Here is a 72,089-nt window from a genome sequence, read left to right as displayed (position 1 = left end):
AACATCCACAAATTTACTCTAACTTCAGTTCATTGCCTCCACCACTTCTTAAAGGCCCATTGCAGTCAAAAACATGATATTTATGTGTTTTTTATATATTTCCACACTATGCATTTGGAATAATACTGTGACATTTTGAAACTAATTAGAATGCCCTTTTAGTGTAAGAGCTGTTTGAGAAGACATCCTGACATTTCAGCCTGTTTTGGTGGGGTGGAGTTTTGGCCTTCCATGGTGACATCGCCAAGCGGTAAATTAGTTAATAGACCAATAAGAAAGAGAGTTCCAAACCTCTATGCCAATAACAGCTCATTTTCTGTTTTCCCCTCCTCACTCAGAACACTCCCAGACAGTCCTAGCTAAATTCTTTCTTGAGAAATGACTCTTTGCTAAGAAGCAATTTTTGTTTCTTTTTGAGCGCTTTAATTGAAAACATTCACAGTAAAGTACTTAATTGTTACCCAGAAATGATTTGATATTTAGATACAAATGGCTGCATTGGACCTTTAAACTTCTTTCTTCCCCACAATGAAAACAAAGTTAGTGCCAAGGTAGCCTCTGTTTATTGTTTTATACAGAGCAGAATGCAATAACTTTCAGTTGCAATATGACATGAGATTTTATCATGATGGTGACTGTATCACTGGTGCTCCCTGAACAACAGTCAGAGAACTGTACTGATAGTGTCTGATGTGTTGCATATGAATGACAGAACACTCTTGGTTGTTTTTTCTCGTTCAACCTTTTGACAAGGACAGATCATCTTAGGGAAAGGTCTGCTGTCCTCTCTGTTGCACGCTCACAGCCTGTAATAGATGTCATAGACAACAACAACAACTGAAATGATCTGAATTGTGCTATTCAAACTAACCATGGCTAACATGTCAGCACTGGCTTACTAGCAAATGCTAAATTCCTACTTATATGTTATGATTTTGATAATATGTCTTGCTATTAGTGTCAGTGTAAGAATTAAACCTTCAGTCCCAAAACCGGGGACTTTCTCGGCCGGGTATCAGCAGAACAAATAATAATATAGATACATTTCAGTGAAAACACAAACACTCTCTCAATGTCCTTTCTCTACAACAGTCCTCCACTTCCTGTTGAAGTATGGGACATGGACACAGAGGGTTATGCTATTAAAACCAAAGGGCAACATATTCCCAGGAAGAGGAATCTGATAAACTATGTTGCCAGTTTCTCAAGGGGAGAGGGGGATGGAGGAAGAGGTCCGTTGAAAGGGAATGGGGCCAGATCCCCGGAGGAGATTCCGACACAAAACTAGGAATGTAATTTGTGCATCAGCGTGTTGAACCATTACAACAATTCTCAAGCAACAAGTCAATATAGACAAATTAGACTTTTAGCAAACATTTGTGAACTGTTGACATTGTTGAACGCATGTCTGGTTGAATCTCTACTTTATATGTATAGCAAGACAAGCGTTGAAACATATGAAATGAGTTAAAGGACATTGGTGTTGATACCCCTCACCCCAGTCTGCAAATTAAATGATTTTACTGACATCTCTGCAGTGACTCGGTGAGAAAACATCAATGAACTCAGTGTATTAATTTGGATTTGCCTCTGTCTCCTTTTGGGACCCCCTAATCACTGTCCAATGTGCTGTGATGTCCGCGTGTTTATGTGCAGTTGTAATGTCTGAGGCTACTGAAGGAAGTGGGCATGGTCCCATGTAAGCAGCCCTGGAATTTCAAAGACAGGAAGGCCTGTTGATAAGAATCACACCAGGCAGTCTGTGCTCTAAACACCCTGAGACTAGAACATTATACAATGGTTTCTAATGGGCAGAATGACCTGTTAGGTAAACATAGGGCTACTTTAAGATGTTTTTCCTTGTCAACATATTTGGTTATATGTATGTGGATAATTATCAGTGTAACCACAACAACTACAGTACAAATACATTTAGTAAATTTCAACGACAAAAACATGAACGTTTCTCGGGTAGTTTTTCATTCACAATGGAGTCCCTGTTTATCCCTTCTAAAACCCAGACTTCGAATGATATGAATAAAGTAAAAGATGAGATTATGATTATCGTTTAACTCTATAACCAACTATAGACTGGGACTGGACTTTATGATACACTTTCTAGTGACTTAAATGTCTCGAACTAAGGGGGCTACTGTGTTTTGGTGGTAACCATGGCTACCTCCACTTATTATATAAACTGTGTTTGTCATATCTCCACAGTGTCTTATAGTCATTTTGAGGTAAGTGATCTTATCAATTACATTTTATGATGCCATCAGAGAGAAAGACTTGGTTTGCAGACCATGTATGGGTAAATGTGTGTTGTGTTGTCATATAGCCATGGGACGGAACTATTTCACATTTCCCAAGCTAATTTTAGAAACTCAAGTTCAACTACTCCTCTATAGGCTTGTCTGTCTTTTGGCTAGATCAACATCTGACTGCCTGTTTCCTCTGTAACACAACCTTCTAACTAGGCCTATTAAAGGAGCATTCCATAATATTGCCACACACAAATAGATTGTAATGTCTATGATATATAGTAGTAAAGGAATAGTATTCCTTGAAATATTTTTTTGTTGTATTTTAATAATTTGAAAAGCTACAAGGAGTGTCTGGTCCACCCATCTTCAACAGCAGTGCCTTCCTGATTCGCAATAGGTTCTCCTTCTTGCAGGTTGCAAATGTAAACAACATAGGCCTGACCATATTTCATGTCCCACAAGGAATGTGTTTTTGGTTTATGATCAGGTAAAAAAAAACTGTAGTAAGCTATGTTCCATACTGCCTCTTTAAAGGGCTGAGGAATCCTGAAATGTACACTATTCTACATCTCTACCAGTATCTACTGTGCACTGTTTCTAATAAAGAATGTTAACCTCAGAGATAAGATGAACACACTGACCAATATAGAAAGACATGTCTGTTCTCTCTCTTAGTTCAACCACAGATACCATAACACCCTGACATGTCTGTTCCCTCTCTTAGTTCAACCACAGATACCATAACACCCTGACATGTCTGTACCCTCTCTTAGTTCAACCACAGATACCATGACACCCTGACATGTCTGTTCCCTCTCTTAGTTCAACCACAGATACCATAACACCCTGACATGTCTGTACCCTCTCTTAGTTCAACCACAGATACCATAACACCCTGACATGTCTGTTCCCTCTCTTAGTTCAACCACAGATACCATAACACCCTGACATGTCTGTTCCCTCTCTTAGTTCAACCACAGATACCATAACACCCTGACATGTCTGTTCCCTCTCTTAGTTCAACCACAGATACCATAACACCCTGACATGTCTGTTCTCTCTCTTAGTTCAACCACAGATGCCATAACACCCTGACATGTCTGTACCCTCTCTTAGTTCAACCAAAGATACCATAACACCCTGACATGTCTGTACCCTCTCTTAGTTCAACCACAGATACCATAACACCCTGACATGTCTGTTCCCTCTCTTAGTTCAACCACAGATACCATAACACCCTGACATGTCTGTACCCTCTCTTAGTTCAACCACAGATACCATAACACCCTGACATGTCTGTTCCCTCTCTTAGTTCAACCACAGATACCATAACACCCTGACATGTCTGTTCCCTCTCTTAGTTCAACCACAGATACCATAACACCCTGACATGTCTGTTCCCTCTCTTAGTTCAACCACAGATACCATAACACCCTGACATGTCTGTTCTCTCTCTTAGTTCAACCACAGATGCCATAACACCCTGACATGTCTGTACCCTCTCTTAGTTCAACCACAGATACCATAACACCCTGACATGTCTGTACCCTCTCTTAGTTCAACCACAGATACCATAACACCCTGACATGTCTGTTCCCTCTCTTAGTTCAACCACAGATACCATAACACCCTGACATGTCTGTTCCCTCTCTTAGTTCAACCACAGATACCATAACACCCTGACATGTCTGTTCCCTCTCTTAGTTCAACCACAGATACCATAACACCCTGACATGTCTGTTCTCTCTCTTAGTTCAACCACAGATGCCATAACACCCTGACATGTCTGTTCTCTCTCTTAGTTCAACCACAGATACCACAACACCCTGACATGTCTGTACCCTCTCTTAGTTCAACCACAGATACCATAACACCCTGACATGTCTGTTCACTCTTACATCTGTTTGTTTACGTTGTAGTTTGACGAGGATTTTACTTTGTTTAGAGTTTTACTGGCCCCACTTTGCATTTAAAAGCCCTGTTGTGCTGCTCTTTTACAAGTACGGAGTACTTAGAGAGAGTGTTGTCTGTTGCTGTCTAAATTAACATCAATCAAAGAACCTAAATCCAAACATATAATTAACTCTCCACCTCCCCTCCTGCTCTCTCTACCTCTCAGAACATCTATTGACTAACAGACTTAGAGGGACTAAATCAATCTAATCCAAATAAACACTTTTCTTACAATATATAATCTTGAAATCTGTTCTGTAGGTGGGATGCAGATTGTCTTCAGGTGCAATTCAACACTTTATTTTTTTTTTGAATTTTACCCCTTTTTCTCCCCAATTTCGTAGTATCCAATTGTTGTAGTAGCTACTATCTTGTCTCATCGCTACAACTCCCGTACGGGCTCGGGAGAGACGAAGGTTGAAAGTCATGCGTCCTCCGATACACAACCAACCAAGCCGCTGCTTCTTTAACACAGCGCACATCCAACCCGGAAGCCAGCCGCACCAATGCGCCGGAGGAAACACCGTGCACCTGGCCACCTTGGCTAGCGTACACTGCGCCCAGCCCGCCACAGGAGTCGCTGGTGCGCGATGAGACAAGGACACCCCTACCGACCAAGCCCTCCCTAACCCGGGCGACGCTAGGCCAATTGTGCGTCGCCCCACGGACATCCCGGTCGCGGCCGGTTACGACAGAGCCTGGGCGCGGACTCTGATGGCACAGCTGGCGCTGCAGTACAGCGCCCTTAACCACTGCGCCACCCGGGAGGCCTCAATTCAACACTTCTACAAAGCAGGAATCGCATGTTATTAAGTAAGTCTTAATGGGAAATCTGCCATATGGTCACCTTTTTTTAATGACAAGAACCAGTTGTGTTTTTGACATTAGTCCTGTCTGTTGTTGGGAAATACAACATGGCCAGTGCTACATCCTGTTCAATCTTCTTTCTTTTCTCAGGGATCAGTGGAATCACATTCAAATGTATCTTGCCTCTGAAAATCTGGAAATCAAATGACAATGGTCATCATTACAGATGGAAACACTGGGACTACACATTTTTACAGCTAAAATCTGTTTTCTCTCTGATTGGTGCCCTATTTAGAATGTGCATACCAGCAGAGGGTTATCTGGACAGAAGAAAGCTGGATTCTTGAGTCACCTGCTCAATTTAGACTCTAAGGCAGTCAGCAGAACTAACCGTGTAGAACCAGTGAGCGGAACTAATCTCATCAAATATTAAACCTGGTTTGGAGACGGGTTCAGTGGTGCAGGATTCCCCTGGGATCCAACATAGACAAAGCTTCAGGATTATAGAACACAGTTTACAGGAAGTGAAACCTGGAGCGGCCATTTTGAAAGAGTAGACTATGCCAAGAAGAAAAAGACAGAAAATAAGGTCAATGCTGTTTTGTGCCACCACTTCCACTTCAGATTTATAGACGAAATGCTGACAATGTAGCTGATGCAGGCAAGGAGAGAGGTGACTTCAACACACGTTGTAGATCTTGTCAACAAGAAGCGTTTTGTAAACCACAAGAAACGAGGCCAACACTTCCAGTGTTAACACAGCTCTTTGCAATGAAACTTCCTATCTCTAATTGCATATATATATATATATATATACAGTACCAATCAAAAGTTTTAGAACACCTACTCATTCAAGGGGTTTTCTTTATTTTGACTATTTTCTATATTGTAGAATAATAATGAAGATGTCAAAACTATAAAATAACATATATGGAATCCTGTAGTAACCAAAAAAGTGTTACACAAATCAAAATATATTTTATATTTGAGATTCTTCAAATAGCCACCCTTTGCCTTGATGACAGCTTTGCACACTCTTGGCATTCTCTCAACCAGCTTCACCTGGAATGCTTTTCCAACAGTCTTGAAGGAGTTCCCACATATGCTGAGCACTTGTTGGCTGATTTTCCTTCACTCTGTGGTCCGACTCATCCCAAACCATCTCAATTTGTTTGAGGTCGGGGGATTGTGGAGGCCAGGTCATCTGATGCAGCACTCCATCAATCTCCTTCTTGGTAAAATAGCCCTTACACAGCCTGGAGGTGTGTTTGGTCATTGTCCTGTTGAAAAACGAATAATAGTCCCACTAAGTGCAAACCAGATGGGATGGCGTATTGCTGCAGAATGCTGTGGTAGCCATGCTGGTTAAGTGTGCCTTGAATTCTAAACAAATCACAGTGTCACCAGCAAAGCAGCCACACACCATAACACCTCCTCCTCCATGCTTTATGGTGGGAAGTACACATGCAGGGATAATCCGTTCACCCACACCGCGTCTCACAACGACACTGCGGTTGGAACAAAAAATCCAATCCAGTCCAATTTGGACTCCAGACCAAAAGACAATTTTCCACCGGTCTAAGGTCCATTGCTCATGTTTCTTGGCCCGAGCAAGTCTCTTCTTCTTATTGGTGTCCTTTAGTAGTGGTTTCTTTGCAGCAATTCGACCATGAAGGCCTGATTCACACAGTCTCTGAACAGTTGATGTTGAGATGTGTCTGTTACTTGAACTCTGTGAAGCATTTATTTGGGCTGCAATTTCTGAAGCTGGTAACTCTAATGAACTTATCCTCTGCAGCAGAGCAGCAGAGCAGAGGTCCTCATGAGAGCCAGTTTCATCATGGCGCTTGATAGTTTTGCGACTGCACTTGAAGAAACTTTCAAAGTTCTTGAAGTTTTCTGTATTGACTGACCTTCATGTCTTAAAGTAATGATGTACTGTTGTTTCTCTTTGCTTATTTGAGCTGTTCTTGCCATAATATGGTCTTGGTCTTTTACCAAATAGGGCTATCTTCTGTATACCTCCCTTACCTTGTCAAAACATAACTGATTGGCTCAAACACATTAAGAAGGAAAGACATTCCACAACTTAACTTTTAAGAAGGCACAGCTGTTAATTGAAATTCATTCCAGGTGACTACCTCATGAAGCTGGTTGAGAGAATGCCAAGAGTGTGCAAAGCTGTCAACAAGGCAAAGGGTGGCTATTTGAAGAATCTCAAATATAAAATATATTTTGATTTGTTTAACACTTTTTTGGTTACAACATGATTCCATATGTGTTATTTCATAATTTTTATGTCTTCACTATTATTCTACAATGTAGAAAATAGTAAAAATAAAGAAAAAACCTTGAATGAGTAGTTGTTCTAAAACTTTTGAACGATAGTATATATAGTAGGAATCCTTGCTTTATGAGCCACATTACAATTCCCACCAAGTGGGTTAACCCTATTTGAGCGACGCGTAGGGTTGTGTTGCGTTTCATGCCAGCAACCCGAGTTTGCTTTCCTGCCCCACCATTCGCTACAATACAGTTGAAGTCAGAAGTTTACATACACTTAGGTTGGAGTCATTAAAACTTGTTTCTCAACCACTCCACAAATATCTTGTTAACAAACTATAAGTTTGGCAAGTCGGTTAGGACATCTACTTTGTGCATGACACATGTCATTTTTCAACAATTGTTTACAGACAGATTATTTAACTTATAATTCACTGTATCACAATTCCAGCGGGTCAGAAGTTTACATACACTAAGTTGACTGTGCCTTTAAACAGCTTGGAAATTTCCAGAAAATGATGTCATGGCTTTAGAAGCTTCTGATAGGCTAATTTACATCATTTGAGTCAATTGGAGGTTTACCTGTGGATGTATTTCAAGGCCTACCTTCAAACTCAGTGCCTCTTTGCTTGACATCATGGGAAAATCAAAAGAAATCAGCCAAGACCCCAGAAAATACATTTTAGACCTCCACAAGTCTGGTTCATCCTTAGGAGCAATTTTCAAACGCCTGAAGGTACCACGTTCATCTGTACAAACAATAGTATGCAAGTATAAACACCATGGGACCATGCAGTCATCATACCGCTCAGGAAGGAGATGCGTTCTGTCTCCTAGAGAGGAACGTACTTTGGTGCAAATCAATCCAAGAACAACAGCAAAGGAACTTAAGAAGATGCTGTAGGAAACAGGTGCAAAATAATCAATATCCACAGTAAAATGAGTCCTATATCGACATAACCTGAAAGGTCATTCAGCAAGGAAGAAGCCACTGCTACAAAACCGCCATAAAAAAGCCAGACTACGGTTTGCAACTGCACATGGGGATAAAGATCGTAAAGATAATTTTTTGAGAAATGTCCTCTGGTCTGATGAAACAAAAATAGAACTGTTTAGCCATAATGACCATCGCTATGTTTGGAGAAAAATAGGGTGTTGCAAGCCGAAGAACACCATCCCAACCGTGAAGCACAGGGGTGGCAGCATCATGTTGTGGGGGTACTTTGCTGCAGGAGGGCCTGGTGCACTTCACAAAATAGATAGCATCATGAGGAAGAAAAATTGTGTAGATATATTGAAGCAACACCTCAAGACATCAGTCAGGAAGTTAAAGCTTGGTATTTAATGGGTCTTCCAAATGGACAATGACCTCAAACACACTTCCAAAGTTGTGGCAAAATGGCTTAAGGACAACAAAGTTAAGGCATTGGAGTGGCCATCACAAAGCCCTGATCTCAATCCTATTGAACATTTGGGCAGAACTGAAAAAGCGTGTGCGAGCAAGGAGGCCTACAAACCTGACTCAGTTACACCAGCTCTGTCAGGAGGAATGGGCCAAAATTCACCCAACTTATTGTGGGAAGCTTGTAGAAGGCTACCCGAAACGTTTGACCCAAGTTAAACAATTTAAAGGCAATGCTACCAAATACTAATTGTGTGTATGTAAACTTCTGACCCACTTGGAATGTGATGAAAGAAATAAAAGCTGAAATAAATAACTCTCTCTACTATTATTCTGACATTTCACATTCTTAAAATAAAGTGGTGATCCTAACTGACCTAATACAAGGAATTGTTACTAGGATTAAATGTCAGGAATTGTGAAAAACTGAGTTTAAATGTATTTGGCTAAGGTGTATGTAAACTTCCGACAACTGTATATACAGTATACACAATATAATGCCATTTAGCAGAACCTTTACCCTATACCCTATACCCTATGCCCTTTACCCTTTTATCCCAAAATACCTACAGAGAGTGCATAATACATTTGAGCATTATAGCCCCAGCGGGATTGAACCCACAACCCTGGCATTGATAGAGCCACACTCTTACCCTGGTGTTGTATCGCTCTGCTGGTCTTTCCCACAAGTTCATCTAAAGTTTTGGAGGTGGGTAGAGGAGGTTGAATTTTGGAGTGGGTAGAGGAGGTTGAGTTTTGGAGTGGGTAGAGGAGGTTGAGTTTTGGAGTGGGTAGAGGAGGTGGAGTTTTGGAGTGGGTAGAGGAGGTTGAGTGTTGGAGTGGGTAGAGGAGGTTGAGTGTTGGAGTGGATAGAGAAGGTTGAGTTTTGGAGTGGGTAGAGGAGGTTGAGTGTTGGAGTGGGTAGAGGAGGTTGAGTGTTGGAGTGGGTAGAGGAGGTTGAGTTTTGAGCAGGTGGAGTTTTTAAAGGGAAGCAGTAATGGGGAGGGAGAAATGGGAACAGAAAAAGGAACATTCCAGACTTAGTCAAAGTGAAGTGCATTACTCGGGGGCGCCCGATGGGGTTGGCAGGCTCATCACACGTTACACAACGCCTCCAGTCAACTCCACCAGCGCCAGCTGAGGCTTTACTTAGCGGGATAAATATTTCATACACCACCTTCCCCATCGCATGGGCCTGTCATAATGCGTTCCCTCTGACAACTAAGCACAACTCCACTTCTGGCCATAAGAGGATGCTGGAGTTTGCATAATTTAGACGGCCCATGCTGTGAAATGTGCCCCGTACCCTTATCAAATATGTATCAGATTTGAAGTTTAGGGAGGTTGTATTTGGCATGGGGGTGGGTTGGGGTTGAAGAGCTAGTCCAGACAATAGATGTGTGTGAAGTCCAAAGTAGTAGTGTGACTCTGTCAAGAACTTTTCCTGTCCAGACCACTGGGAAGCTAACGTATGTGGATGCTGTACATGCTAACATGCGTGGATACTTTACATGCTAATGTGCGTGGATGCTGTACATGCTAACGTATGTGGATGCTGTACATGCTAACGTGCGTGGATACTGTACATGCTAACGTGCGCGGATGCTGTACATGCTAACGTGCGTGGATGCTGTACATGCTAACGTGCATGGATGCTGTACATGCTAACGTATGTGGATGCTGTACATGCTAACGTGCGTGGATACTGTACATGCTAACGTGCGTGGATGCTGTACATGCTAATGTGCGTGGATGCTGTACATGCTAACGTGCGTGGATGCTGTACATGCTAACGTGCGTGGATGCTGTACATGCTAACGTGCGTGGATGCTGTACATGCTAACGTGCGTAGATGCTGTACATGCTAACGTGCGTGGATGCTGTACATGCTAACGTGCGTGGATGCTGTACATGCTAACGTATGTGGATGCTGTACATGCTAACGTGCGTGGATACTGTACATGCTAACGTGCGTGGATGCTGTACATGCTAATGTGCGTGGATGCTGTACATGCTAACGTGCGTGGATGCTGTACATGCTAACGTGCGTGGATGCTGTACATGCTAACGTGCGTGGATGCTGTACATGCTAACGTATGTGGATGCTGTACATGCTAACGTGCGTGGATACTGTACATGCTAACGTGCGTGGATGCTGTACATGCTAACGTGCGTGGATGCTGTACATGCTAACGTGCGTAGATGCTGTACATGCTAACGTGCGTGGATACTGTACATGCTAACGTACGTGGATACTGTACATGCTAACGTGCGTGGATACTGTACATGCTAACGTGCGTAGATGCTGTACATGCTAACGTGCGTGGATGCTGTACATGCTAACTTGCGTGGATGCTGTACATGCTAACGTGCGTGGATGCTGTACATGCTAACGTGCGTGGATGCTGTACATGGTAACGTGCGTAGATGCTGTACATGCTAACGTGCGTGGACGCTGTACATGCTAACGTGCGTGGATGCTGTACATGCTAACGTGCGTGGAGGCTGTACATGCTAACGTGCGTGGATGCTGTACATGCTAACGTGCGTGGATGCTGTACATGCTAACGTGCGTGCCTGCACACATACAGTGCATGAGTGCAGGAGAGCAGAAACCTATGCATATTCAAAGACATCAGCCAATAGTTTGGTTAACTGGAGCAAGATAATCCATCCACTTGCAGTACTGTGTACAGTATGAATGTAACTCTAGAGATCCTAGCCTTGAAGTGGTTGGATGCTTAACTGTTTCATATTGCTAACACCAACAGTTCAACATTCCAATTGGAAATGGAAGTAAAAAAAGTACTCCTTTTCAATAAAGCCTCAGCAACATGAAGGGAACTAACAAAATGGGAAAGCCTACCTCTCCTGACAGAAACGCAGTCTGCACTACCAATTTTATCAGCACTAATAAAAACAAACATTATCTTATAATTATTACTATTAAAACAATTTAATGTATAGCTTTTTACATTGTATGGGGGAACAAATGTTTAGCACCCACCTTGGCCAAGCCATGGCAGCCATTTTGCACCAGAAACTTCACCACTCACCCCTTATCACAGTGGAGCAGTGAGGTAGAGCAAGGTAGTCACCATAACTAATGGGCCTATGAAAGCAAATGGAGAAGCATGTGAAAATGGTGGTAGCACAGTAGTTGAGCTGTGTGTTTATTAAACAGAAATGATGATCATCATGGAACAAAAGGCCCAATGGGAAGGGAGCCAACGAGGACAGCTGCAGTTACACGGGTCAAGGTGAAACAGGCCAAGACGAGTGGAGAGGAAGAGTAGTGGGGAGGATGACTAGTGGGGAGGAAGACTAGTGGAGAGGAAGGGTAGTGGAGAGGAAGACTAGTGGAGAGGATGACTGGTGGAGAGGAAGAGTAGTGGAGAGGAAGACTAGTGGAGAGGAAGACTAGTGGAGAGGAAGACTGGTGGAGAGGAAGACTAGTGGAGAGGAAGACTAGTGGGGAGGAAGACTAGTGGAGAGGAAGACTAGTGGGGAGGAAGACTAGTGGTGAGGAAGAGTAGTGGAGAGGATGACTGGTGGAGAGGAAGAGTAGTGGAGAGGAAGACTAGTGGAGAGGAAGACTAGTGGAGAGGAAGACTGGTGGAGAGGATGACTAGTGGAGAGGAAGAGTAGTGGAGAGGAAGACTAGTGGAGAGGAAGACTAGTGGAGAGGAAGACTGGTGGAGAGGAAGACTAGTGGAGAGGAAGACTAGTGGGGAGGAAGACTAGTGGAGAGGAAGACTAGTGGGGAGGAAGACTAGTGGTGAGGAAGAGTAGTGGAGAGGAAGACTAGTGGAGAGGAAGACTAGTGGAGAGGAAGACTAGTGGAGAGGAAGACTAGTGGGGAGGAAGACTAGTGGGGAGGAAGACTAGTGGTGAGGAAGAGTAGTGGAGAGGAAGACTAGTGGGGAGGAAGACTAGTGGAGAGGAAGACTAGTGGTGAGGAAGACTAGTGGTGAGGAAGAGTAGTGGAGAGGAAGACTAGTGGAGAGGAAGACTAGTGGAGAGGAAGACTAGTGGTGAGGAAGACTAGTGGAGAGGAAGAGTAGTGGAGAGGAAGACTAGTGGAGAGGAAGACTAGTGGTGAGGAAGAGTAGTGGAGAGGAAGACTAGTGGAGAGGAAGACTAGTGGTGAGGAAGACTAGTGGTGAGGAAGAGTAGTGGAGAGGAAGACTAGTGGAGAGGAAGACTAGTGGAGAGGAAGACTAGTGGTGAGGAAGAGTAGTGGAGAGGAAGAGTAGTGGAGAGGAAGACTAGTGGAGAGGAAGACTAGTGGTGAGGAAGACTAGTGGAGAGGAAGAGTAGTGGAGAGGAAGACTAGTGGGGAGGAAGACTAGTGGAGAGGAAGACTAGTGGGGAGGAAGACTAGTGGAGAGGATGACTAGTGGAGAGGAAGAGTAGTGGAGAGGAAGACTAGTGGAGAGGAAGACTAGTGGGGAGGAAGACTAGTGGTGAGGAAGAGTAGTGGAGAGGAAGACTAGTGGAGAGGAAGAGTAGTGGAGAGGAAGACTAGTGGAGAGGAAGACTAGTGGGGAGGAAGACTAGTGGTGAGGAAGACTAGTGGAGAGGAAGAGTAGTGGAGAGGAAGGGTAGTGGAGAGGAAGACTAGTGGAGAGGAAGACTAGTGGAGAGGAAGACTAGTGGAGAGGAAGACTAGTGGAGAGGAAGGGTAGTGGAGAGGAAGAGTAGTGGAGAGGAAGACTAGTGGGGAGGAAGACTAGTGGAGAGGAAGACTAGTGGAGAGGAAGACTAGTGGAGAGGAAGAGTAGTGGAGAGGAAGACTAGTGGGGAGGAAGACTAGTGGGGAGGAAGACTAGTGGAGAGGAAGACTAGTGGAGAGGAAGAGTAGTGGAGAGGAAGACTAGTGGGGAGGAAGACTAGTGGAGAGGAAGACTAGTGGAGAGGAAGGGTAGTGGAGAGGAAGACTAGTGGGGAGGAAGACTAGTGGGGAGGAAGACTAGTGGAGAGGAAGAGTAGTGGAGAGGAAGACTAGTGGAGAGGAAGAGTAGTGGAGAGGAAGACTAGTGGAGAGGAAGACTAGTGGGGAGGAAGACTAGTGGTGAGGAAGACTAGTGGAGAGGAAGACTAGTGGAGAGGAAGACTAGTGGAGAGGAAGACTAGTGGAGAGGAAGGGTAGTGGAGAGGAAGACTAGTGGAGAGGAAGGGTAGTGGAGAGGAAGACTAGTGGAGAGGAAGGGTAGTGGAGAGGAAGACTAGTGGAGAGTTGCAAGGAACACTTGCTGTATGGGTAAGTCTTTGGGAAATTGTCTTAACCTCATTTCTCAATAATAGTGTAGCTATTTCTGGGGGTAGCCCAAATGGTAAACCTACGACACTGTATGCTGTCAGTTTAACACCTTAGCCATTACATGAAGAGATCCAAACCTTTTGATGAAGTCGTTGGTGTTTTACTTGGGATTGGTCAACTCCAGTCCTCAGGGGCCCACCCCTAGAAAACACAGCGGATTATACTAATTGCATTCTAAACTGATGATTGTGATACATTTATTATTGGACTGAGGTTGGGGCAAAAGTGTGACACCAATCAGGGCCCCGAGGACTGGAGCTGCCCATCCCTGTGCAAAAATATTATATCTGTGCTCATGCTTCTAGTACAGGGCTCTCCAACCCTGTTCCTGGAGAGGACCCTCCTGCTGGTTTTCACTCTTACCCTAATCTAGCACACCTGATTCTAATAATTAGCTGGTTGATAATCTGATTGGGTTAGTTATAACTGGGTTTGGAGTAAAAACCTACAGGAAGGTGGCTCTAAAGGAACAGGGTTGGAGTTAAAACCTACAGGAGGGTAGCTCTCCAGGAACAGGGTTGGAGTTAAAACCTACAGGAGGGTAGCTCTCCAGGAACAGGGTTGGAGTTAAAACATACAGGAGGGTAGCTCTCCAGGAACAGGTTTGGAGTTAAAACCTACAGGAGGGTGGCTCTCCAGGAACAGGGTTGGAGAGACTTGCTCTAGTGTTTTCAGTCATATGAATGTGAGAGGACACTGCGTGGGAGTTCAGGCATGGTTGTGAATCTACTAAAGAGTCAAGGGGTCAAGTCTGGGATTATTTGCTTGCCAGTGAGTTGTGGAGTAGGAGTGTTATTTCTCTGTTATCTAGCTGGCCTAAGCATAAAGGAGATGTGCTGCATCTAGCAGGCAGGTATATAATTAAATAGCATAAGACATACTAACATTATAAGTTGTAATAAATGTAGTAGGTCTAAAACGGGAAGCATAAATTGCTAGAGCAGAAAAAATCTGGTTCCAAAGCAAAACCATCTTTTCATTATGGTAGATAGTTTGAAATGGCCTCCCATACCGAGTTCATTTAGAGAACTAAATAATAATTTTAAATAGTACCAAAACTTTCTCCTAAGACATGATGTCAAAATAAGACAACAGCTGCTACAGATGTATTTAATATATATTTTTTCTAAATCTTGTACATTTAAGAAGCTAAATGTTAAATAAATAAATAAATGTGTTTATTGTCTACCCCAACAAGACAAGAACAAAGCAGGTCTGTCTTCTTCAAGCTCGGAGAGGGATACCATACAATCCAACCATGTGATCGTGTGCCAATAGACACAGAGGTAGAAAGTGAATATATCTCCATAGAAGGTCATGTTTGCCAGTTCCTAATTATTGTTGACATCCATGAAAACGAACCCTTAATCATCCTCCATGTAAGGTGAACCTACGCACCAGAAGGCCTGTCTGTTATTTTAGTGATATTGTAAGGGCATTACTAAACCCTACTCTCTAATTCTGCTCGAATGCTGGTCATGAATGACCAGTTATGGTCAAATTATGGTAATTACTCAAAGTAAGGTTTTGGATCATTGCCCAGCCACTGCAAGTTCAGAAGAGACACCATCAATATCCAAGTTATAGAGAAGTAAGTTGACTGTTTTAGGACTCTATTGAGAATGGGGGTTTTCTGTTTAGTCTCGTGCCCAAATAAATGAAACAGATACATTAGATGCTGTGGTGAATTTATAATGGCCATAATGTTTAAAGACTAACTTCCATAATGTTTACAGGGCAGACACCACTGTGGTGAATTTATAATGGCCATAATGTTTAAAGACTAACTAACATTATGTTTACAGGGCAGACACCACTGTGGTGAATTTATAATGGCCATTATGTTTACACGGCAGACACCACTGTGGTGAATTTATAATGGCCATTATGTTTACACGGCAGACACCACTGTGGTGAATTTATAATGGCCATAATGTTTAAAGACTAACTTCCATTATGTTTACAGGGCAGACACCACTGTGGTGAATTTATAATGGCCATAATGTTTAAAGACTAACTTCCATTATGTTTACAGGGCAGACACCACTGTGGTGAATTTATAATGGCCATAATGTTTAAAGACTAACTAACATTATGTTTACAGGGCAGACACCACTGTGGTGAATTTATAATGGCCATTATGTTTACAGGGCAGACACCACTGTGGTGAATTTATAATGGCCATTATGTTTACAGGGCAGACACCACTGTGGTGAATTTATAATGGCCATAATGTTTAAAGACTAACTTCCATTATGTTTACAGGGCAGACACCACTGTGGTGAATTTATAATGGCCATAATGTTTAAAGACTAACTTCCATTATGTTTACAGGGCAGACACCACTGTGGTGAATTTATAATGGCCATAATGTTTAAAGACTAACTTCCATTATGTTTACACGGCAGACACCACTGTGGTGAATTTATAATGACCATAATGTTTACAGGGCAGACACCACTGTGGTGAATTTATAATGGCCATAATGTTTAAAGAGTAACTTCCATTATGTTTACACGGCAGACACCACTGTGGTGAATTTATAATGACCATAATGTTTACAGGGCAGACACCACTGTGGTGAATTTATAATGGCCATAATGTTTAAAGAGTAACTTCCATTATGTTTACACGGCAGACACCACTGTGGTGAATTTATAATGGCCATAATGTTTAAAGACTAACTAACATTATGTTTACAGGGCAGACACCACTGTGGTGAATTTATAATGACCATAATGTTTAAAGACTAACTAACATTATGTTTACAGGGCAGACACCACTGTGGTGAATTTATAATGGCCATAATGTTTACAGGGCAGACACCACTGTGGTGAATTTATAATGACCATAATGTTTAAAGACTAACTAACATTATGTTTACAGGGCAGACACCACTGTGGTGAATTTATAATGGCCATAATGTTTAAAGACTAACTAACATTATGTTTACAGGGCAGACACCACTGTGGTGAATTTATAATGGCCATAATGTTTAAAGACTAACTAACATTATGTTTACAGGGCAGACACCACTGTGGTGAATTTATAATGGCCATAATGTTTAAAGACTAACTAACATTATGTTTACAGGGCAGACACCACTGTGGTGAATTTATAATGACCATAATGTTTAAAGACTAACTAACATTATGTTTACAGGGCAGACACCACTGTGGTGAATTTATAATGGCCATAATGTTTACAGGGCAGACACCACTGTGGTGAATTTATAATGGCCATAATGTTTAAAGACTAACTAACATTATGTTTACAGGGCAGACACCACTGTGGTGAATTTATAATGGCCATAATGTTTAAAGACTAACTAACATTATGTTTACAGGGCAGACACCACTGTGGTGAATTTATAATGGCCATAATGTTTAAAGACTAACTAACATTATGTTTACAGGGCAGACACCACTGTGGTGAATTTATAATGGCCATAATGTTTAAAGACTAACTAACATTATGTTTACAGGGCAGACACCACTGTGGTGAATTTATAATGGCCATAATGTTTAAAGACTAACTAACATTATGTTTACAGGGCAGACACCACTGTGGTGAATTTATAATGGCCATAATGTTTAAAGACTAACTAACATTATGTTTACAGGGCAGACACCACTGTGGTGAATTTATAATGGCCATAATGTTTAAAGAGTAACTTCCATTATGTTTACACGGCAGACACCACTGGACACACCACATCATTTCAGCGTGGAAAATTAGCTCATATTTAGTATGTAGATATTGATCAATAAGATTCCAACCTATTTTCACCCACTCAAAAAGACAGCCAAAAGTTGGCTGAATTCACAATGTGTTATCAATACGATTTCAACCATTTAAAGGGACATTCAAATTCCAATGGAAAAGCAATGTCTGATTTTTGGTTTAGTTGCACCTAAATGTGTTATAGCTCCACTTTCAACCATTTGAAAGCACACCAAAGTTAGAATGGGAATACAATGTCAGATATTATGTTTATGTATACAACTTAATGCGTTATCACTGTGCTTCATCTCATAGCAGAACCAAATGACCTGGATTGCAGTTAGATGAGGTTACATTAAAGTACATGGCGCAAGTGATCAATGCCGTTGGAGATTCTGTGCAGATCATTTTGCAAAAGTAATATTGAATTGTGTTTGGTTATCAACGCAACCATATATCAACATTTGAAGGAGATGTTTCTTCTGCTTGGATAGTTCCATCTGTGCCATTGAGTCTGGCTTTAATTGCAGTTTGTCTACAAATTAATAATTGATGTTTGATTCACGTTTCCATTTCAACCAAAAATCTAAGATAAAGAATAAGACTTTGTTTTTGGTTGAGATAGAGATGTGAATTCAACATATTTCTTATTAACTTGTAGATTCCATTTTAACCAACCAAAGCTTGAAACTCTAGGCCTATGTATTGTCTATTTTAGTTGAATCCTGGGCTGAATTTAAGCTATAGCTGTTGATAACTTGCCAAATGCTATGTATAGGCCAAAATAGCATCATTGATGATACATGATTGATTTCATTTGCTCTATTGAACCTACCCTTTTGAATGACTTCGATAGCAACAGTGAATCTATTAAGTGCCGATCTCTCAACAGTCATTCTAATAATAGCACATTGGTAATAGTCAGTGACATCATAGCTAAGCAGGGCTGGGCTTGGTTAAAACCCTGGATTGGAGACCAAAGGGTTGGCTGTAGATAGATCAACTCTCCAGTAGGAGGTGCTGCCCAGCCTATAGTTTTATTGATCTGACCTTGTTTCAAAGGTACAAATTCAACATATTTTATACAAGGTTTGTCTATGTTGAAAATTGGTTACCATGACAACATACTGTACATAATCCTGTGATTGAATTTTTACCCTCAAAACAACAGTTGATTACTTTTTAAAAAAAATCTAATGAATTTCCTACGTAGATTTGTTGACAAATTACGTTGAAACAATGTCAATTTAACCAGTTTGTGCCCAGTGGGACATTAATATTGGTCAGACTCTAAAGGCAAAAGGAGACACAGACATCAGCAGACATCCCACTGGGCAAACATTTGTTGAATCAACATTGTTTCCACAAAATTTCAACCCCAAAATTCAGTGTGATGACGTTGAATCAACACAGACAACTGATTGGATTAGCAAAAAGTCATCAACATCAGGACATTTTGGAAATCCAATGACAGGGTGATATTTGTGGCTGATTTCACATTGAATTCAAGTTAGTTGACAACTCAACCAAGTGTAAATGAAAACTAGATGTTGAACTGACGTCTGTGCCCAGTGGGGGATGGCACGTTCTTCTCCCTCGGTCTTCAGTGTTCTCCTGCAATGTAAACCAGCTCTGATCTGCCCGTCAGTGATTTGTTGCGTGAGTTCTCAAGATCAGTGGAGGACTGGAGGCCTCGGGATCAAGGGCTATAGAAATGGCAACAGTCCCGTCTCATGCACTAACGCTTGTTTTTTCCCTCTGGGAGAGAGGACAGACCAGAGCAAAGCAGAGCTGAGCCAGGAAGAAGAATGACTCCCCCTGATACTGGCCCTTGTCTATCTTTCCCCCGCTCCTCCTCTTTCCCTTCCCCAGCATCGCTAGCGCCTGTCTCTTGTTTGGATAAGTTAGTAGGGAGACGTCAGCTCGTTGCTGATGTATACCACCTGCCTTGGCCTCTCCATGAACCTTCCTCCAGCTCCCACCACTGAGACATTCCACTGCCTTTTCTGGGCCTGTGTTTACACGGCAACAGATTACCCAGCACTCCTCTCTATCTCTTTCTACTGGTTAAGGACAGGAGGCCAAGGGGCTACTCCACCACCACCGCTTCGCTGCCAAGAACCTCCCACTCATAATCACAGTCATGGTCATTAAGCTGAAAATGGAATGAAACAAGGAGATACTACCAGGACTCTTCCAATAAAGAACTTTCATTTTTGTTTTTTATTGCAAAATGTTTTTAAACCTTTTCCATTGCATGCCCTCATGAACAAAACCCAGAGCCAAGGACGGGTCAAAACAATTAGGGCTCACTAGCGAACATGCATGACCTCATCGTTACTGCCCTTTGAGAAGTTTAATGACTGTTGATTTACACTTTATGTTCATTGAAAGCAATGGAAAAACGAGTAGTTTGGATGTGTGCGCACCTAACCATGACTCATGGAGAATGAAAAGGATCCGTGGAGGAAAGAGAAGTCCTTCACACGGTCCTGCAGACTCTGTACTCCATGCAACAGCTTCATTTCAGTTGATCCCAAGCTCATTGACGTCTGTCATCAGGATCTGACACTGTAACATTGGCTCTGTGTTGAGTCGAGTTTAGTGGAGAAACCACAGTTCCAGTGGGCAGTTCCTTTTTAGGAATACAAGTATGTGTGCCTAGCTAAATGAGTTTCTGTTTAGTATGTTAGACCCACTGTCCTCTCAGGGTAGCCATGTGTACACTGAGTGGTTAATATAACCATGTTGATAGAGGTTTTCCTGTGATGATTCTAAATAATAGGCACACATAAAACACAATCCCAAATCAATCCCTGGGTATAGGGTATATAGGGGAAAGGGGGAAACCTAGTCAGTTGTCCAACAATGTATTCAACTGAAATGTGTCTTCTGCATTTAAGTATAGGGTATAGAAGTATATAGTGGCTGTTCAGACAGGGTTTCTGTGTGGCACAGCCACAGCAGCAGCTGTTATCAATCGTGACCACCACCAGAGTGTAACGGTCATTCAGTCTCTCCATTACTGACCACACACACACACTGATACACCACACATCAAATACTTGGTCTTTACCAGAGAAACACCGCCTGGTGTTTGACCTCTCATCTATAGCCAAGGTTCTACTGCTCTTCTCCCCAGAAACATAAAACATTCAGAGTTAGATCTGGATAGGTTCTGGAACTGTCCCCAAAATGTGATGCTTTTCTATGATCATTCAGAGAGCCTTCTCCCACTTTAAGGTCTCCCACTAAATCACCGTTACTCAGAGTATATCACTTCATGTCTTCCTTAACAGTATATAATTTAATATCTTCATTAACAGTATATCTTTGAATGTCTTCATTAACAGTATATAATTTAATATCTTCATTAACAGTATATCACTTCATGTCTTCCTTATCAGTATATCATCGAATGTCTTCCTTAACAGTATATCACTTCATGTCTTCCTTAACAGTATATCACTTCATGTCTTCATTAACAGTATATCATTTAATATCTTCATTAACAGTATATCTTTGAATGTCTTCATTAACAGTATATAATTTAATATCTTCATTAACAGTATATCACTTCATGTCTTCCTTATCAGTATATCATCGAATGTCTTCCTTAACAGTATATCACTTCATGTCTTCCTTAACAGTATATCACTTCATGTCTTCATTAACAGTATATCATTTAATATCTTCATTAACAGTATATCACTTCATGTCTTCCTTAACAGTATATCATTTAATGTCTTCATTAACAGTATATCATTTAATATCTTCATTAACAGTATATCATTTAATATCTTCATTAACAGTATATCATTTAATGTCTTCATTAACAGTATATGATTTGTCTTCATTAACAGTATATCATTGAATATCTTCATCCAGTAGAGCTTTCATCATTGTGAATTCTAAATGAACCCATCCTGGTGTGAACTGTTTTTCAACACCTCATAAAATTGTTGTGAGAGCATGTGCACTGGCCTCAACACTTGTCTAAGATTAGGAACACACACACAAATGTAAAACTGACTGTGACAATGAAAGGCTAGGCCTATATACATTTTAAGACACTGAAGATAAGAACTTGCAATTTCTATAATGATCTCTTCAGTTGTATTATAGTTTTTCTCCACAACAAAGAGTGATTGATTGTTCCACGTGTTAACAGGCAACTCAGATAAATGGCCATACATTGATAGTTGCTCCACAGCTCCACCAAGTGGCAGAACATAAAAACATTACACAAATAAAATAATAGAAAGCACTGCACTACTGAACTAACTGTGGCAACCGTAGGCATGGTGGATATCATACCCTTTATTAGAAAGTGTTAAGTTGAAAGAGTAAAGTACTCCATCTCCATCATTAATGTGGGCCTTTGACTCATAAACAACAACAAAACACCACATCAGTATTTATTATGGATCCCCATTAGTTCATACCAAGGCATCAGCTACTCTTCCTGGGGTTTATTATGGATCCCCATTAGTTCATAACAAGGCAGCAGCTACTCTTCCTGGGGTTTATTATCGATCCCCATTAGTTCATACCAAGGCAGCAGCTACTCTTCCTGGGGTTTATTATCGATCCCCATTAGTTCATACCAAGGCAGCAGCTACTCTTCCTGGGGTTTATTATCGATCCCCATTAGTTCATACCAAGGCAGCAGCTACTCTTCCTGGGGTTTATTATCGATCCCCATTAGTTCATAACAAGGCAGCAGCTACTCTTCCTGGGGTTTATTATCGATCCCCATTAGTTCCTGCCAAGGCAGCAGCTACTCTTCCTGGTGTTTATTAAGGATCCCCATTAGTTCTTGCCAAGGCAGCAGCTACTCTTCCTGGTGTTTATTAAGGATCCCCATTAGTTCTTGCCAAGGCAGCAGCTACTCTTCCTGGGGTTTATTATGGATCCCCATTAGTTCATACCAAGGCAGCAGCTACTCTTCCTGGTATTTATTAAGGATCCCCATTAGTTGATGCCAAGGCAGCAGCTACTCTTCCTGGTGTTTATTAAGGATCCCCATTAGTTCCTGCCAAGGTAGCAGCTACTCTTCCTGGGGTTTATTATGGATCCCCATTAGTTCCTGCCAAGGCAGCAGCTACTCTTCCTGGGGTTTATTATGGATCCCTATTAGTTCATACCAAGGCAGCAGCTACTCTTCCTGGTATTTATTAAGGATCCCCATTAGTTGATGCCAAGGCAGCAGCTACTCTTCCTGGTGTTTATTAAGGATCCCCATTAGTTCCTGCCAAGGTAGCAGCTACTCTTCCTGGTGTTTATTGAGGATCCCCATTAGTTGATGCCAAGGCAGCAGCTACTCTTCCTGGGGTTTATTATGGATCCCCATTAGTTCCTGCCAAGGCAGCAGCTACTCTTCCTGGTGTTTATTATGGATCCCCATTAGTCCCTGCCAAGGCAGCAGCTACTCTTCCTGGTGTTTATTATGGATCCCCATTAGTTCCTGCCAAGGCAGCAGCTACTCTTCTTGGGGTCCAAACACATTAAGGCACTTACATTACATATAATACAAAAGATAAAACAGTACATCATACAACATTATTACACCACTACATATCTACAATACAAAATGTATATACCACCATACAACAATATTACAACGTACGTGTGTGTAGAGTGCGGAATCTCCTAGTTTTCAAATTATGTAACTAGTATATTAATTGTATATTTTTGTATATTCATTATTGACTTGATGGATCGGTTACTCCCATTGATAGATTGGAAAACCAACCAGGTATGGTCACAGGCCACAGTGCCTTCTCCACCGAACACACTGTCTTCCCCTAACGCTAGCTGCAACGCAGTCATTCACGAGGGGTATCTGTCAAAAGCACCCATTGGGAAAAAGACGTTTAGAAACCTCTTGGGGCAGAATCCGATCCAAGGAGATATTACGATATCTCGACACATTCCATCAGCCAATCTGATTGACCATTATTGTCATGATTTCGAGCCAGCTGTCTCTGTGAATGAGCAACTTCCCTCCTCCTTGCAGTCGTGCAATACAGTAGTTGAGATGAACTTCTCTTGCCCTTCAGACACTTCCTCAAGCACTGCGGCCGTCTCAGCAAGAAAAACATTGATGCGCAGAGTATACTCTGCTTCCGATGACACACCTTACGCTTTGTGGGGGACTGTCACCCCTTACAATGACACTAATGGCGTCAGTCCAGCAACTGACCCTATGACTCCCACTGGTGAAACACTTTGCGATATCACAGACCGATATCCTCGTCTCAGTTTGCAGGTACTGAAGAGGTTGCCACACGCGGACGTGGTGGTGACTGACAGACCTCGACAGCCACTGAGGGTGTTGAAGCACAAACACCAGATTTGGTTGAAAGGTTACAGCCACTCTCATAATAACGCGGCCACTGACAACTCGTACATAGGGTCCGAAGTTTTCGTTTGCGCCTCGGATACCAACACCACCCGCTGGTGGGGGGGTCCCGAGACACAAAGGGGGGGAATAGTAGCCCAGACCCATGATGAGCCTTATCGAGGCCGGTGGGGGGGGGGGGTCGAGACTACGGACAACACCGTACGAGGCCACCAGAGCATAAATCAAATCTAGTTGTAAACTCCCCTATGAGAATAGTTAGGAGCAGACAGGCCCCTAGACTGGGATTATTTTAGAACACATCTAAGATAGTACTGAGGTGTACCACACTGGTCGTAAAGGACGTCCAGTGGACTTGTCCACCTCCAAAACAAATGGCAACAATAATCATTCCTTGCCATGTGTAGTAGTCACTACAAGACAACTAGTAAAATGCTCTAATCATGTCTCCTGTAGGATAACATTTCAGTACCAATACCACAGTCAGTCCAGCAACACTCAGTAAAAGGATTAGTAACCTCACGAGTTAAATTGCTATTGATAATAGCTACATAGGAGTCACTCAGAGTGCAGCACGGGGAAGGGAATCTCCATTGCACTCTTCCACATGCCACTAATAAATAGAACCCTCCGTTCAGGAGAAAAGTTATTAGAGTCATGAACCACGATCACACCACGTACGACTGGTCTAATACTTAGAGTACTTCCGTCATGGGGTTAGCTCATCCGTGTATAACATAGCTATGAAGTAGACTTCTTCATACCTACCTCCACTAAAATAGTGGAAGACAGTGACTGGTAATAAAACCACTACAGACTCCCTCGACACCAATTCTGACTGACCTCCAGGCATTGACCTGAAAATAACCTGACTACGTCAGACTCATTCTGAACAAGTTGTAATCTGCCAGGATACTTGGTTTTCTTCCCTTGACATGTGTGCTTGCGTAAGCATAAACGCACATGAACACGGAACATCCAATTAGGATTTATGCTAGGATCACTTAAGGGTCCAAGCAAAATACCAACCTTAGTAAAGTTGAACATTTAACTCTACAGCTACAGCACTCACCAGTTTTCTTCTCAGAAGTCCATGGGTCATCCCTGTAGACTGCCAAAACTAGTGCCTTACAGCTGTAGACTTATCATATAGTTATCAACTTAGGATAGTACCCTAAGCAACACCCCGCAAATTAGGAAAGCCCTAGATATGACATTAGACAATGCCATGATAGGGTTATTTTGCCAAGACCATGGACATAGATAGAATACAGTCCAATTAGATGATTAAGGTGGCATAACTATATTTTGTTTTGTTTATGCTTTCATTCATTTTGTTTCATTTTCTTCAGCACATAGAAAGTGATAGAGCCATAAACAACTTCCCCATACAACCATCAGTTAGTGCCACAACGCTGCTCATTTGGGAGGAAATGTAATGATATATTTCATGAGTGTGTGTGCGTGCGTTGTTAAAATCTGCCTAAGTTACTGCCCAAATCTTCCAGTCTGGACAACCAGACGACAGGTCCGGAACGGCGACCCCAATCCGGACATCCGCTGCCCAGCCATGGAGCGGACTTCTTCATTCGCAGAAACCCTACCCGGGTCGACCACCAGATGGGGACTACAACAATGGTTGGTTTGCAACATGCAGGTTAATCGCAAGATTGAACCCAACATGGGGGGACTGTCATGACGTTGGACTGGGGGTTATGTTAATGACAGTCATAAATACCTCTTCCCCCCTTTTTCCTCTCTCTACCCTGCTGATGTTACATTTGCAAAACCCTTGGTTAACATAGAGATTCGAGGAACATCAGAAGGTGGGGGGAAATGAACTATATTCTGGTAATGCGAACAATTGAACATATGCGTGGTATTTAATGAATATGATGTCAGTTCGGTTGTCATCTGAGACATTCTCATTAATGATAAGATGACATAAAATTTACAGTGGAAAGTCTACACATCAGAGTTATAGGATTCACATGGAATTGTTTTTCAATTTAAATGTTTGAAAATGAAATTATTCGTGATGGGATGAAATGTGATTTTAGCTTCTAAAAGGTGAGATTTGGGTTTTCATAAGACAGGGCTCTGCTCAATCAGTGGCCCGCCCCTGTGAAGGGACATGGGCTATAAAACTTTTCAAACACGCCCTCCTCTCCCTTCCTATATAAGCCCTTAACGATAATATAACCCCTGCTGTTCCGATGATGTGAGGACGACGGTCCTATGTCAGAATGGTTCAGATAATAACTACAGAATGAAGCCCACATCAACGTGAGCTTTGGTTGTGAATGGTATGAACTTTGAACTCCTAGCCGTTGAGTTAGCAACAGCAGATGCAAACGAGGGTTAGGAAGGAACAGACAGAGTATCCCGTCTATCACCCAACGACGTTAGTACAACGTATCCAATTGACAACCAGAGACATTCTTCAAAGGACTCGGTTGAGCAACACGGCCTTCCATCTACCACCAACCTACCGAAGCGCAGCTCAGAGTAAATATTTATTGCATTTTCCTTTTCCAAATGGGCGGTAATTTAGAATGCATAAGATACTGTATTTACGATAGCACAGCTTCTTTCCTTTGTTCCTCAGTCTTCGCGCTCTTTCACTCAAACCCAGCCCCTTTTCTTTTGTGTAACCAGCTGTCATATCTGTTCCGCCCGCTAGGGACGTTTTCCTTTATGATGTAATTTGTAATCAAGTTATGATTTAATTATGTGTATGTGTAATTCTGTGTGATTAGTTAGGTATTTAGTAAATAAATGATTAAACCCAATTTTGTATTGCTGATTCAAATTGTTAGCCAGGGTTCGTGCAGATAACCAAGAATTTACAACTTTCAGATGAGACTGAATTAAGAGGACGATTAATATTGACTGCTATTGATGTAAAATATTACTAGGTCTTTAAGAGTTTATTCGGAAGATAACAGCTCTATAAATATTATTTTGCGGTGCCCGACTCTCTAGTTAATTACATTTACATGATTAGCTCAATCAGGTGATATTAATTACGGATAAATGATTTTATAGAATAGCATGTCATATCACTTAACCGGCATAGACAAAGACACAACATTACGTAATTACAATACAAAACCCATTTTAACATGCAGAAATTCAACAGTTTTTTTGACAAGAGTTTAATAGGAATTAGCCATGGATATGAATCTTAATTAGCTACACATGAAATGTGCTATAATTAAACAATAATGCATGAGGAGGTGTGGTATATGGCCAATATACCATGGCTAAGGGCTGTTTTTAAGCATGACGCAACAGCCCTTAGCCGTGGTATATTGGCCATATAGAAGAAAAAGAAACGCACACCTATTAAGACGAGGTGCTGGCTAGCGGAGTAGAAAACTTGAAAATAAAAGAGAGCCGCACACTCTAGGAGCTCAGATGCAAAAATGTAATTACCAACGTTTCGACAGCCAAGCTGTCTTCATCAGGGTATAATCACAAACACTGCGGGATGACTCGTTTATATAGTGTCAAAAGACACAGGTGTCTGTAATCATGGCCAGGAGTGGCCTAATATCATTGGTTAATAATCAAATATTAAAATGTCATACAAAGAACAGCATACAAACAATAAATGAATAGCATACGATCATAGATTAATTTGACTACACAAGTTTACAAACAATTACAATGGCAAAGTCACAATAATCACAAGAATGGCTTCAGATCAAAGTCTACGTTGAGACCGAAGGGCGCAAGGGTCTTTAAATTAAATATTGGCCATATACCACAAACCCCTGAGGTGCCTTATTGTTATTATAAACTGGTTACCAACGTAATTAGAGCAGTAAAAATAAATGTTTTGTCATACACGTGGTATACGGTCTGATATACCACGGCTGTAAGCCAATCAGCATTCAAGGCCCGATCCACCCAGTTTATAATCAAGTACAAACCCCAAGAAAATGAAGACCTATTCCCTCTAGAAAATGTCAGTACAAATATCAGTTACATACAATTGTTAGCATACTTCAATGTTTGTTCCAACATCATCATCCTGTTTCACCAAAAGGTGTAGGCTACAAGGCAGGAATGCTAAATTTAGGCTATCACATTGTGTTTTAAACATCTGTCTACTGAATTTGCTGTTTGCGATAGTCCCTCGCCATTTTTCTCAAGTCTTGGTATGGCTTGAGGTCAGTTAATGTCAATAACTGGTTTGTCTTGGGATCAGTTCCAAGCCATGTCCTGTAAATGTTGGGAAGACAGTAAACCATTCTCAAAAAAAGTGGTCAAATAATTAATTTAATTCGTTAATTCATTTAAAATGTTTACAGTAGGCGAAGACTTTCCTGTTTGAAGAATTGTCAATCAGTTAAATGTCTAAGCCTATTGCAATAAGACACAAAAACTACTGACACCGAACTGATATAGTTGCTAGCAATGTGTTATTTCAGTTCTGCATGCAAGGGATGAGAAAAATGTATTTGATAAATAAACTAACAGTCATTTGCTAATATTTGAGCCCACAATTAATACAAATCACATGTTATTGGTCACATACACGTGTTTAGCAGATGTTATTGGTCACATACACGTGTTTAGCAGATGTTATTGGTCACATACACGTGTTTAGCAGATGTTATTGGTCACATACACGTGTTTAGCAGATGTTATTGGTCACATACACATGGTTAGCAGATGTTATTGGTCACATACACGTGTTTAGCAGATGTTATTGGTCACATACACGTGTTTAGCAGATGTTATTGGTCACATACACGTGTTTAGCAGATGTTATTGGTCACATACACGTGTTTAGCAGATGTTATTGGTCACATACACGTGTTTAGCAGATGTTATTGGTCACATACACGTGTTTAGCAGATGTTATTGGTCACATACACGTGTTTAGCAGATGTTATTGGTCACATACACGTGTTTAGCAGATGTTATTGGTCACATTCACGTGTTTAGCAGATGTTATTGGTCACATACACGTGTTTAGCAGATGTTATTGGTCACATACACATGTTTAGCAGATGTTATTGGTCACATACACGTGTTTAGCAGATGTTATTGGTCACATACACGTGTTTAGCAGATGTTATTGGTCACATACACGTGTTTAGCAGATGTTATTGGTCACATACACGTGTTTAGCAGATGTTATTGGTCACATACACGTGTTTAGCAGATGTTATTGGTCACATACACGTGTTTAGCAGATGTCATTGGTCACATACACGTGTTTAGCAGATGTTATTGGTCACATACACGTGTTTAGCAGATGTTATTGGTCACATACACGTGTTTAGCAGATGTTATTGGTCACATACACGTGTTTAGCAGATGTCATTGGTCACATACGTGTTTAGCAGATGTTATTGGTCACATACACGTGTTTAGCAGATGTTATTGGTCACATACACGTGTTTAGCAGATGTTATTGGTCACATACACGTGTTTAGCAGATGTTATTGGTCACATACACGTGTTTAGCAGATGTTATTGGTCACATACACGTGTTTAGCAGATGTTATTGGTCACATACGTGTTTAGCAGATGTTATTGGTCACATACACGTGTTTAGCAGATGTTATTGCAGGTGTAGCTAAATGCTTGTGCTTCTAGCTCCGACAGTGCAGTAATATCTAACAGTTTCACAACTTATACTCAAATACACATAAATCTAAGTAAGGAAAGAATGAAGAATTACACGAATGTGGCTTGTGTTTAAACAAACTGAGAAGCAGCCGATGAAAAACCACACATAACGACATCAGCTTAATATTTTTGGATTTTTTTATAAGAGCAACACGTTAATTACGAATCAGAAATAACGACATATCAATATGAATAATAACCAGCTTACCTCTTCAGATGTTTCTCAATGGCCTTTCGCTCGTACACTGTTCCCTCCTGGTTCTTCACTGGGTCAACAAACATCTTGTTGGTTAGTGGACAAATCAAGTGTGAGGGTATGAACTTCTCAGTCAACTCTTCACCCAACAATTCCTGTAAATTTAAAAGGGAAAGATCATCATACCCTGAACAAACTGTTACATTAAAGGGTTGCTGTCCAAATAAATGTATCTGAGAAACTGCTAACGTAGACCAGGTATTCCCAAACTGGGGTCCGCGTACAAATGCTGTCGGGGGTACACCAAATAAAAATGTGATTCATGTTTTAAAAAATAAAAAATAAAAGGATTCTTCACATTTTCAAACAGTACATTACTATTTTCCAACGGGGCTATACATTTGGGTAAGGTTTTTTTCTCACCTGAGTATCCTCGTTTCACTGCCAAAAAATACAATTAAACCATCTAGTGTTCAGCGAAATAACAACACAATGTCAAATACAGGAAGCCCAGTCAAATAACTAACATCCAATCACATTAACCGTTATCCAATCACATTAACCGTTACTCTCTCGCGGGAAACCTTCCCTCTTGCACAGACATTTAGAAACAAAACATGACAATTTGAAAAATAAGCCATGGGAGTTTTTGAGCGAGAATAAAGACGACTTTCGAGTAGTAAGACATGTATAAAAGTAACAGATACCATTAATAAGAAGGGTCTAGAAGCATCTTATATGGTGAGTTACCGAGTGGCTAGGACAGGCAAGCCCCATACTATTGTGGAGGACTTAATTCTTCCTGCTACAGCGGATATGACTGGGACAATGCTGGTGGGAAAAGACCCAAAAAACTATACAGACAATGTCTTCATCAAACAACACTGTTTCACGATCCATCAGTGACATGGCAGAAGATGTTCAGAAACAATTACTCCTTCGCATACAAGCCAGTGAATTCTATGCGTTACAGCTGGATGAGTCAACAGACGTGGCGGGCCTGGCACAGCTCCTGGTATATGTCCGTTACGTTTATGGGGGGTCAATTAAGGAGGACATCCTCTTCTGCAAATTACTGGAAACCAGGACAACAGGAGATGATATTTTTAAAGTACTGGACAGCTTTGTGACATCAAATGGACTTGTGGTCAAGATGTGTTGGTATCTATACTGATGGATGTGTTGGTATCTGTACTGATGGCGCAAAAGCCATGACAGGGAGACATAGTGGAGTGGTAACGCAAGTGCAAGCAGTTGCTCCCGACGCCACTTGGGTACACTGCAGCATCCACAAGAGGCTCTTGCTGCCAAGGGAATGCCTGACAGCTTGAAAGACGTTTTGGACACTACAGTGAAAATGGTTAACTTTGTTAAAGCAAGGCCCCTGAACTCTCGTGTATTTTCTGCATTATGCAAAGACATGGGCAGCGACCATGTAACGTTTTTACAACATGCGCTGGTTATCAAGGGGCAAAGATTTGACACTTTTTTAAAATTGAGAGACGAGCTTAAAGTTTCTTTACTGACCATAATTTTCACTTGTCTGACCGCTTGCACGAGTTTCTCACACAACTGGCCTATCTGGGTGATGTTTTTTCCTCTCCTGAATGATCTCAAGGACAACACACAGGTCTTTCCATCATTGTATGATATTTTGTGTGAAAATGAACTCAAGCTTACGGACAATGTCAAATGTGATATAGAGAAGCACCTGAGTGAGCTGGGTGCGCAATTACGCAGGTTCGTTATCCCTTTCATGCCCTGCCTCCAGTCCACTTACCGATATCTGAACAAGAGAGCCTCATAGAAATTGCAACAAGCGGTTCTGTGAAAATTTTATTTAATCAGAAGCCACTGACAGATTTCTGAGTAGGGCTGCGCTCAGATTCTTGTCTTGTCAAATCGCGCTGTTAAGACACTGATTCCCTTTGAAACCACGTACCTATGTGAGAGTGGATTCTCGGCCCTCACTAGCATGAAAACTAAATACAGGCAAAGACTGTGTGTGGAAAATGATTTAAGACTGAGACTCTCTCCAATACAACCCAACACTGCAGAGTTACAGTAGGTGCATCCTTTCAAGCACACCTTTCTCATTAACCTGTGGTGAGTTATTCACAATTATTGATGAAATAATAAGGTTTTAAATGTAAGATAGCTAAATAAAGAGCAAAATTATTGATTATTATTTGTGCCCTGGTCCTATAAGAGCTCTTTGTCACTTCCCACGAGCTGGGTTGTGACAAAAACTCACACTCATTCTTATGTTTAATAAAGGTCGTATAGTGTGTGTGTGTCGTATAAATTGTATACTGTGTGTGTGTGGCAGGCTTACACAATGATGACAAAAAACAACATTTGAGAGTGCGCTGACCCTGGTGCTAGAGGGGGTACGCAGCTGGAGGTTGAATGTTTGAAGGGGTACGGGACTATAACAAGTTTGGGAACCACTGACGTAGACTGTGATATGTCAGTTTTACATGGAAATGTCTGAGATGTGAATCCACCTCTTTTTACACACAAACGCCCCTAATAAAAGATGTAGCAGAGCTTACAAAAATTAACATAATTAGATAAGTGCATTCACCTTCTCCATGTCATCCAATGATTGGCCTGCTACTTCCTCTGTGTTCTTCTTGGCCTCTTCTTCATACTTGTTTCTGCTGGTCAGGTATTCCTCTGCCAAAATACTTTTACGAGACATTTTCATTCAGATAAAATGTAGGTATATGAATTCAATATACTACATACTAATAAATATAATGCACTATTTCCTACTTTTCCTTTTTGATTTTAGAATCAGTGTTAACACCACTCTTGTATACAGTGTGGTCATCAAATAACGTGAAGCCAACCTGTCCAGTGGATCTTGGGGTTCAGGAACGATGAGCACTCCATATACAGCATCCAAGATCTCTCTCATGGTTATGTGAGCGTTGTAGCTGCGGTCAAATATGTTGTGGCAGATACGACCCACACTGTTTATGTTGCAGTGGTACACCTTCGTCCACATTAAGGATTTTTCATGGCCTCCCGAGTGAGCAGTGGTCTAAGGCAATGCATCGCAGTGCTAGTAGAGGAGTCACTACAGACCCGGGTTCAATCCCGGGCTGTATCACAACCGGCCGTGATCGGGAATCCCATAGGGTGGCGCACAATTGGTGCAGCGTCATCCGGGTTAGGGGAGGGTTTGGCCTGGGGGGGCTTTACTTGGCTCATCGCGCTCTAGCGACTCCTTGTGGCGGGCCAGGCGCCTGCAGGCTGACCTAGGTAGTCAGTTGAAGTGTTTTCTCCGACACATTGGTGCGGCGGGCTTCCGGGTTAAGCAGGCGGGTGTTAATAAGCGTGGTTAGGCGGGTAATGTTTCAGAGGACGCATGACTTGACCTTTGCCACCCGACCCCTTTGGAGAGTTACCAGCGATGAGACAACAAAAAAATGGGTAAAAAATAAACTATTTCTCATGACGGAAAAAAGCATCAATCAACTGGATAGAATTTGAAAATGTATGACTTAGGCAATACGAATAAATACACTATCTTCATGTATTCATTGTGTAGAAGGATACAGGTGTGACAAAGCGCACAAGTGGAGGTTTGACAGGGTAGTCAGCTCCAAACTGACAGTACAGCTCAAAGACTCCATCCTCATAAGGTGTATCAGGAGGGCCTTCCATGAGAATCTTCCAAAACGCTGAATAGGTATGGAATCACAGGGGTTAAATGTTTTAGACAATATTGTGCAAAATGATTCAAACAATAACCAACTGGTCATGTGGATGGGAAGTTGATTTGAACACTTTACAGTCAAACAAACCAATAACTTGAGGCTGTTACAGTCATGGTCCATGTAGACTATATTTAAGCAGTAAGGCTCGAGGGGGTGTGGTATATAGCCAATATACCACGGCTAAGGGCTGTTCTTATTCACAACGCAATGCAGAGTCCCTGGATACAGCCCTTAGCCGTGGTATATTGGCCATATATCACAAACCCCGAGGTGCCTTATTGCTATTATAAACTGGTTACCAATGTACTTAGAGCAGTAAAAATAAATGTTTTATCATACCCGTGGTATACGGTCTGATATACCACGGCTGTCATCCAATCAGCAATCAGGGCTTGAACCACCCAAGTATTAACAATGTTATTATAAAGCATTATGAAAAGTATATTTATACTAAGTGTTACCAGATCAATAACACTTAACACAATACCCCAATAATGTTTACTTACTAAAGTCTGACTCTGAAGGCAGAACAGTGCAGAATGGGTGTGGGTCACAGTGCAGGCTCTTCAGCTCTTCCAGAAGGCGTTTGTCCTTCTCCAAAAAGCGTCCGCTCTTGGATTCCTGGATCTTCTTTTTTAATGCACTATTTTGTGACATATTCATTTTGTTAGAGTAATACAGTAGTTGACCTCAATCTCAACATTAAATAAATGCTTCTTGAGCATAATAGTGGTTTACTAGAATAGTAATTAGTAGTGGAAGTAAATGACTCTGTCATTCCAGAATGACATGCTGATAATGGAACTGCTCGTACTTCTCTGTCCCAGTCACTTTATCGTTTAGTCCACTTGGCAGAGCAACCTCTGGCTTCTCGTCATAACCCCGGTTGGCGAAGAGAGCAACTAGAATGTTCTGTAGAGGCAAATGAGCATTGTTCATTACAATTCGTTTTAAGATCAATGTTATTAACTTACACTTTATTTGATTTGAATATGTATTTGTCACATGCAACTTTACAGTGAAATGTTTGTTTACGAGCCCTTCCCAACGATGCAAAGTTGTAAAAAATCATACAAATAGTAACACAAGAGGAATAAAATACACAAGAATGGAACTATATATACAGGAAGTACCAGATCAATGTACATGTACATGGCATGAGGTATTTGAGGTAGATGTGTACATAAAGGCAGGGTAAAGTGACTAGGCATCAGGATAGATAATAATAAGGTATTTGAGGTAGATGTGTACATAAAGGCAGGGTAAAGTGACTAGGCATCAGGATAGATAATAATAAGGTATTTGAGGTAGATGTGTACATAAAGGCAGAGTAAAGTGACTAGGCATCAGGATAGATAATAATAAGGTATTTGAGGTAGATGTGTACATAAAGGCAGGGTAAAGTGACTAGGCATCAGGATAGATAATAATAAGAGTAAAATAAAGTAAAGAGCAAAATAAAGAACAAGAATCGTATTATTTTATATAGAATATATGGAAACACTTGTCCTATTTGAATAGTTTTTGTTTAATAGATCGTACCTCGCTCCTAATGTAGGATGGGTCCAGTTTCTTCTTCAGCTTCCTCATCTCCAAAGACAGAACAGTTTCCATTTCAAAAAGCTTCAGACCAGCTTTACTCGTCTCTGGTTTGAAACAACACCCTCCTAAAAGACATGGATGGTTTGAAACAACACCCTCCTAAAAGACATGGATGGTTTGAAACAACACCCTCCTAAAAGACATGGATGGTTTGAAACAACACCCTCCTAAAAGACATGGATGGTTTGAAACAACACCCTCCTAAAAGACATGGATGGTTTGAAACAACACCCTCCTAAAAGACATGGATGGTTTGAAACAACACCCTCCTAAAAGACATGGATGGTTTGAAACAACACCCTCCTAAAAGACATGGATGGTTTGAAACAACACCCTCCTAAAAGACATGGATGGTTTGAAACAACACCCTCCCAAAAGACATGGATGGTTTGAAACAACACCCTCCCATAAGAAGACATGGATGGTTTGAAACAACACCCTCCTAAAAGACATGGATGGTTTGAAACAACACCCTCCCATAAGAAGACATGGATGGTTTGAAACATCACCCTCCTAAAAGACATGGATGGTTTGAAACAACACCCTCCTAAAAGACATGGATGGTTTGAAACAACACCCTCCTAAAAGACATGGATGGTTTGAAACAACACCCTCCCATAAGAAGACATGGATGGTTTGAAACAACATCCTCCCATAAGAAGACATGGATGGTTTGAAACAACACCCTCCCATAAGAAGACATGGATGGTTTGAAACAACACCCTCCTTCCTATAAGAAGACATGGATGGTTTGAAACAACACCCTCCCATAAGAAGACATGGATGGTTTGAAACAACACCCTCCCACAAGAAGACATGGAGTGGATTCAGTTGCTTCATTGTTATTACTTAACCAAATATGTATAAAATAGGACATTGTTATGTAGGGGCTCAAAAAACACCCAATGGCTGCCTAACATTTTATTAGAATGTAGACTGCTGTCATCTTCATTTAACCAAATGCAATTCAAACTTCCAAGGGAATGCAAACTGGCTGTAAAAGGATGGATCAAAATGAAAACCCAACCACTAGTGAATTAGTAACTGAGTACGTCCAGATTTTAAACCCTTTACAACCCTGTTACAAAATATACTTTCATGTCAATTGCCATCTATATTACGATAAACTGTAATATTATGATATACTGTAATATTGAATACTGACACGAAACAATTTTCCTTCAAATTTTTTTTTATCCCAACTGCAGTAAACCTCATATCAAAAACATTTTATGTTTTACTTGCGTTTTTGAGTGCAGTCAGGCCAAAATGATATAACAATGAGAAATGATTGGACAAAATGATATAACAATGAGAAATGATTGGCCAAAATGATATAACAATGAGAAATGATTGGCCAAAATGATATAACAATGAGAAATGATTGGACAAAATGATATAACAATGAGAAATGATTGGCCAAAATGATATAACAATGAGAAATGATTGGCCAAAATGATATAACAATGAGAAATGATTGGCCAAAATGATATAACAATGAGAAATGATTGGCCAAAATGATATAACAATGAGAAATGATATAACAATGAGAAATGATTGGCCAAAATGATATAACAATGAGAAATGATTGGACAAAATGATATAACAATGAGAAATGATTGGCCAAAATGCATTCATTCTGATTCTACGTCCATATTTCAGCCACAAGAAGACATAATGATGGTGGCGTACGTCCACTGCTGGGATATAAACCAGAATCTCTTTACACATTATACAGTACCTGTTGCATTGCTGATTCCATGCAGCACGTTGTTGTCCACCTTTCCAACAACGATGGCATCAACAACAATGTTCAGGCTCATCAGTTTGGTTGTGACAGCATCTGGTTCGGTCATTGATCTACGGATAGAATTATTAACCAATCAATCCAATCGAACAATACCTTTGTGTTATCGCAATGAATGTAACGTCAAGGTAATCACTGTTTTACACACTGAAATAGTATCATTCTATTTACCCATCATCATTCCCATCTGTGAGACATATGATGCGAAGTCTGCAGTCTGGAAATTGCTCTCCAACTTGTTTCAGTTGAGACATGCCACGTTTCAAGGCATCATAGAGCACAGTGCATCCATTGGCCTCCAGATTGTGTACGTGTTCCTGTAGGTGCCAAAAATATCTACTAATATCTCTAATATTATGTGAGGTTTGCAGATGCATGCTAAAGAATGATATCACGAATGCCACAAAATCCCTGATTGAGCAGTAGCGCCAGCAACGCACACATAAACTACAACATGGGGACAATTTGAAGCGCCTCCATACACATGCAGATCCTCTGAGTGCATCGTAGTGCATCACGCTCCTCTGTAACATGTACAGTGCTGCTCGAGGCAACATCATATAGCTGAGTCTCAGTTTCAGTCTTTAAGACAGGTTTGAGGGGAGTACGTATGTGATCTCAGTACAGTACTTGAATGGATCTTATTGAAATCACCCCCATCGCTATTTTGCATTCATAAAACAGAAATTAGAAAATATATTTACCTTGAAGGTCTCCAGAGTCTCTGTAAATGTGTGGAGAGTTTTAACTGATGAGTCAAACTTCACCAAGCCAATGACATGATGAAAATTGTACGCCATGCTTCTAGTTGCGAAGTTATCAAAGAGCTGTTTAACAGCATCCAACCGTGTCATGTTGTCATCGGAATCATAGCATGTCTCATTCATGGAGGAGCTTGAATCCACTAGCACCTAAAAGGTTGGATGGAGAAGTATTATTTAGCTATAACAAAACGGAGGAGATAATCTAACTAGTATATTGTATAACTTTGTTACATCAACATGGATCGTTTTTGGCTATCATCTTTATCATTCAAGGTATCTATCTGTAAGACCATGGGCTGCTTGGTGTTTGCCAACATTTGAGCCATAGCAGGGGGTCAAACTTGCCAAGTGTCAAAACAGACCTTAGCTTAGATGCAGAAATATAAATAGATGCAAATATAAATAATTACACACACACACACACACACACACACACACACACACACACATACATACATACATACTACCAGTCAAAAGTTTTAGATCACCTACTCATTCAATGGTTTTTCTTTATTTTTACTATTTTCTACATTGTAGAATAATAGTGAAAACATCAAAACTATGAAATAACACATATGCAATCACGTAGTAACCAAAAAAAGTGTTCAACAAATCAAAATATATATAGATTCTTCAAATAGCCATCCTTTGCCTTGATGACAGCTTTGCAATCTACATGATTCCATGCATGTTATTTCCTAGTGTTGATGTCTTCACGATTATTCTACAATGTAGAAAATAGTAAAAAATAAAGAAAAACCCTTGAATGAGAAGGTAGCTCTAAAACCTTTGACTAGTAGTGTATATCATTAATTATATCTTAATTATCACAAATATGTATGATATACAGTTGAAGTTGGAAGTTTACATACACCTTAGCCAAATACATTTAAACTCAGTATTTCACAATTCCTGACATTTAATCCTAGCAACATTTTTATTTTAAGAATGTGAAATGTCAGAATAATAGTAGATAGAATGATTTATTTCAGCTTTTATTTCTTTCATCAAATTCCCAGTGGGTCAGAAGTTTACATTACACACAATTAGTATTTGGTAGCATTGCCTTTAAATTGTTTAACTTGGGTCAAACGTTTCGGGTAGCCTTCCACAAGCCTCCCACAATAAGTCGGGTGAATTTTGGCCCATTCCTCCTGACAGAGCTGGTGTAACGGAGTCAGGTTTGTAGGCCTCCTTGTTCGCACACGCTTTTTCAGTTCTGCCCACAAATGTTCTATAGGATTGAGGTCAGGGCTTTGTGATGGCCACACCAATACCTTGACTTTGTTGTCCTTAAGCCATTTTGCCACAACTTTGGAAGTGTGCTTGAGGTCATTATCCATTTGGAAGACCCATTAAATACCAAGCTTTAACTTCCTGACTGATATCTTGAGATGTTTCTTCAATATATCCACATAATTTTCCTTTCTCATGATGCCATCTATTTGTGAAGTGTACCAGTCCCTCATGCAGCAAAGCACACCCACAACATGATGCTGCCACCCCCATGCTTCACGGTTGGGATGTTGTTCTTCGGCTTGCAAGCCTCCCCCTTTTCCCCCAAACATAACAATGTTCATTATGGCCAAACAGTTCTATATTTGTTTCATCAGACCAGAGGACATTTCTCCAAAAAGTCAGATCTTTGTCCCCATGTGCAGTTGCAAACCGTAGTGGCGGTTTTGGAGCAGTGGCTTCTTCCTTGCTGAGCAGCCTTTCAGATTATGTCAATATAGGACTTGTTTACTGTGGATATAGATACTTTGTACCTGTTTCCTCCAGCATCTTCACAAGGTCCTTTGCTGTTGTTCTGGGATTGATTTGCACTTTTCACACCAAAGTACGTTCATTTCTAGGAGACAGAACGCGTCTCATTCCTGAGCGGTATGACGGCTGCGTGGTCCCATGGTGTTTATACTTGCGTACTATTGTTTGTACAGATGAACGTGGTACCTTCAGGCGTTTGGAAATTGCTTCCAAGGATGAACCAGACTTGTGGAGGTCTAAATTTTATTTTCTGTGGTCTTGGCTGATTTCTTTTGATTTTCCCATCCACAGGTACACCTCCAATTGACTCAAATTATGTCAACTAGCCTATCAGAAGCTTCTAAAGCATGACATAATTTTCTGGAATTTTCCAAGCTGTTTAGAGGCCCAGTCAACCTAGTGTATGTAAACTTCTGACCCACTGGAATTCTGATACAGTGAATTATAAGTGAAATAATCTGTCTGTAAACAATAGTTGGAAAAATTACTAACCGACTTTCCAAAACTCTAGTTTGTTAACAAGAAATGTGTGGAGTGGTTGAAAAACAGGTTTTAATGACTCCAACCTAAGTGTATGTAAACTTCCGACTTCAACTGTTTATCAGAATATCTTGAATTACCAGTATGGCCTCTTTAGGAGTCCTGGTGGTCATGAAGGTCAGGTCACTTCTGATGTCTCTCATTCTGAAGAGATATGAAAAACATCAGGAATAAAATGGCATTATGAGCTGTAGCTGCAACAAGTTTACCATAGAAATAGAACCCACTCTATGAGTTTCCATAGATACAACTATATTATGGACTGTAATGCATTTGATTTGTTCATTATTAAAGCCATTCAGCCCTGTACCCCAGCTTTTAAATAATGAATCTCGTTATGCTGCCACACTACATTATACACAGCATTTCGCAAGTCTGAAGATTAGCGAAGCACATATCACTATTCATGTCCATCACACTTTAACAGGATGAGGTAGAACAGGCTTAAAGCTAGAATCATTCATTGCTGCACCCATTTTTTGGAGTCATCAATTAATGATATATACATTAATGATATATACACATTTATTTGTGAAAAATACAACTTATAAATGCCTCATGAGCGTAGTTCAACTGTCATATCCCATCTGAACCCAACATATAAGATTGTTTTACTCCCAATGTTTGTAAAAAAAGAGGAAGAAATGTGATGAAATACTGTATAGCCTCAGAACATGGTTAAAACGATCATTCTGATGTCATGGATGGTTCTTCCATCCATACATAGCACTCACTCTGAATGTGAGAATGGTTACATTACTCCAGGCCCATCCCTCAGCTTTTTACCAAAACACAGGCGGGTGGCTGCTTTGTTATTGTTTCAATGAAGGATTCCAGCTTTAAGGCCAGAAGTTTGATAAAGAAGATAGTTCAGTTCATTAATTGATCAAATGTTTCTCTTCATGAAGAGCCCACCAGTTATGGTGATGCTTCATGTCATCACAAACAAAGTATTTGGCACATTTTCAGATGGAGGTACTTACACATTTGCCAACTCGTCCACGTTCAACGTTTTGAATTTCATAGCTAAACAATCAAAAACGTAGATATCCTGAGGAGATCCTTTTTGTTTACAGATGTAAACACCAAGGTTATCTGTCAAGGAGAGGCATTTGTTAAAATACAACAAACAAGTATTTCTCCAAAAACAACCTGCAACCAATCATTAGATGACAACCAAATGACGATAATAGTCCAGCTTTCACAATAACGAGACAGCCGAGGCAGAACGTTTATATTCTTCTAAAACGGATCATAACTCACAAATAAGTAGAGCCCACTCAAAAATATAAACACTACTTATGTTTCAGAGCACACAGTAAAGTTTCAAATGGTTCAAATATTTATTGTGTGTTTTTGTTCTACTTGACTTTATAGTACTACTGATATTGATTACTGCATCGTTGGGAAAGAGCTTGCAATGAAGTCATGTCACTGTACTTGTGCACGTGACAATAAAACTTGAAATGACACCAACACAGACTTTGAGGCGTCCTTCAAGAGGCCTGGGTTCAGTCCAAAATATCACACATTGGATAACTTGAGTTAATTATTTCCCAATAATTATTTTAGATTTGCAAATTTATGTTAACATCCTTCCCCCTAAGGAAATTTAAATAGATTATTGCAGGAATATCTAAAACATTGGCCAAATTCAAACGGAAAGTCCCTGATACATTAGGAAACAAGGCCCAGTACTTTGTTGACTACAAACTTTCTCTACCCAACCGTGGAACAGACTGTTTGTTCCCAGACTCGGGACTCTCTCTATTGGTTACACAGACTTTTGGACTCCCATCCTATTCTAACCACCTCTCACTGGCTTTGTATTCATGTTACCTGATGTAATTGCTGTACAAAATGATCTTGTTAACATCTCATGCACATTCAGATGTCATAAATCAGCACGGCAGAGCTCTCCCTGTCCTATGCCGTGCCTTGATTGTATTACTGTTGATGATATCTGGAATGTGCATGTACACCCTGGCCCATCTACTGTTGCCAGCCCCGATTCTGACTTGTGCTCTGATATCTGCTTCACTGATTTCTGATCTCGTAAAAGCCTAGGTTTTCTGCATGTTAACACTAAAAGCTTATTACCTAAATGAATCAAGTGTGAGTTCACAGCTCCAATCCAGATGTGTTGGTAATTACTGAGACGTGGTTAAGAAAGAGTGTTTTGAACACTGATGTTAACCTTTCTGGCTATAACCTTTTTTCAGTAAGACAGATCTTCCAAAGGTGGGGACAGATCTTCCAAAGTGTTGATCTTTACCAAGGATCACCTTCAGCACTCGGTTGTCTCCACCAAGTCTGTCCCCAAACAATTTGATTTGCTCGTTTTAAGCATTAAACTTTCAAATAGTTCTTTGTTGACTGTTGCTGGGTGCCATTGTCCTCCGTCAGCACCAGCCTGTACCCTACCTGCCCTAAGCTCTCTCCTGGCCCCTTAGACTAGGTCTGAATTTGTCCTGCTAGGTGACCTAAACTGGGACATGACCAAGTCCTAAATCAATGAGACTCCCTAAATATTTCTCAGATTATCAACAATCCTACAAGATATGACTCCAAACACCCAGAAAAGGCTACTCTCCTTGATGTTATCCTCACAAATAATCCTTATGGGAATCAGTCTGGTGTTTTCTGTAATGACCTTAGTGATCCCTGTTTTACAGCCTGTGTTCGTAATGGCTGCTCAGGGAAACGACCTGTCCTTATTTGTCATAGACGCTTGCTAAAACTTTAATGAGCAAGCCTTCCTTCATGAACTGGCCTCTGTGAAATGGTATGGAATCAGCATGATCCCCTCTGTCGAAGACGCTTGGACTTTCTTTTTTTATATTTTCAGTGGTATTGTTAACAAACACACCCGCATAAATAAAATGAGAATTAAAAACAGGTTCAGCCCCTGGTTCGACCGTGATCTTGCAGAGTTACTCCACCTCAAGAATTGCATTTGGTGAAAGGCTCTGCACACGCATACTCAGGCTGACTGGTTATTGTTCAGGCAAATGAGAAATAAGTGCACTCAGGCTATCCGGAAGGCCAAAGTTAGTTACTTTAAGGAGCAGTTCTCTCTCTGTGGGTCTAACCCCAAGAAGTTCTGGAAAGCAGTTAAAGACGTGGAGAATAAACCCTCCTCCTTACAGCTGCCCATGTCCCTTAATGTTCATGATGTGGTTGTTACTGACAAGAAGCACATGGCTGAGCTCTTTAATCACCACTTCATTAAGTCAGGATTCCTATTTGACTCAGCCATGCCTTCTTGCCCGTCCAACATTTCCTCATCTTCCACCCCTTCTAATGCGACTATCCCCGATTCTTCTCCCTCTTTTCCCCCTGCCCTGCTACAAAGTTTCTCCCTGCAGGCAGTCACTGAGTCCGAGGTGCCTAAACTGCTTAAACTTGACCCCAAAAAAACATCTAGGTCAGATGGTTTATACCCTTTCTTCTTTAAGGTTGCTGCCCCTATCATCACCAAGCCTGTCTCTCCGTTCTAGGGAGGTTCCCATTGCTTGGAAGGCAGCCACAGTTCATCCTTTATTTAAAGGGGGAGATCAAGCTGATCCTAACTGTTATAGGCCTATTTCTATTTTGCCCTGTTTATCAAAAGTGTTGGAAAAACTTGTCAATAATCAACTGACTGGCTTTCTTGATGTCTATAGTATTCTCTCGGGTATGCAATATGGTTTCCACTCAGGTTATGGATGTGTCACGGCAACCTTAAAGGTCCTCAATGACGTCACCATTGCCCTTGATTCTAAGCAACATTGAGCTGCTATTTTTATTAACTTGGCCAAAGGTTTTGATACGGTAGACCATTCCATTCTAAGGAGTATTGGTGTCTCTGAGTATTGGTGTCTCTTTGCTAACTACCTCAAAGAGTGCAGTGTAAATAAAGTCAGAAAATCTGCTGTCTCAGCCACTGCCTGTCACCAAGGGAGTACCCCAAGGCGCAATCCTAAGCCCCAAGCTCTTCTCAATTTACATCAACAACATAGTTCAGGCAGTAGGAAGCTCTCTCATCCATTTATATGCAGATGATACAATCTTATACTCAGCTGGCCCCTCTGGTTTTGTGTTAAATGCTCTACAACAAAGCTTTCTTATTGTCCAACAAGCTTTCTCTACGCTTAACCTTGTTCTGAACACCTCCAAAACAAAGGTAATGTGGTTTGGTAAGAAGAATGCCCCTCTTCCCACAGGTGTTATTACTACCTCTGGGGGTTTAGAGCTTAAGGTAGTCACCTCATACAAGTACTTGGGAGTATGGCTAGACGGTGCACTGTCCTTCTCTCAGTACATATCAAAGCTGCAGGCTAAAGTTAAATCTAGACTTGGTTTTCTCTATCGTAATCGCTCCTCTTTCACCCCAGCTGCCAAACTAACCCTGATTCAGATGACCATCCTACCCATGCTAGATTACGGAGATATAATTTATAGATTGGTAGGTAAGGGTGCTCTCGAGCGGCTAGATGTTCTTTACCATTCGGCCATCAGATTTGCCACCAATGCTCCTTATAGGACACATCACTGCACACTATACTCCTCTGTAAACTGGTCATCTCTGTATATCTGTCGCAAGACCCACTGGTTGATGCTTATTTATAAAACCCTCTTAGGCCTCACTCCCCCCTATCTGAGATATCTACTGCAGCCCTCATCCTCCACATACAACACCTGTTCTGCAAGTCACATTCTGTTAAAGGTCCCCAAAGCACACACATCCCTGGGTCGCTCCTCTTTTCAGTTCGCTGCAGCTAGTGACTGGAACAGGCTGCAACAAACACTCAAACTGGACAGTTTTATCTCCATCTCTTCATTCAAAGACTCAATCATGGACACTCTTACTGACAGTTTTATCTCAATCTCTTCATTCAAAGACTCAATCATGGACACTCTTACTGACAGTTGTGGCTGCTTTGTGTGATGTATTGTTGTCTCTACCTTCTTGACCTTTGTGCTGTTGACTGTGCCCGATAATGTTCGTACCATGTTGTGTTGCTACCATGTTGTTGTTATGTTGTGTTGCTACCATGCTGTGTTGTCGTGTGTTGCTGCCTTGCTATGACTGCCTTTTGGTAGGCCGTCATTGTAAATAAGAATGTGTTCTTAATTGACTTGCCTAGTTAAATAAAGGATAAATAAAATAAAGCCTACTTTCTTCCAAGAAGACGAGACATGGCCCACATACTCCAACATCCTTCAACTGTAATGCTGGAGTCACAGTCAGATTAACGTATTCTTTCACTTCTTCGTTCATCTTGGCAAATGTGTCATCGAGAACAATCTGAAAACTTTCATTTTTATTCGACACTTAGCATTATTATCAACACATATATTTATATAGAACTTATTGTGTGATAAAAGCAATGTGAAGAGGAATCATACATACTTTTGGCCAGTCACAAGTCCAGATGAAGCCCACTGAGGGAATGTTTTGATGAACGGAGGCAGACTGAGCAAAATCCTTTCAACATCAGAGGCTCTAGACATTGAAGTCTCTGTCAGGATCTCCACAGAGCAGTTTGGGATTTTCTCTCCATCTTAACAATGGGAAAACAGTATATCATGCAATTAAAGATCATGCTACATAAAACTATAAAAAAATGCTGAAGATTGTTGCTGTTCAGTTTTACCTTTGATTTTCTGCAGAACATACTCTCTCTCAAAGACATCTGGTAACCCAGGAACTCGAACTGGGTCGCAGAAACGTTCTCCAGGTTGAGAGTACAAGACTATCGGTACATAGTCCTCATGTTGTGAACTCTCTTTCTAGGGTAGATAGAAAGGTCAAAAGTATTTATCACACAGGGTGCCTGTAAAGTCTAGGTGCAGTATCTCAATTCACCATTTAAGTTATTTCATAACGTGTTTCAGTAGGGCTACAGTAGAAACAGCTTTAATCAACAGCATCTCAAAAGACAATGGGCACACCTTTGCTTCAGATAACAGGTAGGCCCAGCACACTGGTGCATTCTCAAAAACATCTGAGTCTTCAATGATTTTGTCACCTCTTCTTTTGTGGAGGCTTGGCAACAGCTCTCTGAAGAGACTGTACAATCCTTCAACGATAGCAACCTAAAACAAATGTATACATTTTATTCATACATTTGTGGACATATTAAATTATATTATATTTGTATGCTTTTGTGACTAAATATATATCACCTTCTGGGTCCTTGTTCCAACCTCATTTCTATACAACAGCTGATGCAGACTTTGGGCCAAAGGATTGCACCCACTGAGCTTTCGGATGTATGCAGTCACTTTGCTTAATATATCTCCAGAACGGTGTTCTCTATTGCTCTGTAAAGATTAGGGGGAAAGCATTGAATGTGTTATAGCAGGGGACGAAGTTCACATCAAAACCAATGAGACAAGCAAAGGAACCATGTTGCATGCTTGGCCTGAGCATGGTCAAACATGACAAGACAGTGTAATAAATATTGGAATATCTCACAATGGCATAAAGTGAAGAAAAGAAAGCACTGAGTCCTTTCTGGGATTGTTGCACTGAGGGTACGACATCATTGAAGTAGAATTCCATAGTGTCTGGACGCTCATCGGGGAAGGAGGACAGAGAAAAGAACACAGTTGACTCCTCATTGATTCCACAATCTAGCAAAGTCTGTCCAACTCCACCGCGTTCACATCTGCAGAAACATCAACATTGACTTAATAATAATGTCTTATCGTGGCTACTGATGCTGTGTGAAAGAAAACATTGTATTGATACTATCAGTAGTTAAAACATGAAATGTGCTGGGGTTTTAAAATGTATGTGTTTTTATGCTATCAAATGTATGTGTTTTATGCTATCAAATGTATTACAAATTCCTTGCTCTGCAATTCAGCGGATGTTGACAAATGGATGTTGACAAACGCTAAAGGGATTGGTGCGCCAAGAGGTTAATGATTAAATGAATTAATGAACATAAGATTACTTATAATGGAGGACATGTGCTGGGATTCCACTTTCATCAGAGAGCTTCTGTCTCAGATCTCGTAATGTGTCACTTGCCAAGTCCACCTTGACCTCAAAGTCTCCCTGTTGATGAAAAGTGTTCATATATAAGTATTAAAGGTAGACTCAGCGGGGTGACGTAGATGCACAAAGTAAACAGCATAGTGGGTCAATTAAAGAGTGCAAGGCTAAACTTCTCAGCTGTTTTGGTCCCGTAACTAACGCGTTGTAGCAGCGTGAATGGAACCCGCGCAGATACTGTGAGCGACAAAGAAAATGACCTCGACTGCCTGCACATTGACTTGGTACTGGTACCCCCTGTATATAGCCTCCTTATTGTTATGTCATTTTCTTGTGTTACTTTTTGATTTCATCGAATTTATTATTTTGTAAATATTTCTTCAACTGCATTGTTGGTTAATTAAGGGATTGTATGTAAGCATTTCACAGTAAGATCTACTACACCTGTTGTAGTAGTTTTGAGCAAAGTCTTGCATCGCGCTCAGCACAATATTTGCAGTGCTGCTCTTGGCAACATCATTTCTCTGAGTCTACCTTTAAATAAGGGACAGCAGTGATTTGGGAAGAAAACCAGGGATCACACCCGTTCATACACACAGGTTTGGGAAAATGTAGGCTACAGTAAGAGCTGATTTGTGCTTTATCCGGAATTCAGTGTGTACGCTAACAAACACAGAATGTGGCAATGAAAACATTTCCCCCCACTTCACCAGTCAACGTGTAACCATCTGTGTATGGAACGCAGACCCAATAGAGTACACCGATGTAAAGATGAATTCACCTTGAGCATGATGTGGCATCGAACATTATCCTCTCCTGTCATGTCAGTCATTTCTTGCAGTGTCACTAGCAGGGCTGGTCTCAAGTTCTCCTTGGGTGTAAACATGGCATAGAGCTCACTTCCATTTTCAATGTGCCTGTCTTTCAAAGACCCTAATGGGTGAAATAGAAGAGCCATGTCAACACAAGGGATGGTCCATGTCATTACACAAGTTTCTTTTCACTCAGATTATACTGAAGTAGACAAGAATTACCAACCCTTTCAAAATGGACGTATACAAACATTTGTATCATAATAAACTGTAAAGTGTTGTACCATGCAAATATGTCTTAGAGGCTACATGCATTTGATTGTATAGCTGTGATACTGTTATGGGGCCAAAAATGATGGGAACTGAGTGAAATAAGAAAACTATGTAAACTGTATCTGGTTAACTGACATGTGTTGAAGAAAGGATCATCAGTTAGAGGCATTCCATCAACTGTGTAGAGGCACACAGCTTTAGAGTTCTCAATGCCCTCTTGGTGGCAGATCCTTAGCATCAGGTCTTCAACGGTGTTGGTAGCAGGATCCATGTCTGCATTCAAAATTGTACAAAAGGGAGTAAGGATAGTTTCTGATGTGATGCTTTTGATTTCTCCCCTCTTTGCTATAAGAACTACATAAAGATGGTTTATGTCTCACCTCTGATCTCTTTTAGCTCAGGACAGTGGGGGTATGTGTACCACAGTTGGAAAGACTCCATTGGTTTTTGTACAGGCATCGCTTGCTGTGGCGCTCTGAGTCTTTGGATGAAATCTTTCATTTTTTCAAAGCGATTCTTCTCTACTTGACTGAAACCTGTTAGCAAATTAGGGGCATTGGACAAGTTGAATGCATGTCTATGGTGAGTGAGACAACCCATTATTATTATTATTTTTTAAATAGTGAATTTACATATGAACAAGCAGAACAGTTTGCATATGACCAATCAGAACAGTTTACATATGACCAGGCAAAACTGTTTACAGTGGAATAATGCAGTTGTTGGCATGATGGGATACTTTAAATCACCCGAGTCAGTAACCGGTCTGTGACCTTACCCATTTTGTCTAAATCTTCACCAGTTACGCTATCGGTGAAATCTCTCTCGTCTTGGACACCCAAAGTGAGGAATTTGTGGTGGTAGGTGTCCAGTCTGTGCTGCTGGAGAAGGTTGTATATTGTATCCATCTGAATAGAACAATCAGGTCAGACATCAAATATTTTGATAACTAGTTTTGACACAAGACCTTTCCTCTCTGCCAAATAATGCTTTGCACCAAGAAGAAGAAATTGTGTTCCTAGTTTGTCATTGACTTGAGAAAAACAAAGAAAGAATGGGGATTGAATAATGTCAATGTCTCTTTATTCTCTAGAGAACTAGCGTTTCTTCACAAAATAAAATGTTTATTTATTACTGGCAATAGCTTTGACTGGTTGTTGGCGTATTTTAGTCTTCCGCCTCATGTTCTGGAGTAGCCAATCTGATTTTTTATTAAGACATTAGTTTAATTAAGAAAAATTGAGTTTTATTAAGACATTACACATATAGCTCTGGAGCAGCTCACACACCTAGGGTGTATTCACTAGGAACCAAACAGAAGCAAATGGAACGAAACGGGGAGGGACCTACCTGAATTTGTCCAATAGAAACTCTTATTTTTCGATGCAAAACGTTTTGGACTAATGATTACACAACTGATTAAACATATTGCATTCTAAACTGAAGCCCATGAGAAGCAGTTTTGGGAGTCAAGTGTGTTGGTAGAGTGTGGCAATAAAGTGCGTCAATCAGACCCCTGGGGATGGTTGTTCAAAATGTATCTGATTGGATTATTAGGATAGTTTTGATCATATCGATTCCACTAGGAGGGTGGATTTAGAAAGGTGAAAGGCACTACAACCAAGAAATATCAATGTAACTCAGGGGAGCTTTATCAAAAACGTTTTTCCATCTGAAAACCAAAGGTTCATTATATTATATGTCCCCGAGCTGACATGGTAAAAATCCGTTGTTCTGCCCCTGAACAAGGCAGTTAACCCACTGTTCCCCAGTAGGACATCATTGTAAATAAGAATGTGTTCTTAACTGGCTTGCCTAGTTAAAAAAAAGGTTAAAAAATTTATAAAATTGACCGCAGTATAGGTAAGCCAATGTGGTCAGTTGTTATATTGAGAAGTGTCAAATAAATACATCCATTTACTTATAAGTGAAATGCAGGCTCTACTATTTTGAATCAAGGTACATTATTCATGTAGTTTAACTCATGTCTGTTTCTCTATGACAATGAAGAAGTAGTAACACAACCTGTCCAGTAGATGGCGAGGTGTAGGTCTGTTCAAAGCACTGAACATCTGGATTCTGTGACCTTGATATTGTGGTATCCGGATCAGAACGATCCTATCCAATTATTTTCTGGAAAATCGGTTCAAAAACAGACAGATTGTTTTGGTCCGGGATAGCAAAAATGAGGATTACAGAATCGGGATCATTCTGATCCCCCAAAATGTTTTGAAAACCGTCCCGAGGACTGGAGTTTGCCTATCCTTGGTCTGGAGAATGCCAGGCTATGCCTAAACCATGCCTTACGTTGGTCTGGTGTGCATTAGTATTACCGGCCGATATGACATGTCATTATTTTTCATGTTGACATTATGAATCAATTATATTAAATGTGGGCATTTTTAAAGTGACTTTAACTGGCTAAATATGACCACTTTGAGCGCGCTAAACTAGCTACGCATCGTCAGGCCCAGCCAAGTAATAGTGGACGACTTTTCCAGAAACTAATAATACTCACCTTAACACATTGAAGGCCTGCCATTGGGTGACAGGAGCTATATAGCTATGCCTACTCAGTCGGTTACATTTACACTACGGAGAATAGGCTTTTGATAGCTGGGTTCAGCAGCTGCTCGTCTTCAACACAATATCGACGTTTTTGGGGAACTTTTTTTATAACTACGTTTTGATTTCCGCATTTCTACACTTGTTTTACTGTTAAGTGTTGTAGCACCATCTGCTGGAGATTTGGAGGATTGATCACCAGGGAACTCCTGTTATGATCCCAGTTTTGTCTTTATACGGTGCACACAGGCCAGTCGGAGAGCAGTCCAGACCCATCTGCGCTGCACTTCAACACAAAAACAGGACCGTCTTTAGGACTACTTGGCGCTTCACGGATGGTGAATTATTCTGCCGGATGTCTATTGAATAGCTATTGTTTTGGTTGTAAGGAAATTCCCTTTTCATTATTTTCTCATAATGTCTGCCACTGAAGAGAGGTAAGAATTACTGATATTGTTGGTTTAATTTGCGTAACAGATTGATTACATGATTTGAACAACATTTAGCAAATATATTCATTAATATTGCAAACTTAATGTATGGGGAAATATGCTGCTGTCTAAAAACAGGAATATCTTACTTTTTACAGAGCAACAACACTTTTGCAGCTATTCTGTTGGTGTAATTCCTACAATAATTAATGCTGTTTTTTTTAAGGGTGAGATTGTGCACTTCAACATATTGTTCTATTACAGATAGCTAGCTACTTAAAGTGATTGTTATTTGAAGTTTAAAAAATATATATATCCTGTGACCTGTGTATCTGATAATAATGACTCGTGTAGGTCACCAGGTATAATATCCCATTTGTGAAAAGTACATGCATTCAAAACAGGGTTAACATCTGTAGACAGACGGTCTGAAACCCGTGTTGCCCATTGTTCCTCAAAACAGTGCATCATGCATGCCTCAGGAATCACTTTTATTGACTACTGGCTCAACAGCTTCATTTGAATGACTAATGAACCACTATCGAATGACAAAATATCAACAGCAAATCCATCTCCATTTTACATCACTGTAACATAGTTTTGTTCTTTGCATAGAGTAGTTTCTTTGCATCATTTTTTCCTTCAATCTCCTTTTTTAAACGCTACAAGCATTTCGCTACACCCGCAATAACATCTGCTAAACATGTGTATGTGACCAATACAATTTGATTTGATTCACAGCACATAGTAGGGCTATGAGAATCTCTGCCACAGCACAATTCCAGCCACCGGATCTGTCCCTGTTACACAACTGCTGCTTTATGCAGACTCCTCCCCCATAGAGAATTAGATAAGCCACTCAGAAATAGTACCCTTGCTTGAATGGATAGTAGACTCTCTCCTCCCACAGTGCAGCACCCTGAGATGCTGTTAATAATATGTGGGTGGTCAGTGGTCAGTTAGATGGACCTGAGCCCTACTTTTCTAGAAAGTTCTGTGATGTGTTGTCAGTATACAGCACAGGAGGTTAGTGGTACCTTAATTGGGAAGGACGGGCTCGTGGTAATGGCTGGAGCGGAGTCAGTGGAATAGTATCAACTACTATGTGTTTGATGCCATTCCATTTGCTCCGTTCCGGACATTATTATGAGCCGTCCTCCCCATCAGCAGCCTCCACTGGTATATAGGTCAGGTTAGAGGTTACATGTCCACTAGCACACACTAGGTCATGGTTTCCTAGCCAGGCTCTTAATTCCTGCCCTAATTCCCTCTCTGCCAGTGAGCTGTAAATAATGAGTTTTTTAAAGGTTGGTTTAGTACAATAATAGAAACATGTTACTAGTTTTGAGTGTGCATGCCAAATGTGGGGTGTTTTGAGTGAACAAACTCTGCTGACATTCTTCATTAAATTTTTAATTGGTAGTACAATAGGCTACGTAGCTTTAATCCCAGCCTGCATATACAGTACAATAGCACTCTGAGGTGAAAGGCTTTTCTGGGTCAGGCTAGTGTCTCTACTGTTTTTATTTGAACTGGCACCCTATGCTAACTGACCATCCTATCCAAGGCCACTTATATTACAATAACTTTAGCATGACTTAGCCAACCTCACCTTGTTGCTCTGTGTATCGCCAGTCCCATGTTGGTGTCGTATATCGGCTGCTCCAAACGCCAGGCTCCAGGGCCTCTGTGGTGCTCCTGATGCCCCTCACCCACCGCTGAAGATCCCAGGTGGGCGAGGGACTGGCAGGGATCCTCCTCTCCATGTGCTCCTTCACAAAGTGAGTCCCTATAGGGCCCCATCCCAATAGCCAAACAATGTATTCTTCCTCCATTGAAGGTATCAATCAAAGATCTGAGAGAATTGGATTGGTTAAAGCAATGGGGTTAGAAACGTGAATTTCACTCATCCAAACACATAGGTCATTATGGGAAGAAATTAGGAAGGATGTCTGTTTTAATAACCATGAGGATATTACAAAGAGGAATGTTAAAAATTAGCTAATTTTGTCAAAAGATACATTGCATCGTACTGTTTAGCTTTATCACCATAAGCCCACAGGCACGTCACTTGATGCTCCATCTACCATTTGAGAGACTGCAGTGGGTTTATATGGTCTGTTTAGCTACTTGTTAACATGTTCAGGGATGTGGGTCACTGTGTCAGGTGCCAAAACCCACTCTCGTTAACCCAGAACGCTAGTGAACCACAAAATGACACGAGCCCAAAGACACTCAGCATTCCTACACATGCCCAAAAGCATGCTCTTAAAGTTAGGTTCATCCTTACTACTTTTAGTAGTGAACAAGTGACCCTTGTACACAAGTTTCATCCTAGACTGCCTGGAAAAGTGTCAAAATGGGAGAACAGGCAGAGAATGGCTTGAATATCCCTGTGTGTAATTTACAGGTTAATGTTGCTATGTGTATCAGGTTAATGTTGCTATGTGTACAGGTTAATGTCGCTATGTGTATAGGTTAATGTCACTATGTGTACAGGTTAATGTCACTATGTGTACAGGTTAATGTCACTATGTGTATCAGGTTAATGTCACTATGTGTATCAGGTTAATGTTGCTATGTGTATCAGGTTAATATCGCTATGTGTATAGGTTAATGTCGCTATGTGTACAGGTTAATGTCGCTATGTGTATAAGTTAATGTCAGTCACTGTGTCGATCAAACAGCAATGGTGAAGAGAGTAATTCTGCTGGAGGTCCATTGGTTAGAAAAAATATTACGCTCATAGGCAATAATCGTAACAACAGGAATCCCTTATTGAGATAGATGCTAGATCAGGCTAAAGTGTAACCGATCTAGTTCCTAGATAGAAAGCTGACAAAGACATATGTTATGGGTCAAAACCTTGTCCATCTAATAACTGTGGAAGATCTGTATCGAACAGTGTGCCAACACGTTTTGCTTCCCTCTCTCAGGATGGAAGGCTGACAGTGACCCAGGTGACCTCTGTGCGTGGATCTCTCCCCATCCTGCACTTTCACTACCAGCTGAGCGAGCAACGCAATGCATGCTGGGAGACTATGTTCACCTCAGACAGCCTCTTCCTGGAGATCCCAGAGGGGTCACTCCCTGAGGGCAGCAAAGAGGGGTGAGGAGGAACTGCCATCTATCCTTGCTGGCTTTATAGTCATGCATACATACACCTGTTATAACCATGCATTATTCCATCAGTAAGGCTGGAATTAAGTCTAAGTATTTAAATAAAAAAAACGTGCACTTTAAAACAACAACAAACAAACAACAAATTATTATTTACGATGACGGCCTTCCAAGAGACAAAAGGCCTCCTGCGGGGCCAGGGGCTGGGATTATAAATAAAATGTAGCACAAAACACGCATCACGACAAGTGACACCACTACATAAAGAGAGACCCAAGACAACAACACAACACAGCATGGCAGCAACACATGACAACACAACATGACAACACAGCATGGCAGCAACACATGACAACACAGCACGGTAGCAACACAACATGACAACACAGCACGGTAGTAGCACAACATGGTAGCAGCACAAACATGGTACAAGCATTGTTGGGCACAACAGACAACAGCACAAAGGGAAAAAAGGTAGACAACAATACATCACCTGAAGCAGCCACAAGTGTCAGTAGGAGTGTCCATGATTGAGTCTTCAAATGTAGTGGTGGAGATAAAACGGTCCAGTTTGAGTATTTTTTGCAGCTCGTTCCAAATGGTACAGAACATCTAGCCACTCGAGAGCACCCTTACCTGCCGATCTATAAATTACGTCTCCGTAATCTAGCATGGGTAGGGGGTGAGGAGCGATTGCGATAGAGGAAACAAAGTCTAGATTTAACCTTAGCCTGCAGCTTGGATATGTGCTGTACTGGGTGGAGCCACAGAGGACTACTTTGGGAGAATCCTGCATATTTCAGTGTACATGAGTATGGAAGGGAACACAAAGGAGCAACACTTACATTTGAGATACACCCCCATCTTCTTTCCCCTCTTCTCTCTTATCAGACTCACCAGTCTCCTCATGTTCTCGGAAGAAAAGTTAGGAGTCAGCCATGTGTTTCTGTGGTTCTCCAAAAGCAGAGTGGATCAAGGTATGTCGAAGTCTAGACACATTTTCTTTCATGTGTAGTGTATACATCTAGCCCTTCTTTGGACACTGTTAACAAACGTCCAAACGAGCTTCAATGCCATACAACACTCCGTCCGTGGCCTCCAACTGCTCTTAAATGCTAGTAAAACTAAATGCATGCTTTTCAACCGTTCGCCGCCCGCACCCACCCGCCAGACTAGCATCACTACTCTGGACGGTTCTGACTTAGAATATGTGGACAACTACAAATAGCTAGGTGTCTGGCTAGACTGTAAACTCTCCTTCCAGACTCATATTAAACATCTCCAATCCAAAATTAAATCTAGAATCGGCTTCCTATTTCGCAACCTCCTTCACTCACGCCGCCAAAACATGCCCTCGTAAAACTGACTATCCTACCGATCCTCGACTTCGGCGATGTCATTTACAAAATAGCCTCCAACACTCTACTCAGCAAACTGGATGCAGTCTATCACAGTGCCATCCGTTTTGACAGCCAAAGCCCCATATACCACCACTGTGACCTGTATGCTCTCGTCGGCTGGCCCTCGCTGCATATTCGTCGCCAGACCCACTGGCTCCAGGTCATCTATTAGTCTTTGTTAGGTAAAGCTCTGCCTTATCTCAGCTCTCTGGTCACTATAACAACACCCACCCGTAGTATGTGCTCCATCAGGTATATCTCACTGGTCATCCCCCTAAGCCAACACCTCACCTTTCCTTCCAGTTCTCTGCTAGTGACTGGAACGAATTGCAAAAATGACTGAAGTTGGAGACTTATATTTCCCTCACCAACTTTCAACATCAGCAATCTGAGCAGTCAACCGATCACTGCATCTGTACATAGCCCATCTGTAAATAGCCCATCCAATCTTCCTACCTCATCCCCATATTGTTTTTATTTACTTTTCTGCTCTTTTGCACACCAGTATTTCTACTTGCACATCATCATCTGCACATCTATCACTCGTGTTAATTTACTAAATTGTAATTACCTCGCTACTATGGCCTATTTATTTCCTTACCTCCTCACGCCATTTGCACACACGGTATATAGACTTATATAGACTTTTTTTCAATTGTGTTATTGACTGTGCTTGTTTATTCCATGTGTTGTTTGTGTCGCACTGCTCTGCTTTATCAGTTGTAAATGAGAACTTGTTCTCAACTAGTCTACCTGGTTAAATAAAGGTTAAATTAAAAAAATTAAGTGCTTTATATTAGACACATTATTCAATTAGTTGAATGATTAATTGATAAAAATGAATGTCACGTTAGTGACTTCTAACCATACTAGTGTTAAAAAAAACATCAGGAATAATGCAAAGTGCACACTAAAATTGAGAAAGGGAAACTGAATTTAGAGATGTTAACGTGACTGTTCAGACCAATCCTGTTTTCTACGTCTTTCCAGCACTTCTTACCAGGACTTTCCACTACATAGGGTTTGAGATTGTGAAACCAGGCCACCCTCTGATACCACCCCGAGCAGACCTTGTGTTTTTGGGCTACTCCATGAGTCCAACATGCCCGGAGTCAGAGGAAGATTGATGTTTGGGTTGATCAGGAGGGGATCACTCATCTTTGCTCTGACCCAATAGTCTATTTTCCATGCCTAACTGACCTTTATGTTTTTTTCCTGTGGTGGTGAAAGGAAACAAGAAAAGGAATCTATTTAAGCATATTGGGACAAGACCCGCCTCTCTCTTCCTCTCTGCACTTCTCATATGTAGTGCTGTAGTCATGACGGAGAGCAAGCCATTAATTCTGTAGACCTCTTCAGTGATAGAACCTTCAAGGAGATAACCAAAAAGATTGATCCTATTAGGCGGCTGCGTTCTTGACGTCTTGCATGTTGTCGCCTGTGTGGCTCAGTTGGTAGAGCAGGGTTGTGGGTTCGATTCCCCCTGAGGAACAGTATGAAAAAATATGCACTCACTACTTTTAAGTCTTTTTGGATAAAAGCATCTGCTAAATGACTAAACTGTAAATGTTGCCACAGCTTCTAGTACAAGTGGGACACTCAGTGCTAAAAATATTAACTTAAACTTCACAGTGCAGCTAAAGGTGAGGGACTGTGATAATATAAAACAGTGTACTGGAAGAGGGGGCTAAGGGCAATATGGCACATATTGGAATCTAGACTTCTGGATAATTAAATTACGGGTATGCTTTCAGGACTATTTCTTTGACTGAACAGATGCAACAAATGTATTTTAAAGTGCAAATGTCTCTGTTGTCTTGAATTGAGTGATTGATCCATGTAAACTCCCATTATTGACAGATTTAGCAGAGGTCAGGGGAGCACTTAATACATACTGTGTACTGGACTCACTTTCCATTCTGCTTGTGCATTCAGTTGAGAAGATTAGGCTGCACGTGTGAAAGCAAGAACCTACATTCCCCTGTTGCTGATACAACTTACATTCTATGCACACACTCTTCCTACTTTTTATACTATTGCGTCCTAGAATTTCTATATACATTTTAGATTTCCATGTTCATGTAATGACACTAAAGATGGAATAAAATTCCTGTTATACCTCTGTTCTTGTCGGTATTGTGTTTTGGAACTTTACACATGGGCTGTTAACTAGTGTTATGATGTGAATACAAGTATATTGCATATAAGTATACTGATTGTTCGAAGTGAAACAAGCTGAACTTAATAACAAGTGCTTTAAAATGTTTTGCAACTGTGTGCCCTACTGAACATGACCCAGCTCACAACAGTGAAATTCTCTAAACAAATCAGGACATACCCTGTGGCATTAATCTTTCCCATGCCTTGGCTTTTGGGGGGGGGGGGGGGGGGTTTACTGCAGTCTTCAAAGTATTTCTGAGAAGTCTGCCTGGATACACAATAGTTATCACACCATAATAAAACTAGAGATTCTCTCAGCACATTTGGTTCCAATATTTTAATAAAGAAAGACAAACGAGCGCGTAACACATTACGGGATTTATTAGGAAAGGATGAATTCTAAATACGTCTTTATTTGTCCTTCTCCTTCTGTTCTTTGTCTTTCTTGTCCTTCTCGGCCTTGGCCTCTTCAGCCTCGTGTCGTTTGATCAGCTCCTCCACCTCTTTCTGTTTCAGCACCTTGATCTTGGTCTTTCCGTCTTCTCGCGTCAGGGTGGCTATTTCCACTGGGGAGGTCAAGATATCCATGAGTCATACAGTCTCTGTGTTCATATCTCAGGCTGCATTACAGACGTATCGCTTAATATGCATATCTCTAGACACACAACATATTTATTATACACAGTATGTGTGCATGATGTACAACAGCTGATGATGTCTAATGTTTTAGACATCATCACTAGCCTACTCTCTATAGAACAGCTGTGAATTAGGAGAACAGTGTCCCACTCTACACAACATCTCCAGTCTGTTTACTCAGTGTCCCACTCTACACAACATCTCCAGTCTGTTTACTCAGTGTGCTCCAGGACGGGCTCAGGAGTGGTTTAGAACGATCAGGTGTAGATCTTACCTTTCTCCGCCGAGAGCTTGCTGACGTCCATGGTCTTGTTCAGGACTTTGACGGCCAACGCCAGGGCAGAGGACAGCGACATCTCACCCTCTTTGAAATCCTGCTTCAACATGGACACTGCAGCCTGGGGGGGGCGGAAAAGACAAAATGATTTATACAAATGGGTGGGTCTAATCCTGAATGCTGATTGGTTAAAATCGTTTTCCAGGTGGTGTCTATTCCACAAGTTACCACAGGCAAAAACCTCAGTATCACTCGATGAGATAATTGGGTCTAGTTTCATTGAGAGGGAGTATGCCACTTAGGCAGCCATAAGTCTGACATCCAGCAAAGGAGGTGAATTATTGAAATATTATGCCATAAAAGTATTGGCTATATGTTAATTCCCAGTCAACACTGTAGCACCATCTACTGTGACGTTTCACGTCTTTACTTTGTGGCAATGCTGCTGCCTAAACGTGTGCATTGTGCCAATGTTGATGACAGCAAACAGGCTTACCGCACTGTTGTTGCCGATGCAAGTAGCCTTCCAGCCTCCATAGTTCCCACTGGGGTCACTCTGGTACAGCTGGAAGCCGTAGTGTTTGTCCCAGCCCATGTACAGCAGAGACACTCCAAACGGCCTCTTCCCTGAAGACACACAACACATCAAATACAATCAAACCTGTGCTTAACCTAACTGTACTCTAATGACTCTGGTATGTTATTTTCCAAACAGCCCTTTGGTCCAATATGGTTTCAGCAAGTGTAACCAGGGTGGTGTTTACTAGAGAACCCAACTGAGGTGTTAATGTCATTTGTCTTATAGCTAACCTCCAAACTGTGTGTAGGCCTGTTTGATGTCACACAACGCTGTCACCAACTGCTCACAGGGGATTGGCTCCTGGTATTGCAGTAGATATCTGTGTGAATTAAATAACACATACACATCATCTGTCAGATAAACAGACACAGTGCTAGATTACTAGAGATGCCTTGTTGGTCTTGCACTAACACTGTACATTGCTTTGTATACAAATTAATGAACAAATGGGTCACAGGTAGAGACCGCGGACTTTACTACCCAACGTACCTCTGTGCTATTAGCCTCAGCTCATTGGTTAGAACGTTAGCATCGGAGGTGATTCCGGCAACACTGCAAGCCATGTCTCTGAAAGGATAAAGGTTACGACACCAAATCACAGAGCAGCCCATGGGTATAATGTAGCAGCATGTCTGACATCACCAGAGTAGGAGTGCTGCCCTAAGATCAGTTTTTCTGATCATAATGATCATAATAATAATGCAGACCTGATCCTAGATCAACACTCCTAGTCTTGAGATGCTTTATGAGAAGATCCTGATCTGTATTGTTGGCATGCTAATAGCAGTGCTACATACAAGCCTGGCAAGAGAGACTATGGTCATACTCACTCATTGAGCTTGTAGATCTTCTCTGAGAAGAAAACCTCATCAAGCAGCTTGTGGATGTTCCGTCTCTCTGCAGCCAACAGCACTCCGTCATTGGCTAAAATCCCAAGACATGAGCCGGCGTGGCCAATAGCCTCCATGGCATACTCCACCTGATATAAGCGTCCTGTAAAACAGCAACAAAGAATTGTTATGGTTGGTCAGAGGAGAACACTTGACAATATAGTCTTGAATGTGATGGTATCATTGATTATGGACAGTAAATCGTTATTAGAAAGATAACACTTGCCTTCAGGTGAGAAAATGGTAGTCCGGGAATCATATCTACGAGACTACAAAAACAAATAAGTGTTAACAATTTCCCAAGAAAGCACCCAAGTAAAAGTTGCAAGGTAGTCACAATTGCATGTACAGGTAAGTGCCAAAGTAAAGGAAACACGAGTAAATGAGAGATACAAGGTATATTGAAAGCAGGTGCTTTAACAGATGTGGTTCCCGAGTTAATTATGCAAATAAAATAAAGTACCCCGGTTTTTTGGCTACCATGGCTAGAAGAAGAGATCTCAGTGTCTGAAAGAGGGGTCTCAAAGGAGCATAGGGGGTTTAAAGGGTGTGTGTGTCTCAGTCACCAGATCTCAACCCAATTGAAGACTTATGGGAGATTCTGGAGAAGTGCCTGAGACCACCATTAAACAAAACAACAAATGATGGAAGTTCTCATAGAAGTATGGTGTCACATCCCTCCAATAGAGCTCCAGACACTTGTAGAATCTATGCCATGGGGCATTGCTGCTGTTCTGGCCGCTCGTGGTGGTCCAGCGCCCTATTAAAGTTGCACTATGAAGAAATCGCTCCGCCATTTCCTGGTTGCTAAACCTTCTAACCATTTGCCTAATTTTAGTTTGACAAAATAAGCTATAGTGTAGAGCCCTCAAACTCAACTCTGGACCTTGACGCCAGTTCCACTACTATTGTTTTTTTCTCTTCCATTGTCGCTCTCTGGTCAGAGACTGATTTAGACCTGGAACACCAGGTGGGTGCAGTTAATTATCAGGTAGAACAGAAAACCAGCAGGCTCCAGACCTTGTAGGGTCAGAGTTGAATATCCCTGGTGTAGAGAATCATTGTACCATCTAAACCGCTGTGAAATATATTTTCCACAACCAAACACATTGTCTTTTCAGCTGTTTAAAACTGGTACAAAACAGAAAGTAAAAGATGCAAAAACAAAACGTAACGAAAAAAAGCATTGAAATAACGCACATAGAACAGATCTACTGCTTCTTAGACTTGCTTTGAAGTAGAATGATAAATCTATAACTCACATTTCTGTGAATTTGGTCGGGTCGCCCAAAAAGTTACATATTGCCACTTTAAGACACTATGTTGGTGTTTCCTATTTTTGAAGTTACTTGTACATTACAGATAGCGACGTTAACGTAACTAGCTACTTACCATGATTCAGCCTGCCTGTAAAATAAAACCTGCGAAACAAATAATTCCAATAACATTAATGAAGTTCCATAATGCAAAGCTCAAAACAATAAGTGCTGCTGTCAAAAGGGGCATGGCAAATCATAACTACTGTTTATTAGACAGGGGCTGGTAAGTTAGCGAACTATATTATTTGATTAAATTATAGCTAGCTAGCCAATTAGAAGGTTAACATATAGCTACAGTAGTAGCTCAATTAGCTAGAGTAACGTTAGTCAGCAAACGTTAGCGAAGTAACGTTAGTTCATTCATACAAGGCAAATGTTAAACAGAAATTTGCTTGCTAGCTAGCATGCTAACCCTTAGCTAGCTATCTTCACAATGACTGGATAGGCTAGCTGACTTTTGGCGCCGTTTTAACAAGAAGTCATTTTTTGGCAATTTATGATATTTTTATAGTAAACATGTGGCTAAACAGACAGGAATATAAAACAGCTATTTACCTTAGCTAGCCTGATGTTGTAGTTTGTTGCTGACACACCGCTGGGAAGCAAGCAAGAATAACTAAGAACTTCCGGGTCCGGTATTTTTTGGAGTCCTTCAGAATAAAAGTTCCGTCCTATAAACTTTGTAAATGAATAATTACGGTGTAAATGTGCACAATTAATTATATTTTCTACTAGTTATCATACAAAGAAAAATGTAAAGTATTTCTATAAGATATGTATTTTTTTCTTTTTTCTTTACATATTGCACAATAAAGAGTTATCTGTAGGTAGAATGGAGGGGGGGGGGGGGGTCCATTCTACTTAGGGACACTTCAAGTTTCCTCTGGGTGTAAACCAGTGGAGGCTATTCAGAGGAGGAAGGGAAGGACCATCCTCAATGAATTTCAACAAAATAAAAATTGTGAAACATTGCATTTATCTTTTTTTTTTAGAAAGAACTATACTAATATTCACGTCACCAAATAATCTATGAAAACACACTGTTTTGCAATGAAGGTCTACAGTAGCCTCAGCAGCACTCTGCAAGGTAGCACCATGGTGTAGCCAGAGGACAGCTAGCTTCTGTCCTCCTCTGACTTCAATACAAAACCTTGGAGGCTCATGGTTCTCACCCCCTTTTTATTTATTTTTTAATTTTTATTAACAACAAATCAGTACATAAAGTACAGGAGGGAACACAAGTATATATAGATTATATATAATGGACAATCGAGCTAGGGTGTACAATATCACATTACAATTACACAATGACCTTAAGGGACATACATACACTTACAATTCTAACAGCTTTTTTTGTTAGTAGAGTATTTAACTGTCTTAAAATACAGTTACATTTATTTTTGTAGGGTAAGATAATGTGGTTTTTTGTTTGTAAATGTACATTTGTGTATATGAAATTTGGCCAAAAGAATAATGAAATTAATTACATAAAAATGTTTCAGCTTATTTCTATCGTATGTAAAGAATCCAAGCAGTACATCTCTCCACAATAGTGTAAAATCTTCATAAATGTGTTAAATTATAAATCTACTGATGTCTTGCCACAGTTTTCTTACATGAATAAAATGACCAAAAAAAGATGCAACACTGTTTCTGGGTGGTCATTACAAAAGGAGCTATTTGAGTTGATGTTTTCCTTAAACTTCTTCATATAGTGGTTGGCATGATAATATTTATGAATAATTTTAAAGGAAGCTTCCTTAATTTTGTTAACAAGTAGGTACGTGTGTGGCAACATCCAAACTTTTTTCCAACAGATATTATCAATAAATCCATTCCAATAAGGCATGACATAAGGTATACAACATCCTGCTGAAACAAGGTTCGTATCGCTCTGTTGTTGAATGGACCAAAAGAGAATCAAATCTTTCCTACTGATGAGTCAACAGGGTCAATAGAAGGTAGGCTCTGAGGGCCAGGTCTTGACACGTTCCTGAATAACAGAGCAACACCTGAAGGAATGGCATCTAAAACAATTGCGAAATCTTTAGGTGTTACAGGACCTTGTAAAGTGATAAGAATTCCTTATAACTGAGTAAAAGACCCTCTGGTTCTCACCCCCTTCCATAGATTTACACAGTAATTATGACAACTTCTGAACGATGTACTCCAACCTATCAGATCTCTTGCAGCATGAACTGACAATGTTGTCCACCCAATCAAAGGATCAGAGAATGCATCTAGTACTGAAAGCATAGCTAGCACTGAAGTGCATAAAATGTTGTGAGTAGTTAGTAATCGTACATTAGCAATTTATGTTATTAGTAACTACTGTTGTTGGTTTGGCGTCAAATAAGCCACTCTTTATGTGTTATTTGCCGAATCTCAGTTTTCCATGTGGGTTTTATGATGTAATGTCAACTTTATACATTTATATCCCTGAAACATTCCATTTCCAACTCACTCACAGCAATTCTCCATAAATCTGCTGTGGATTACCCAGAATCCCATTCCTTTATCACTCAGTGTATTATACAATGTAAACACACTACTCTACCAGGAGGTGGCATAATACCCATTTTATGCAGGAATTTAACTGCACCGTCACAGAGGCAAGAGTGTGCAAGGCGTTATTGTCTGTCTGTCACATTGATCACTCTAATTTCTCTCGACCAGTGCGCCTACACTTTCATTTGTAGGCTAGGTTGAAGCAACCTCACGATGGGTATAGGGAATATTTGAGTATCATGTAGTAACCTATCGATGTTACATTGAGCTGGGTGAATGGAATATGAATGACAGTCATCCAATATGCTGTAATAGAAATAAGGCGCAAAAATAAATAAGGTTTTCCCTCATCTTAAAGGTAAACTGTGTTGATTTGTAAATTAAAGGTGAGTAGAATGGACCTCCTTTTTACTACTGCGACACAACGTACAGATCATTGTGTACGGTGCAATATGTATTGTCAGTATGAAAAAACGATTGGATTCAAATTGATTGGCCACTTTAAGGGCTGATTAGCAGCGACGCTCCTCTCGTGTAATGCCGCGTTCAAAACAATGGGGAACTCTGAAAAATACGAGGTCAAATCAAGTCCCATTTATTTTGAATCCACGGAAGTCGGAGATTTCACTTTTGTATATTATCTACTTCACTTGCTTTGGAAATTTTAACATATGCAAAAGAAGCCCCTTGAATTGAATTGATTTCCGAGTTGTTTTGAACGCGGCACAATCTGTGGATTTGGAAACTAAAAGTCTTCCTGAGTAGAATGGACCGCCTTTTACTGCGACACAAAGCACATGAAATTGTGTACTACTGTGCAGTATGTTCAGTATGAAAAACGTACTGAATATCATGCAATACAAATGGACTAATTAACAATGGGATTTAAACGTGTTTTCTAAAGTTGATTATTGTAATTATACGAAATATTGTTATTACTATTATTATTAATAGTAGAATAAATCATGTTTTGTTATTTGTATTACGTTAAGACCTGACCCATGATAACTATCTAATAATCATTATTTTAAATGCTGTTAACAATAATGTCAATTATAAACATTTATTTGTCCTATGAAGGCGATTCACTTTATTACATTTTTCATATTGTTAAACAAAATTCTAAGTCTGCTAACATTTCCTCATAAAATGTTACGAATTTCGTCCATTTGTATTATTTTTCATTGCGGGACTTTGATTTTGAAGGAAAAGCACGGAGGTTACGGCCTTAATTATTGCTATGTTTTACTTATTCCTGTTGGCTGAACCGAGGTCTGAAACACGGGGCATGGAGTTTAGAAAACACTATATCTCTGGCGAAGAACCGGTCGAAGAAAATACAGTACAGCGCCATCTATCGTCAAGGTGGTGTCTCTGTGGTAGCGCAGTACAGTGGAGGAGAAAAGTTCATTTATTACAAAACACCCTCGCTTGCTGAGCAAAACGAGAAAAAAAAACGCCACCTGCTGGAAACCACAAATGTTTTTCCCAGTTAAACCTCTCGCGTTACCTCTTCCTCTCTGGTTTAGTTCTCCAACATAACATCAAATCATAACCCGGACAGATAGCTCTAAATTCGGTATCGCTTTCCTCACCTGCTGATATGGAATTGCTATTCCGACTATGTACATAATATTTTGATATACATTTGTCCAACGAGGTAAGTTAACGTTAGCCTGCTTGCTAGCAAGGAAATCAACCAACGCATAGCTGGCTAGCTAACGATAGCTAGTGACTGGATGCATTATTATTAGCCAGCTAGCTAGCCAATTTGTGGTTACATACAGTCTGACCTACTGTTTACACATGCACAAGTATTCAACCTATGCATTGTTAGTTAGCTACTATTTCAGTGTTATTTCCGGATTGCGCGATTGACAATAGGTTCTTTGGTTTAGGGAACATTGTGTCCTGTGACCTGCAACTAGCAGTAGCTTGTAATGTTAGCGCATAACTACTTCAGCTAGAGAGCACATTGAAGCTCCCCATTAATGTGCGATCTGTTTTTACCATGTCAGGCTTTTAATAACATAGTCATGACTGCTACGAAGCAGTACAGTGTGTGTATGACCTTTGATCCTTCCTAACACAAACCCAGTCAATGTAGACATCGCTCATTTCCCAAGGAGACTTGGGAGATAATGAGTGACACACCACACAACACAGGCCTTGTTTTCTGATGTAGTAGTTTGTGAATCATTGTCATGATACTGGTACAACCTTCAGACCTACTGCCATCTTTAATTCATTCAAAGTGGATGCATTCAAGACTTCAAATGTTGTGCTACCTCGTGGAGGAAACCGTTGACAGTGTTGTGTGGTCTGTATTTCCCCAGGTAGAGGCTAGTCTGATGAGGGGGCTCTCCAGAAAGGCAGGATGCAACAGAACAGGAACATCCAGATCATTGAATGGGAGGACCTGGACAAGAGGAAGTTCTACTCCTTCGGGGTATTCATGACCATGACCATCCGGGCCACCGTCTACCCGGCCACCCTCATCCGCACCAGGCTGCAAGTGCAGAAGGGTAAGTCGCTCTACAACGGGACCTTCGATGCCTTCTGCAAGATCCTGCGGGCCGAGGGCGTGCGGGGCCTCTACCGCGGCTTCATGGTCAACACCTTCACTCTCATATCGGGCCAGGCTTACATCACCACCTACGAGCTGGTGAGGAAATACGTCTCCAACTATTCCAAGGACAATACCGTCAAGTCTCTGGTGGCAGGTGGCGCGGCGTCCCTGGTGGCACAAACCATCACGGTCCCCATAGACGTGATTTCCCAGCAGCTGATGATGCAGGGCCAAGGGAAGCACCTGACTCGCTTCCGGGTCAAGGTCAAAACCGAGGCTGACGGGAAGACAAAAATGGCATTTGGCCAAACCAGGAACATGATTGCTCAGATCTTTGCGGCCGACGGTTTCCGAGGCTTCTACAGGGGATATGTGGCCTCCCTTCTAACATACATCCCAAATAGCGCGGTCTGGTGGCCTTTTTATCACTTTTACGCAGGTAAAAAGGAGTGTTTGTTTACAAGGATATTTCTCCAAGGATGGAGTTCCCGGACACAGGTTAAGCCTGGTCCTGGACAAAGCGCTTCATTGAGCTTTGAGTCCTGGGGTAGGCTTAATCCAGGAAACTGTCCCTTAATGTTATTATTAGTATTTTCTTCAAGAAGGGTCTGAGATGAATAATGTCTTATATCTTTATAGTCCCTATAGTCAACATACATTGTCTATAAGTAGCATTTCAAAGCACAAATCTTCCACAACGTTTCACAGAACAGCTATCCAAAATGGCGCCCAGTGACTGCCCTCATCTACTACTCCAAGCCATGGCCGGACCACTAGCTGCTGCGACTGCTTCCACTGTCACCAACCCCATGGATGTGGTCAGAGCTAGAGTGCAGGTAGAGTGCAACTTCAGCTAAAAGCACTAGTGGAATGTAATGGGGTAAAGGGTCTGTTTGGATAGCCACATGTGGCCATCATTGGGGCCACTGTTTTCTCTAACAGATGTTCGTGGCACAGAGTCTAATCAGGGATAGGCAACCCTGGTCTTGGAGTGCCACAGGCACATTATTATTATTATTTTGATTCAACAAAATCCTGCAGTGGCTGTTCCACTCCACGACCAGAGTTTCCTACCCCGGGTCTAAATCCTGGCATAGCAAATCGAATTTTACACAAAAAAAATGTACATGAATAAATACCTTTGTAACAACAGCCTTGTGTGGGTGGCAGGTTGAAGGCAGGACCTCCGTCATCGAGACTTTCAGGCACCTGCTGGCAGAGGAGGGATTCTGGGGGATGACCAAAGGGCTGTCTGCACGCATCATATCCTCCATTCCCACCGCCATCGTTATGGTCGTGGGCTACGAAACCCTCAAGAGAGTGAGCCTGAGACCGGAGCTGGTCGACTCCAGACACTGGTAGAGGACATTAGCACCCAATTCCAAATCGACCCCTAGCCCAAACCCTCTATGCCCAGGTGAGGGGGTTAGGGGATAGGTTTTACCAATATGGAAATAGCTACACATTTCTCACTTGAATTTTCACCACATTGTCTATACAATCATAGTGGGTAAGGGACACAGATTAATTTGGGATTAGAAAGGGTTGTTGTGGCCCTGATTCCAATTTGGCCTCTAGAGCTCCCCTGACCTCACCGCTACATAGGTGATAGCAATAGAGCACAATATATTGGCCCAGGGACTGAAATGGAACTGGGCCAACAAGCTCTGCCTGATTCTATTCCTTAATGGCTTCCTTGTCCTTATCATTTTGTTTGCCTTTTAAATTACTGCTGCCTTTTAGTGGGGATTTCTATCTTAAATTGTAAGTGAATGAGGGAACAGTAGTTTGAGATGTGATGTCATTACAATGTGTAATGTGACCGGTGCTGAGCGATTAACCTAAATGTTGGTTGTTTTTCATTTTTGAAGGAACTAATTGACCAATGTCTGTTGAATTATTTGAAACCATTTAGTTGTTTTTTTGTCTGAGCGCTATGCACAGTTTTTCTAGCGATAAATCAGATCAAGCCCGAACTGTGCAATGGAGTTGTAGTTTCCATAAAAACATGCCTTGTTTACTTTGAAGAACTACTCAAATAGTGATTTTGTCAGACAGCATTGGGCAGCAGCTCTGTAAAGATGACATGACTTGGAATGAAATAAAGACATCAGAAAGGCTTAAAACAAATGAAATATTGAATTAAAGTCGTGAATAAATTATGCTTAATAAGTGATAAGCAGTAATGGGCAGTCACTACTGTCATGGGACTTGTAATTGTTTTATTCTGTGTTACAGTATTCAAACCACATAATGAGCAGTGCATTTAATGTAAAAAATAAAATAAAAATTTAAGAAAACTTACATTTTTTAAATAATCAAACCAAACCGACCTCAAAAAGTAATCGCTCAGCACTAGTTGGTTCCTTCGGTATAAACACTGGACTTATCCATCACTTCTAATGTATTTCTACTGTCTTAGTAATAGGATAGATGCTCTTCAATCTGTTTATAGCTGCCCTCTGTAGCCTTTATCAGGTTTAGTTCTAGGAGGTAGCAACAGCAAATTGCATACACAAGTTCAGCTCAAACACACAGGACAAAACAACCAATTAGGGCACATGTTCCTCTTCTTCTTTGACTTTTCACTTGCAAAGACCCTCCCCTTTAGTCCTCCCAACCTAATCTCGTCCACCCAGCCAGCTCTCTAACAATTGAGCCTGGGGTTGGACAAGGTTACTCCCAGCCCAAAATAAAGTAGCTGGTAAATGATATAATTATTATATTAGAAGTAGTACATATAACTTTGGGGTGTTTAGGGCAGCCATCTTATTGTGAATTAAAGAAATATGTGATGTGATCCTGTAAATGATACTGTTAAAGCACATTGTTTCCAATTGTCTTCACCTCAACTCCAATATTCAATAGTTTGACCCTGGTATTTACCATTGCTGCTGTGGCAATATTAGCAATATTCAACTAATGTTGTACTGAACAATCACGGTTGTTGGCCAATATGTGAAATGCTAACTGTTGTAGTTTAAAATGTTCAGTAAATGACTTTTCTGATGGTTTCAGGGTTGGTACTTTGGGAGGGATTTGTTGTTAGTGTGCTGGACCACCAGTGAAGTGCTCTTTAAAGGATGCCATGTGAGATGAGGACTCCAGGCAGAGAACAAGATGAGGCATGTCCCTTTGTGTATTGTGGCAATCTATGTATTAACTTAATCACTTCCAGCTCAAACGTGTGGTTGCACAATGTACATTTCTTTGAATTTGTCAATATATTATTGTCTTAAAAGAAAATGTTCTGAAGTTATTTATTGAAGAAAAAAAAATGTATTTTGATATTTCTCTGGACAATAGCAAAGGTTCAAACTATACTGAAGAAAAATATAAACGCAACAATTTCAAAGATTTTACTGAGATGTGACTGGAAATACACAGATACTTTAAAATAAATGGGTCTCACAATGTGCCTCAGGATCTCGTCATAGTATTTCTGTGTATTTGCCATCGATAAAATGCAATTGTGTTCGTTGTCCGTACCATAACCTCACCACCACCATGGGGCACTCTGTTCATAACGTTGACATCAGCAAACTGCTCACCGACATGACACCATACACGTGGTCTGCAGTTGAGGCCAATTGGACGTACTGCCAAATTCTCTAAAATGATGTTAAAGGTTTTTTGGTAGAGAAATTAACATTAAAGTCTCTGGCAACAGCTCTGGTGGACATTCCTGCTGTCAGCATGCCAAGTACACACTCCCTCAACTTGAGACATCTGTGGCATTGTGTTGTGTGACAAAATGGCACATTTTATAGTGGCCTTTTATTTTCACCAGCACAAGGTGCACCTGTGTAACGATCATGCTGTTTAATCAGCTTCATGATATGGCACACCTGTCAGGTGGATGGATTATCTTGGCAAAGCAGAAATGCTCACTAACAGGGATGTAAAGAAATGTGTGCACAACATTTGAAAGAAATACGTTTTTTGGGCATATGAAATGGGACCAACACTTTACATGTTGCGTTTATATTCTTCTTCAGTGTGGTTTACATCTTACTTGCCTTCTAGGTTCATTTATGTACATTAGTATTTCTGTCTCAAATACTCTTGTCATGTATTGGAAAGGGCACTTGTTATGGGCAACAAGGCTACCCTCTTTAGAGGCTTGTTTTGTAAATCCATGCTCCCCTAGGGTGAGTAGAGACTGTAATTTGACTTCAAAGAAGACAATAAGTAAGCACATTGAAAATATATAGACTACTGCCTGGAATTTTAATATCAAACTTGACCCCAAAAACTTTTTTTTTTTTTTTTTAAGGAATCCAGGCAGCACACAGGCTTGCTGTTTAACATAGTGTGTTCTGTTGTCTACACAGTGATAACCGAGTGGCTCGTTTCAAACGTCTGCTATGGTCACATCACATGGCTCCAACATAATGGAGAGTCACTAGAAACCAAACGGAAGAAAAGGGAGAGAAATGGGGAGAGACTAGACTTGCACTAATGAATAGGACCCAGGTTTCTTTGATGGTTTTGTGTGGCAGTTTTGTTTCACTAACTTGGGTCATTAAAACATCACGATTGGATGGCAGACTCACCTTGGTTATTCTGCCATAACTAAGGTTAAGCATGACAAATGACCACTAAGAGAACGATAGAGGGGGTCTTTAAGCTAGTCCTTTAGGAGTCCATAGAAAAAGCCCCAGGGCTTTGAATGGGTCTGCGTTGGGTTAGCAGACATTTTGGGAGAGCACAATGCGATTCGCTGCTCTGAATGGCTAATGTCTCCTAGATGTTCTTGTGACTAGGGGGCCTTAGTATGTCTATTTGGAAGTGACGTTCTGACACACAAGGTCATGTATCTGTGTTGCTAGATATTAGGGGAGATGGATAGGATCCATTAGAAAAGAGTCAGTTTAATTTAAATCCAATGTACAGTCTTAGGGGGAAAAAGGTTCTATTTAGAGCCAAAGAGTGTTCTATCGCTTATTTCATATATTTCGCCCCTAAAGGTGAAGCAAGAGAGAACCCTTTTTGGTTCTTTAAAAAAAAAAAGTTTTTAAGAGTGTATGGTTAACTAGTGGAGCAGCGCTCTAAGGCAGTGCATCTCAGTGCTAGAGGCATCACTGCAGACCCTGGTTCGATCCCGGGACTGTATCACAACCGGCCGTGATCGAGAGTCCCATAGGGCGGCGCACAATTGGCCCAGTGTTGTCCGGGTTAGGGGAGGCCGGGGTAGGCCGTCATTCTAAATAAGAATTTGTTCTTAACCGACTTGCCTAGTTAAACAAAAACGACGTCATAGTCCCAAGTGTGCATACAGATTTCAGGGAGGATGAACATCTTGACTAAGCTGTCACCCATTAATCTGTTTGAAATATTTTGTCATTCAAATGTCTATGGATTGTCTCATCACAACCAGCAGAAT

General features: G+C 40.9%; 3 protein-coding genes and 1 pseudogene across 4 annotated transcripts; 2 read left to right on the top strand and 2 right to left on the bottom strand.

Moving 5' to 3' along the window:
• Positions 1-27,535: 27,535 nt before the first annotated feature.
• LOC139384348 (uncharacterized) lies at positions 27,536-50,984 on the bottom strand. Of its 2 annotated transcripts, XM_071129058.1 has the most exons (27): positions 50,764-50,949; positions 50,271-50,378; positions 49,024-49,153; positions 48,626-48,781; positions 48,381-48,518; positions 47,942-48,093; positions 47,120-47,223; positions 46,636-46,828; positions 46,344-46,481; positions 46,110-46,253; positions 45,812-45,947; positions 45,568-45,718; positions 45,333-45,469; positions 41,156-41,267; positions 40,253-40,316; positions 37,806-38,012; positions 37,273-37,418; positions 37,036-37,154; positions 35,235-35,359; positions 34,507-34,604; positions 34,199-34,335; positions 33,532-33,656; positions 32,820-32,965; positions 32,552-32,654; positions 29,977-30,119; positions 28,185-28,349; positions 27,536-28,074 (listed from the first exon to the last, which is right to left on the bottom strand). In XM_071129058.1, the coding sequence occupies exons 3-26, from the start codon at positions 49,151-49,153 to the stop codon at positions 28,235-28,237; spliced, it is 3,219 nt and encodes a 1,072-aa protein (XP_070985159.1). In that variant the 5' UTR covers positions 50,271-50,378; positions 50,764-50,949; the 3' UTR covers positions 27,536-28,074; positions 28,185-28,234. The 2 variants fall into 2 exon arrangements, with proteins under 2 accessions (XP_070985159.1, XP_070985158.1); XM_071129057.1 differs by lacking the exon at positions 50,271-50,378 and having other exon boundaries at positions 50,764-50,984.
• Positions 50,985-51,071: 87 nt separating this feature from the next.
• LOC139384347 (ornithine decarboxylase antizyme 2-like) lies at positions 51,072-57,955 on the top strand (annotated as a pseudogene).
• Positions 57,956-58,243: 288 nt separating this feature from the next.
• On the bottom strand, positions 58,244-62,262 carry LOC139384456 (proteasome subunit alpha type-4-like). The gene is made up of 9 exons (XM_071129227.1): positions 62,182-62,262; positions 61,700-61,728; positions 60,534-60,576; positions 60,248-60,410; positions 59,907-59,984; positions 59,648-59,736; positions 59,334-59,464; positions 58,835-58,958; positions 58,244-58,487 (listed from the first exon to the last, which is right to left on the bottom strand). Exons 2-9 carry the CDS (start codon positions 61,700-61,702, stop codon positions 58,333-58,335), a joined length of 786 nt encoding a protein of 261 aa, XP_070985328.1. The 5' UTR covers positions 61,703-61,728; positions 62,182-62,262; the 3' UTR covers positions 58,244-58,332.
• A 3,318-nt stretch (positions 62,263-65,580) lies between these two features.
• LOC139384970 (solute carrier family 25 member 44b) lies at positions 65,581-70,662 on the top strand. The gene is made up of 4 exons (XM_071129928.1): positions 65,581-65,794; positions 66,471-67,142; positions 67,412-67,539; positions 67,874-70,662. Exons 2-4 carry the CDS (start codon positions 66,512-66,514, stop codon positions 68,063-68,065), a joined length of 951 nt encoding a protein of 316 aa, XP_070986029.1. The 5' UTR covers positions 65,581-65,794; positions 66,471-66,511; the 3' UTR covers positions 68,066-70,662.
• The last annotated feature ends 1,427 nt before the right edge of the window (positions 70,663-72,089 follow it).

This window comes from Oncorhynchus clarkii, chromosome 26 (genome assembly GCF_045791955.1).
Source record: "Oncorhynchus clarkii lewisi isolate Uvic-CL-2024 chromosome 26, UVic_Ocla_1.0, whole genome shotgun sequence".
NCBI lineage: Eukaryota > Metazoa > Chordata > Actinopteri > Salmoniformes > Salmonidae > Oncorhynchus > Oncorhynchus clarkii.
Note: the sequence above shows the minus strand (reverse complement) of the source record. Positions and strands in the feature narration are given on the sequence as shown.

Excerpts from the sequence above, each read along its gene's own strand:
- LOC139384970 (XM_071129928.1), top strand. The coding sequence starts at position 66,512 with ATGCAACAGAACAGGAACATCCAGATCATTGAATGGGAGGACCTGGAC. Across the intron at positions 67,143-67,411 it reads TTTTTATCACTTTTACGCAG|AACAGCTATCCAAAATGGCG; the intron begins GTAAAAAGGAGT and ends AACGTTTCACAG. Across the intron at positions 67,540-67,873 it reads TGGTCAGAGCTAGAGTGCAG|GTTGAAGGCAGGACCTCCGT; the intron begins GTAGAGTGCAAC and ends TGTGGGTGGCAG.
- LOC139384348 (XM_071129057.1), bottom strand. The coding sequence starts at position 50,787 with ATGGCAGGCCTTCAATGTGTTAAG. Across the intron at positions 40,317-41,155 it reads GTGGACGAGTTGGCAAATGT|AATGAGAGACATCAGAAGTG; the intron begins GTAAGTACCTCC and ends ATATCTCTTCAG. Across the intron at positions 38,013-40,252 it reads CTCCTAAAGAGGCCATACTG|GTGCTAGTGGATTCAAGCTC; the intron begins GTAATTCAAGAT and ends CCAACCTTTTAG.
- LOC139384456 (XM_071129227.1), bottom strand. Across the intron at positions 59,737-59,906 it reads CTGAGGCTAATAGCACAGAG|ATATCTACTGCAATACCAGG; the intron begins GTACGTTGGGTA and ends TAATTCACACAG. Across the intron at positions 58,959-59,333 it reads GCATCGGCAACAACAGTGCG|GCTGCAGTGTCCATGTTGAA; the intron begins GTAAGCCTGTTT and ends CGCCCCCCCCAG.